The sequence below is a fragment of the Salarias fasciatus genome, chromosome 8, assembly GCF_902148845.1.
Source record: "Salarias fasciatus chromosome 8, fSalaFa1.1, whole genome shotgun sequence".
NCBI lineage: Eukaryota > Metazoa > Chordata > Actinopteri > Blenniiformes > Blenniidae > Salarias > Salarias fasciatus.
The window spans coordinates 1,849,462-1,920,771 of record NC_043752.1 but is presented as its reverse complement, the minus strand read 5'-3'; the positions used below and the strand labels follow the sequence as shown (position 1 = coordinate 1,920,771).

At 47.6% G+C, this 71,310-nt stretch overlaps 2 protein-coding genes across 2 annotated transcripts; both read left to right on the top strand.

Moving 5' to 3' along the window:
* The first annotated feature begins 18,068 nt into the window (after positions 1-18,068).
* Positions 18,069-36,660, top strand: cox10 (cytochrome c oxidase assembly factor heme A:farnesyltransferase COX10). The gene is made up of 7 exons (XM_030098906.1): positions 18,069-18,182; positions 19,522-19,664; positions 19,797-20,187; positions 21,615-21,739; positions 34,876-34,946; positions 35,736-35,968; positions 36,044-36,660. The coding sequence occupies exons 1-7, from the start codon at positions 18,152-18,154 to the stop codon at positions 36,451-36,453; spliced, it is 1,404 nt and encodes a 467-aa protein (XP_029954766.1). The 5' UTR covers positions 18,069-18,151; the 3' UTR covers positions 36,454-36,660.
* Positions 36,661-41,819: 5,159 nt separating this feature from the next.
* hs3st3b1b (heparan sulfate (glucosamine) 3-O-sulfotransferase 3B1b) lies at positions 41,820-60,245 on the top strand. Its single transcript, XM_030098584.1, has 2 exons — positions 41,820-42,651; positions 57,007-60,245. Exons 1-2 carry the CDS (start codon positions 42,095-42,097, stop codon positions 57,623-57,625), a joined length of 1,176 nt encoding a protein of 391 aa, XP_029954444.1. The 5' UTR covers positions 41,820-42,094; the 3' UTR covers positions 57,626-60,245.
* Positions 60,246-71,310: the final 11,065 nt, after the last annotated feature.

Sequence of the window (71,310 nt, the reverse complement as noted above, 5' to 3'; positions counted from 1 at the left end):
GTCAGAAAAGTTTTGTGTTCCTGAAAACGATGTAGTTATCATGCCAGGCCACTAGTTGGGGCTGTTGTCTGTTTCTGTAATGCAGGTGGATCCGAAAATCATGAACAAACTCCATTCCGGCGAGGAGAGATTTAATTGCAGCCGTCCCGCCCGCAGCGGCGAGCGCCCCGGGCCTCCACTTGGCCCTAATCCGGTTGCATAATGTTTTCTTGACGTTGTGCCTGGCTGAAAATCAATTAGCAAGAACTGCAATCGCGGAGTGCAGGAAGAGTCCTGGAGCCCGTCCAAGCCTCTTAATGTGTTCCTCAACAGACAGGAATTACACTCTGCCTCTCAGCCGCTGCATTGTGGTTTGTTTTTCCTCCGAACAGACACAGGTTTCAGGGAATACAACCACTTTTCAGGCTCTCCCACCCCGATGAACTCATCACGGCTCGTTTTCCCCATCCAGCTATTTTCTCCTGACATGTTCAATCCCTCAAACGCCTCACGCCGCATTCGCTACATCCTCTCTCCAATTCAATCTCCTGTTATTTTCTCCGTGTTTAGTGTCACCCAGGAGAGTCGAGGTTGAACCCGGGGAAAAAGAAAGAAGGGCGTTTGAAGAGGAAGACAGCTTAAATCCTTCCCACAGTTCAATCTGTTGTTGACTTACTGTAGAGTGAAGGGCGGACGGGATATAAATCATATCACCCGATGGATTAATGTGGATCGATCCAGATGAGAGCAACAGACCAGGACGTGCTCATCGACGTAGATTTACTCATCGCGGTGCTTCTGCTGGGAAAAGCTCGCATTTCCTCCTAATGGAAATATGATAAATGAGTGCATGCTGTATGCAAATAAGGAATTAAACAAGCAAAGCCTGGTAATGCGCTGCGATACAGAACGCCATCATACTTAACAGGATAGGAACACAAACACGTTCGGCCATTGGCGGCGATGAGCCGAATGACCTCTCCCACGCCGAGATGCTTCTCTTGGAAGAGACACTTTCAGGAGGATGGAGCCGTTAATAAAGACGAGCGCCGGCGTGTCGTTAGAGTCCCAGCGCCGCGGCCAGCCCGGCAGGGCGAAGGCGGCCATGTTTCAGCCGAACGGCAGAGCGAACAACCGCAGTGACGCCTGCAGGGTCCAGCCGGCAAGCGCCGTTTATTCAGGCGCTGCTCAGACGGTGATCTTTCGAGTGATCCGCGCAGCATTGCTGTGTTTTCGGTTTAGAGGAGTTTTGCGTTTACACAGAAACAGTGTAATTTTCACGCCGGGCCACTAGTGGCCGCTGTTGGCTGTTTTTTGGGGGGGTTTTTTTGTAACAAAAACAAAGCATTTACACTTTCAAGGGGAAACAGAAAACTTTCGTTGCATTTTGGGTTCCGTTTACATAGAAATGTTGCTTGGAGTGGCAGAAAATGCAACTTTTTGAAACTATTCCAACTGTGTCTCCATGGAAAAAGGCGAAAACACCAGATCAACACTTTCAATCTGGACATAGATAAATGTTTTGATACACCAGACAGACTTACAGATGGTTTTTATTTTCACAAATGTTTCCAAATATATTCCCAGCTATCAGACTGTTACTATGTTAACAGGCTAAAGTATCTTTACATGTTTGGTCACTGTATTCATTAAAGACATTTCTGTTATCCAGGAACATGAGAACAAAGAAAAAAAACACACTTTTTGTTATATTTACTTATTGGGATAGGAGTGAGCTTCAGTGTTTGTGTGATCCCATCGCTCTCCTGCGGTGTTGTGTATTCTGGAAAGCCCCCGCTCACCCTGTGTTTAGATTAATTAGCGGCTCATCTGCTGACGTCCTTTCCAAGGAATCACTTTATAACTGCAGCCCGTGTCTGTTTACCCAAGGAGACTGAAACAAAATGACCTCTTCTTTTAGTTTTTTTTTTACGCAGTAATAGAGCAATTAAGCGTGATTGATTGAGCGGGGAGAGCGAGAGGAGGGGAGCGCGCCCGGGGACGCTGAGGGAATCCATACAGTAGCTTTAAATTAGCGAGAGAGAGTGAAACAGCCAGACATCGGACTGCGGTGAGGCTCGGAGGTGCAGTCAGATAAGAGAAATAAGACGTGTGTTTGACACTCCGTGTGTGTTTATGTGTGTGTGTGTGTGTGTTTAGCTGAAAGATGGAAGCCAGAAAGCTGTGTGAAGCAAGAGGAGCAGGGTTGGAAGAGGAATCCGGTGTAATTAGTCTCTGAGTGATAACACGGCGGCGTCCGGCTCCCGTCATCTTTTCCCAGGGAAAACTGCAAATCCTGCGAGCATTTTAGGGACGATACCGCCGCTGCATGCTCGCATGGTATCAGATCAAACGGCGGCAGGGACAATCGTGTTTCCTCCTTGCATGGAAAAGCATGAAAAAGATTTACAGTGCTATTTGCGTTATTTATTTATTTCCCTTTCCTTGGTATCTTCACCTGGATCGGGTCGACTCCCGTCAGATAACAAGTGTTTCATTACCATATATACAGCGATGAAATGGAAGAGAAGCATATCCATTTGCGGCGCCTTGTTTTCAATATATTTCTCATTATTTTAAGTCGCTGCTATTTCCCTCCTGTGTCAAAGGTCAAGCAGTAATAACAAATCCCCCCGACCTCGCTCGGATGTGCCACAGAGTTGGGAGTTTTATGAGAAACCAGCCCGCCGGTGGTAAAATGGAGTTTCCATCGAACACAGGATTATCTCTGCTGATCTGCACATTCGGCTCCCACTTGTTCTTTTCCAGCCAATTATTGATACACGAGGGTTTTAAATATGACACCTGTGTCACGGACCAACCCCCCACACACACACTTGGGTTCAGCCGTCGTTTATCCGCCGGCAGCTTCAGCTGCGTGACCGAGATTACCTCCGATCGTCAGCCCACCCAGGCAGAACAATATCTGAGCGTCAGCTGAGCCGGAGCCGCTCTCACATGGCAGAGACAGGCAAAAGGATTGTCTGCTTTTTCAGATTTAAATAAGAGAAAAGATTTGTGCCTTGTCCTTTGGAAGCTGTGAAAACACAACGCCGGTTTTAATAAGCCCCGCCGCTGCTGACGAAGCTCCTCCGTAATGAACACACTCTGAACACGCAGCAACGCCTCAGCGTCTCTTAAAGGGGCGATAAAAGAGCAATAAACTCGACGGGCAGTTGGCACAATGTGCGTGTCAACAACTTTTCTGTAACTGAATTAAATATGAGCCGAGCGGCTAAGTTATTCATGAGCTGGGTGAAATAGCCGGCGTGCGGCGGCTCACGTGACGAGCGGAGCTCAGCAGGCGAGCGACGGCGTTCGAGCTTCGTCAGTGCCGTCAATACAGCGCCGTCTTTACTGGACGGAGTATCATGTAAAACCTGGGCTGCCGGACCGCGCTGTGCAGGACGACAGGAGGCTCTCGATGGGGGCAGGCGAGCCAGCTTCAGCTACCTGAGAAAATAAATCTCTGTTGTGCCTTCCCCACCTGGCAGCAGGTGTTAACGGCTCAGGTGAGGTCAGCCGTGATGTGCAAACCAAGGAATCTGAAGCTCTGACCCTCTCTACTTCCTCTCCGTTGATGCAGAGCGCAGGGTGCTCCGAGCGTTTGGTCCTCCTGAAATCCACAATCAGTTCCTTGGTTTTGCTGGAGTTCAGGTCCAGATTGTTATTGTGGCACCACCGTACCAGAAGCTGGATCTCCTCTCTGGAGGATGTCCCCTCACTGTCTGCGATGAGTCCTACGACGGTGGTGTTGGCGGAGTGGATGGAGATGCAGTCACGGGTGAAGAGGGAGTAAAGGAGGGGGCTGAGGACACATCCCTGTGGTGTCCCCGTGTTCAGGATGAGGGTGGAGGATGTATGGCCCCCCATCCTGACATGGGATGTCGCTTAGAAAGTCCCTTATCCATGCACACAGTGAGCTGCCCAGGCCCAGGTTGCTCAGTTTATTGACCAGTTTTTGGGGAACAACAGACCCCAACAGTTTTTGGGGTCGAGCTGAAACCCACGAACAGCATCCTTACATACGAGTTCCTCTGGTCCAGGGGAGTCGGGGCTGTGTGGAGAGTTGTGACCACAGCGTCTTCTGTTGACCGGTTTGCCTGATCAGCAGACTGGTGTTGGTCCAGGTCAGCAGGGACGGCGGATCTGATGTGAGAAATGATGAGTTTCTCAAAACACCCTGAGATGATGGGTGTGAGAGCGACTGGGCGAAAGTCGTTCAGGCAGCGGACTGTGTTCTCCTGTGCTATTGGGACGATGGTGGCTGTTTTCAGGCAGGTGGGAATTTGGACTGTTGGAGCGAGAGGTTGAAGATGGCGGTAAAAACCTCCGCTAGCTGAGGACTGGAGCCACAAGATATGGTTCAAATTCACTAACGTTTCACTAATGATTGTTGAGGTTTTCATATGGTTTTGCTTAAACTGTATCTCATCTTGAATTTATGAAGTGTTTTGAGTTCAGTTTAGAACTGAGTACATTTTTGTAAATTTTTGCTAATTTATTTTTTATTAATTTATTTCTTTATCTATTTATTTTCAACCGTTTTAAGCTTTTTGCCATCTTAAAGGGTTTTTACATTTTGAAATATATTTTTTTAATCATTTTTAATTCATGTCATTACATTTTTTTGGAGTTTTTTTGTGTGTTATTTAGTCATTTTAGTTTCTGTCCCCAAAGTCTTCACCTATTTCTCCTCTTATCTCTTTCTCTTATTTCTGGTATATTTCCTCATTCTAGCTTTTTTAAAGTTTTTTTTTTTTTTTTTCAGTTTAAGTTTGGTATGAAAAAACAAATTAGAATAAGATAAAATATTCCAGGGAGCCCCACACCTGCCTACTTGTTTTTTTTTTCATCCTCCCAACACACTCTGACACATCAAAAATGGAAATATAGCCTGGTGCCAGCAGAGGAGGAGTGTGGGAGGAGGGTTTCGCTGTGGTCGGTTCCTGACTTATCTCGCAGTGTGAACCTTCCCAGTCCTCCTCTTGAACCCGATCCATTGACCAGGAGGCGCTGAGTCCTCCGGCACCTCGCCACGGGAGTCCCCGTCCTCCTGGAAGTCCAGCTGCAGCGGCTAATTAAAAGTTGCTTCTGCGATAAGCGTCCAGCAAACTTTTAAAATTCATTTTGTCTATCTGTTCTGCAGAAAATGAGGAGAAACTGACGCCTGGTGTAATCCCTCCCAGCTCTGCTTTCCAGACGCAGACGTGTGACCTTCACATTTCTTTGTTATCGAGACGGCTGTCGGCCAACAGGAGTGGATGTTGATGGAAAAACTCTTGAAAGAAAAGGGCCTGATGTCCGTTTATGTCGCACAAGCTGAGTGTGGTTTGGATTTGGGACTTTATTACCACACAACTCTGAACTGTGACCAAAAAGCACACATGATAATGATGTACAGGAGATGAGGAGGGGATCAGACCGGATACCTGATGCTGGTATCGGCATCGGTGCATCTCTAAATGAAAGCACCATATTGCATTTCCCCTGCGGGAAAACTCTGTGTGTAATTAGGAACATTTGTCATGGAGGTGGGAAAACAGCTCCTGATGGACGTTTTTCATGGCTGGTAGCAGATCTTTGGCGCTCTGCTCCCGGAGGCCGGCCAACGTCCGACTCCTGAGCTGCAGCCTTCATCTCTAATGATCTGGACGTGCACAAATCTCATTTGTTTGGTTAAATGAGTGCGACAGATTCTGAATCTTATCTGCAAATTCAATTTTGTGGAGGGACATATAGGCTGTAGATTAGAGCGGAATCGCTGATTTGAATTGGTTTATTTAAACGGCACGGTGGAGAGTTATTAGGATGTTGGGAGGGGCTGAGGTGTAACGGAGCATGCTCCAGATTCATGTTTCCAATTTTAGACAGTAGAAGCATGACATTGGCTCTTTCTTTGAATCGTAATCAGCAGCTCATCATTCGTCTTGTTTTCAGACGGTCCGATTATGACAAATGTCGGACATTATTCTTCCTCACATCTGAAAGATAGCGAATATAAAGCGGCGCTGCGTCACGTGCAGGACGAGGGAAAAGGTAAAAGATGAATCCATTTTTATTCATTAGGAGGAGAGCAGCGTGCAGGCGGACGTGCACACGCGCTCAGCCTCGGCGGCGATTCTTTAAACCTCGGTTTGGATGATGAACAGCAGCAAATTATCAAACATGCCTAAAAAGTATTTGTCTGGAGACGGCGAGCCGCTGGGGGAACGAAAACACACATGCTAGGAAGAGATTAGTCCTCAACCTGCCGCATCCAGTGCACGTGCTTCTCCCTCAGGCCTCCAAACATGTTTTCCATTTTAGTTCAAATCAAATTAGTCTGACAGTATTTATAGTCCCTTTCTGGACCCGCCCACTGGCTCACGTGATCCGTTTTGCCTTCGTCGGTGTAAACGGGCAAAAATGCGTTTTAACCTGAAACATTATCGTGTGAACGGCGCCCGAGTCACTCTTTTAGGGGATCACGAGCAAATGAAACAGGAAGTGAAGGAGTTTCTGTCAGAAAATCCTCTTATAAACAAGTCTAATGCACCTGAAGCCTCGTCTAAAGACACGATTTCAGTCACACTGTTTTCTTTACTGAATCACTTTAAAACTGTTGCAGCCTGTTGAGTCCAGTCTTTTCATGTTTTACTGGGTTTTAGCAGATCCTGCGCTTCACTCTGACCTTGACCAATCATAACATGAACCCCAAAATCAATTTTTAACCTTTAAAAAGTTGTAAAACATGGAGGGGCCCTGCATTTTAACTGTGTGCTCACATGTTCTTTTGGCTCACAGTGTGAAAAAATACAAGACCCCACACATGGACTTCACCGTCACGTCTTCCAGCGACTTCAGAACTCGGTTTTCCTCACGAGGAAAGACACCAGAAAAAAGACTGTTATCACACAGATTCCAACAGCCTGGTGGCAGTGATGCATTGCTGAATAAGAATCCATCATCTGAAGGTGTAAAGACACTGAAATGACCGCAGCAGTGATGAATACACATTCATGCACACTCTCTGGAAGCATCTGGATTTACATCCTTTCTCTCTTTCTTTTTCCCAATTCACAACTTGGAGGCAGCATGTATTTCTGAGTGCCGTTTCGGTGAGCATGCCGACCATTAAACATATATTTACAGCACAGCCGGCCGTCACAACCGCTCCTCGGTCCTATAAAACATCCGGGATTCCCGAGTCCATCTCCTCCGCCTGACATCCTCCCGTCCCAGCAACTGCGAGATAATGACTATTCCACCTGGCGCAAATCCTCTGAAAAGAAACAGAATCAAGTTGGGACTGTAACGTATAAATCAGGGCGATTCGTTCTGCCCGGGCCGATCCAGCCTCTACGTGCATTAAGCAATTTCATATGGATTTCTCCTGAATTGACGTTTCTGACTGGAGACGGTCAGGTGGAGGGGATTTGGGAAAACAAGGTGACGCAGAGTCTGTTTTCTGCCGAAAGCTGCAGCAAGCCTACGCCGCCGCGCCGCACATGGCGGCGTTTTCACAGAACAGGCCTGTTTAGTATTCTGAAGGAGCGGAATAAACACTTAACATGAGGAAGCACTTGATGCAAGCGGGACGATTCAAGTCAGACACCGGATGGGAAGGGGACATGAAAGAGGCCCTTCATGAGTCCGACCCGCCCCCAGGTCAAGTTTCAAAGTCACACACAGGCACACACACACACTTCCTCCGCTGTGTTTGCACTTCAGACGTACAAAACAAGCACGAAACACACTTCATTGTGTGACAATCATGCAATCAAGCAATCAGGACTTTATTGTCAAAAAACAACCAAGAAAATCTCAGGAGTTGAGTCTAATGGAATTCTTTCATGCACGTCGGCACGACAACAGATGCTGCATCTTAAAAACTTAACTCTTTTTTTAACTACTTAGACATTAGCAAGGCTGAAACCTCTATAAAAACGAGATGGAGAGTTAATTCTTCACTCTAAGGCTCAGCTTGTGTGACGTTTCAAGTGAAAATGCATCATTTTTGCGTTTTCGTTTCAGAAAGGTTTCTCCTGTAGACGTCAACATTTAGAAAATGACATTTGTTGACGTGGAAACTGCAGAAACGCTGTAAACGGTGCAGTTAGCATGCTGCGCCATGTCGATTACTGAGCGTTGGAATAACCGCGTTAACCATGTTCGCTCAGGTGTTCGTGCTTCTGGCTACATGTTTAGCATTAACTATTCTATGATGTTGTTCATATTCAGCTCACAGCTGTGTCTGGATCCGTCCACCCTCGCCTGTTCCATCATCATATATGAACCTGCTGATGTTCCCAGCAGGGGGTTTGCTGTGCGAAGCGTCTGCTGCACAGACAGAAGGACCGAAAGAGGAGAGCCTGACCTTCAGAGAGACTCTTTATTAAAGCAAACAAACGGATCGTGTGGGCTGTGATCTGATCAACAAGCTGACCAGAGCCTTCACTCCCTGCTCCTTCTCCAGCCCTGCTGCCTCACTCCACACTGATTTGAGGGGCTTTATGTTTGTCCATGAATAGATCGTTGATCATGTTTTCACGTCGCGGCTGAAACATGTAAATTCTGCAGCCGTGCGTCTTTTTTAAACGGCCGAAGCCGTTCTGCTGTAAATCTGGGCCTCGCTGCTCCGTCTCTGCTGCCGCGCCGCCATTTATCAGAAGAGCAGCGGGGGGGATGGGGGGGGGGAACTGCTCTGATCCCACCAACAAGTTCACTCTCACGAAGTGGACGCATGAGTCTCGTTATGCAAATGTTTTATAGAGAAAAGAAACTATTGATCATAGATCAGAGCCATGTGGCGCCGTACAGGAAGTCCAGAGGAGAGATGGGGGTGGTGGGGTGGTGGTGGTGGCGGGGGGGCTCGGGCAGGTTTAAATGAGAAAAGTGAAATGAATTATGCAAGTGTCTCCCACATTCACCTTCTCCTCATTATGTGGAGCCATCTGAGTGGTAATTAAATTCATGCACTGATAGGATTCCCTCGTTTTCTGCCACCATGCTTTTCTCATGCACTTTGTCATTCTGGCACTTTTCGAGGAGGGAGGGGGAGTCATGGCGGAGGGCCGCTTTCGCGCTCATGAAGAGTGAAACACATTTTATTTTCACTCTCTTTATGTACTTTGACACTCTTATGACTTAAAATCTCATTATGTTTCTGCTTTCATTTAACAATCAGAAGTATAATTATCAAACTGTTGAAAAGTTCTGAGAACTCCTTCTACTGGCTTTACTCAGGCGCTGGTTATAATTAGGATATAATTTGGTCGTTTTGTAATTATTACTGAATGTGATCTAATTTATTGTATTTGAACGGTCAGATAGCAGCTTCGCCGCGGCTGCCTGGACTCCCGTGCACGCTGACCCTCCGCTCGGCCTTGAGGCTATCACATGGTGCGTAAAACCAGTCGCCCTCCGCTGAGAATAAAGCGTTTTCCCTGTGAAAAACCAGGGGTTCACAGTCATTACGGAGCATGTCTGGCACAGACGTATCAAAGGTTAAACATACCGGAGATTTAAGCCAATTTATGCGGCAGAGACCCTGAGATGAAGCCTCTTTTTCTACAGATCTGAAAGCAGAGTGCAAGAAAAAACCAACTTGCTCATCTGTCCATACAAATGTGTGTGTACTCTCACTGAGAATGTTCATTTTCATTCGAAACGGGACCAGTTCTTGTGTTATGTCTGCTCACTAAAGAACACAAGTGGCTTCAGACGCACTGTATTTCTGCCACACGCTGTAAATAACGTGCACAACAGAGAAAATTCATGCCGCAATTTTGAAGACTCCATACATTTTATAAGCTGTTACATCTTATAAGCTGTAAATTCTTTGCTTGCACAACAATAATCCAGCATGGATTTTCTTCCATTATGGCCCACGTACCGCATTTTTGTGCAATTTATGTCCTACAAAATACTTCAGAACAGCCGTCTGCTATGCATTTTGTTTACTGCTATTGATCTAATGTGAACGATACCAGGCTGAGTACAAAGAACCGGACAAAAGGGCAAAGCTTGCAGTCTGAATGCTAAATGTCATCCAGTCCTGCAACAGTTTTTACATTAAAGTTAAAACAAGTAAAAAAACAAACACTGATTTGCTGCAGACCGACACTCACATGGAAAGACAATTTATTATGACCAGTTAACCTCAAACACGTGTTTGAAATCCATGCACAGGGAGAACATGCAAACTGCACAGAAAAGTTTGCCACTGGAGCCCCAGATATTCCCGCTGTGAGACGACAGTGCTAACCACTCCACCACGGTGCGGTTTCTTTGCCGGCCGTCTGTTGATCGGGGTTGTTTCAGCACTACTGACCGAGCTCGCGTGTGTTTTTCCCATCAACTCGCAGACATCCGTCCGTCTTGGGAAAGCCAGACACCACCGGGCAGCAGATCTGCATCTGATGGTTAAAGCGAAGCCTTAAACCCCGGCATTATTTCAGCAGGGAGGAAGAGACAGTCCACTTTGCAAATGAACTCCTTGAGGAGGCTGCGGTCTTGCAGGAGAGAACAGCGCAACGCAGGAAACCGCTCCCGTGAAGACGGGCGTGGGGATTTATGACGCGGAGGCAAGTGCGACCGAACAAGACCTATTCCCATCTGGGCTGGGAGCCGCTGCCGGGCGGAGATTTATGGCGAGGATGACACAGCTGATTACTCTTGGTTACCGAAGAGAATTGGACGCGGAGCAGCTTCGGGGATGTTTAGTGCGCTCGTGTTTACAAAAGGGCAAATGGATAAATGGTAACCAAGATTTGTTAATGTCTCCTTCAGATATGACCTTCACCAAATCTCCTTCATCTTCATCGGTCTGCAAACGACCGTGCGCCGGACCGATTTCAGAAGACCTGAATATAGAAACAGACTGCAGCGGCTGATAAACCCGTGTCGGACCGGAGGCTGAAACAGACGTTTCACTAGCTCACGGAAAATATTAGCTCAGTTCGAATTACACGGCCGATTGGCCTTTTTTTTACAATTGTGGTGGATGAATGAAATAAAATAATTAGAAAACAAAGAAAGGAAAGAGTAAATACAAACCACACCCAGACTGATGGTAAAAACACGCTGAGCGTTGAGCATGCTGTCTCTGGATGTGGAGAAATGCGGTGTCTTTGCCGTGACCCCATAAACCACATGAACTGTGGACTTCTCCTTATTCCTCCTGACAAATCTGTGGGCTCGGCGTTACGCTGTGGCCAAAACCTGGACTTTGAGAGTTCAGCCAAACCAAATAATTGACTGCACAATGGCTGAGCAGTTGTTATGACCCCTCTGACATGTCTGGGACGGGCTCCTGGATCGCGGTCCAGGATACAGCGAACCGGAGAGTGTCACCTACTCCAGGCGAGGCAATCCCGCCAAGGTCGTAAAAACAAATCAAAGAAATGCTTTTATTCTTCAGTAAATCAGCGTGAGGTCAAGTTCAAGTGGAAATAGCAAGAGGAAAGGATGAACGGAAAGCACAGCCGACGTTTGCGTGTTTTCTCTGAACTTCACATTTATTGCGAGTCTAAATCCGGCCTCGAGATTCGCCTGTTATTAAAATCCAATCCGCGTTTCTCAGCCTCGTCAAAAACTTGGGTGACAAATCTATTTTTTGTGAGTTTACGGTTTGGGGAAACCGTGTCTACATGTCAGGAAAGACAAAGGACAGACACACACATTGCTCGACATTAACTTGGAATAAATGTGGTTTTCTCACAAACCGCTCGCCCCTCCCAGGGCCTACTTTTAGACCTCTGGGAGGCATGGAGGCCATTCCACGGCTCTCAGTTCCTCTGGGCTGCTTTGGATGAGATTTTGGGGGAAAGCGGTTGCTCGGTGTGATTGATGAGCCATGGCCAATTAGAAGCTTATCCTCGGAGGCCCACAAAGACACCCCTGATCTCAGACACAAACATTGGCGGCCATGGGGCTTGGGAATACCTGTTGTCCGTGGAAAGAGGGAAGGCATCCGGCGAGCAGCTGGGGTGGACACTGGCTTTTCCCGGGAGGTTTCGGATGCTTCGCCGACTCAAAATACCTTTTTAAAACAAGCCGGGAAGCGTTATAAAACAACAAAGCTCTGAGCCAAAGGGGGGAAATTCCTGGGATGATGTCAGTATTCCAGCATGGCGGCGTCCCGGTGGGGGCGGGGCGGGGCGGCGCACGGCTCCTCCGCCTGACACCGCGCGCCTGACGAGCAACAGGGCGCCAGCCGGGGGCTTGTTAGACAAACTATGACAACAAAATGTTGCCCTTGGAAATCAATTAGACGGCCGCTCGGCATCTGTTTCTGCTTGGAGCTGTGCAGCGCCGTCTGCCCGGTGGTGTGTTTTGACCGAGGGCCTGACTCCGGCGCCGCTCAGATGGTCATCCCTGTGGGATTAGTGATGGCACTAAAACCACCGGGACAGTGCTTGTAAATCACAGCAGATGAACTGAAGCGCTGACAGGTCTAGGAGGCCCTCGGTCATTCCGCTCGGCCATTTATTGGCCCGTCCTGGTCGGGGAGTGCTTCGTTACAGACTCTTACTGTGTTCCCGACATGTAAAACTCAAATAAAAAATCATTTTGAGCGTTTCGGGAGATCCATGTGTGGGCAGCAGGCGAGGACTAACAAGGCCTTTCTTAACAATGTCTATTAATGACCCCTCAGCGCTGTGCTTACACAACCTGGGGCCGGCAGTACCCTCAATTGATTCAACATGTCACCTTTTCACCACAAAGTGCCAGAGAGCTGTGTTTCAAATGGGAAGCTGAGTAAATTCTGGGACCCTCCGGATGATTAAAAGGACCCTTTTCCCTCTTTGCACACACAAAACCAGACTGACAGAAATCCTGACACCAAGCAAGCCAATCAATCTTCCTGACAGCTGCTTCCCACTTCAGACTTACTCGTATTTGCTTTCTCTGCGGGTAAATTGTGCAATTCTGACAGTATTTTCAAAAGATTAAGTTTCACCAGAAGACACTGGCTTTATTTATTCAATGCCACCGTATTCACTCCCACCTTCACTTGATTGAACACACACAACTCTTGCATCCCATGTTTTGAATGTTTTGGACAATAAAATTTGCCTCAGAGACAAAGCGATTAAAGCTACTTTCCAGCAGATAAAGCAGAAATATCAAAGTAAAGCAAACCTGTCACTATGGAGAGCAAAACTCTCACCATTAACTCTAAACTCGCCTCATACAAAGCAGTATTTTCAGTGTTGTCTTCAGCAGTAACAGTCCTGTAACATGCGACCACTAGAGGCTTTTCTTTAACCCATTTATTTCGTCTGTATCACATCGTTATGTTAGTTAGAAGGACTGTGACTCAAAGGTCGGGTTTAGAGTCCCACTGTCCTCCGATCCTACTGAGGGTTCTGTTAAATTTAGTCAAACATAGATCACGGTCTGCTGCGAAGACCCCAGAAGGGACCATTCTAAAGACCATCATTACATTTATTACATCCATCCATCTTTTATACTGCTTCCTCAGTTCAGGGCCACGGGGCGGCGGGGACGGTCCCGGCGCTGAGTGACGGCAGGATGCAGGCCGGATTCATCCTCGGTCCGTCACATCACGAACACGGACAGAGAGAAAACCGCTCGCATTCACACACATGGGGAATCTCACAACTTAGCTTGGAAGAAACCTTCACACACCCAGGGAGAACATTCAAACTCAGGCGCCATCTCGAAACCACAACACTTCAGGTGAAAGCGCATCGTCTTTTTGTGTTTTCGTTTCAGAAAACAGCTGCGTTTACATTGCAATGCTTTGAAAACCCTGTCCGTTTACACGAAAACGACAGAAACGCTGAAAACGATGTAGTTTTCATGTTGGGACATAAATTGGCCACTGTTGTTTGTTTATATTATGAAACGACATGTGTGCAGAGAACAATACGCTATAAATAAATGCAACAAAAGTCATATTTTAAAGTGCTGAATCAAAAACACTGTATAAAGGGGGTCTTATTCTGAAATCAAACCACTGACCTTCACCTCCATTATTAATTAAAATATAAATATTGTGAATCTGCTGATGACCCTCACCTCCATCTTGGTACTACCAACCTGGTGAATCTATTAAAAAATATGAAAATCAGAAACTGTTGTTCTTTCATTTCAAATCATATGAATGCAATAACTCTCATCCTTAAAGTGAACGACCTTTACCTCTAAGGCAGGGTGACGGACATAAGGCCTGTGGGTGAATCTTTTTCAAATTTGGGCATTTCACTCTAATTTGCATTAGATGGTTCCGCTTCATTGGGTTTTATGTTGAGATTGCCATCATTTTATGTAGTATTTTTTTGGTTTTTGCTAAAATATACAATATACATTCATGACATAGACTGTGCACCACAGTAAAGAAATCTTTGAATTTAAAGGTTATATTTTTTTACCAGCCTCGCCCACTCAAGATGAAATCGGAACGCATGTGGCTCCTGAACTAAAACAACTTTAACACCCTTGATCTGGGGCATATTTTAACACCAGATACACAAACCAACCTGGACCGCTGTGAGAATGTAGTGTTTACTGTGGCGGCTTTATGGCTGTGGGAGCAGCAGGGTGAGTGGTGTGAATCCTGCGGAGGCTGACGTCCTCTGGCTGCCAATCAGGCTGCTTTTACGCTGATAAACTGTGTCATCGCCCTGACAATGCCGGCCCTCGCCCCCTTTGTTCCCCCGCTTCTCCCTGGAGAGGATGTTTACAGCCATTTCATTTTTGTCAAGATGGTGAAAGCAGTGCGATGAAAGGGACTCATACCGAGACCACCACCAGAGGTGGGATGACTGTCAAAGCCCCCCTTCGAGTCGAGCCCCCTCACTCCATTGTTTTTGAGCCATTTCACTCCACTTTTCCCATCTGTTCGTCAGGTCCTGTCTTCTGGTGAACCTTCTGGACGCCGGGCATTATGCTGCATTCACACCGGACGCGTCGCAAGCGTCGTGAGCGGCGCTTTTCTATGCAAAGTCTATGGTGGACGAGCGTCGTGGAGCGGCGGGCGGCGGGGCGGCGCATCAGGACCGTCATGAGCGTCGCTTTTCCAGCGTTTCGAGCGTCGACGCCCACGACGCTCATCCCCGGCGTCAGGAGCGTCGTGAGCGTCGCTTTTTGAGAGTTGGGAAAACTGAACTTTCGACGCGCTGCCGCTGAGCGTCAACCAATCAGAGACGATCCCTCCGGTACTACGTCACTACGAGTGGTCCGAGCACCGATGCGGGCCGGCCAGTGTTGCTAACTTGATGACTTTCTCGCTAAATCTGGCGACTTTCCAAAGCCTCTTGGCGACGTTTTTTTGTCAAAAGCAACTAGCGACAAATCTAGCAACTTTCTCCGGTGCTCTGGAGACGTGACAGGACGTCTCGTTGCTGTCGTCCATGAGCAGCGGGTGCTGCGTGAGCCCCTCCCCCGTCCCAAAGCGCTCACAAGCGGTCAGTCTCAGCAGCGCTCCCCGCTGCAGTCAGAGCAGAGAGGAGCAGAGCAGCCAATAGCGACTTTTCCGACAACGACGCGGCCTAGCTTTATTTAACAAATAAAGCCGAGCCGCTCTCCTGATGCGATCCGCCATAGCTGGAAACAGAAATCAGCCTCCAGCGCGCCAATTAACTGACGTGCATCAAGAGCGTCGCGAGCGTCGCGAGCTTTGTGACCACCCGGTGTCAAGCGTCGTGTTTAAAGCGTCACAAGCGTCAGCTTCGAGGCGTCGCAAGCGTCGACGACGCCCGGGACGCGTTCGGTGTGAACGTAGCATTAGAGGGATGTTTGGCTTTGTCTTGACTTACCGGAGTGCGTGCTGCAATTTTCTGAAGAGAAGGGAGTGGCGCCTTCCGACGTGGAGAAACAGAAATTCCAACAAAATTGTCTTTGTCTGTCTGGAAAGAAAAAGAAAAAAAAAAAATCAATATCAAATTCTTGAAATACTATAAAAATGAAATATATTGTCTCAGTGCATTAGCCTGAGACTAATGGTCAGACAGAAGCGTGAGGAGATCCCCCGAGGCGGGACGATTCACACTCACTCAGAGGACAAACTATTCCTTCATGCAATAAACAAATATTATTCGGTTCCGGTCCAGGGGAGGCCGGCCGGCCGCCTCATCTCCAACCAGCCTGTTTGTTATTGCAGCTCGGTGAGACTCTGTTCATGGAGGTGGCGCTGAGTCTGCACCCTGCACAGACATTCCCATGGTATCTCTGGAGTCCAGTTCCACGACAGCGGTGCTCGGAGCTCCTGGCAATCCAACTCCCAAGGTGGAACTTTTAGAAAACGCTCCAACAACCTTGCTATATAAACGGTTGAAGATGGATTTGCACCAGGGCCGTAGCACTCAGTAGATGGACAGTGATAACAATGGGACCTTGCAGTTCAGTCATCTTAACACTAGTCCAACTTCTGCGTCTGTCGTCTTCAAAATTCATGTTTATCGCATTTCGTTTTCTGTATGCATGTGTGTTTGAGCATCAACTCACGGCTCTGCACGCTCACTACATCGTTTGCAGCATTTCTGTGTAAATAGACATAGCTTTCAAAACATAGCCATTTAACTGTGAAATTTTTCAGAAGCGATTTTCACATGAAACATTATGCAAACAGGCCTTTGGTTTTCCTCGAACACTGAGCTCCTGCAACCTTGCATGAAATCTGAATCATAAAAAAAAAGTTGAATGGCAGTTATGCACAAATTGATAATATCCTAAGAACAAAACCTTCATTTCAGCACTTTGATCAAAAGGACAAGTGAAGAGTTTGACCGGGTCAGCGCTGAATGAAGTCTTGTAGAACGGAACATAACGGTTATCTCCGGCAATAAAGGTGAGGCTTGCCGGATCTGAGATGGCCTTGTGTGTATTGTTGGCATTCATCAGCCCCTGCATCTCGATGGTGCGTGAAGATTACAGCGTGTAATCTTAGCAGGGGACAGAGGGGCTGGCAGTGGAGTGAAATGAATGAGATGGATCAGCAGAACTGGAGGCTCAGCTCGGATTCCAGGGAGAGCTGACTTCACAGACATTGTAAAAGATGTTTGCTTCAACTCGACCTGCCAAGAAGGTAATGTGTGCTCATCTGCAAAATTAGAACCTGGGATTGACCAAAGAGCAAACATCACATTCAGTCTGCACAATCAGATTAAAGTGTCTGCACCAGTAAATTATTTTTGCTTCAGTATATCAGCATTGTGATGTAATTAAATTTGCATAGTGAGGGTACTAACTGCAGGGTTTTCTCCTTTCTGTGGCTGTCAGGGTCAACAAAGTGATCACACACATAAATAACAGGCAACTTAAAGGACACACAAGGGTAGGACACCTCACTCTGAACCAGACAGTGGCTTTTACTTAATTTCATTCCAGCTTCATGTCAGATTTATTCGTCATTGACACACTGTCTTTGGCATTGGTAATATCACTTATGAAAGAAAATACATTTCCACCTGTTGGTTGTAAAAATATTATTTCAATTTAGATGGTCAAGCGCAAGAAAGAAAAAAAATATTACTAAAGAACTGCTCGCTGAAAAATCTACAAGAAAGATTAGTTTAATGCAGGCAACACACATTTAAAAACATCATCATTGCCATCAGACACCTGAACAGCTGACAGGGGTCACTGACTTCCTGACTAGTGAACCATATAGACATTTAATTTCTCTATTTTTGCTCTAAATTGGTTGGTGTATTGAGCATAGTTCATATCTATCTTGTGTTGTTCTCTTCTACTTTCTTCTTCTTTACTACGGGTATTCTCTGTGGACAGCAGAGAAAGGATTTATTGAACAGAGCAAGCATGTTTCCCTGATGTTCATATAAAAAAAGCTTTAAATCAAACTGACTTAACCATATCCTTTAAAGATATGTTTTATTTGCTCTGAATAAATGATTGCGAAATTACAATAAAGAAAAATAGTAGAGGAGGTCTAAGTTTTAATGTGGTAAAATTTAAATAGTAATTCATATTATAAACGAAAGTTTAAAAATATACTGGTGAAAACAACACATAAATATTTTTCTAATATTTTTATATTTTCACATTTCTATTTTGTAGTTACAACGTCATCACGTGACAACTTGACGTTTGGTGACCCGGAAGTGTTTCCGGTTACCCAATGAGGTGAGAATGGCGGCTCGCTGTGCGTGAAGGGTCGTTACCGGAGCTGCTACCGGAGCCGGCTTTATGCAACGAGAACATGTATAAAACACCATGTAGCAGGCTGACAGGTAATCCCGAGGAGAGGCTCGCATTCGGGAGCCCTGTCGGTTTGATTTAAAGTCACTTTAATGACTCATTTATTGAAAGCAACTCTCGATGCTAAAGCGGAAGCTAACGTGTTAGCTTAGCATGTGACCTTAAAAACCAACGAGCGGTATCATAACACAACAAAAGAAGTAGATTTGTACCTGTAGCTGGTTTATTGTCACTGTGTAACGGTCGGTGTCCTCAAACTTGACTTTTAAGGCTTGGAGCTCTGAGCTCTATACATTTCTTTCTCGGAAAGCGTGGGTTAAGTAAGGACACGCCCGAGGTAAGGTTATTGTATCTGCTGTCCTCATCACTTATGGGTCTATTTTAACCAGTCTCATAATTAACTAGATTTAGCCACGTTCTGTGCTTTAGAGGACAGTCAAGTTAATAGTGAAATTAGAGTGGATGGCTTCTATTCAGGATGACAGTCGTGTGTTACTTCCTGACTTCTTGATATATTCGACTTCATCTAACCAAACTATTCACTCCTGATTAATTCCCTCAGGGAAATTCATGTTTCTGCATGCACCCATCCTGTTTCTCTGAAGCGGCTATGTTATGGGGCTCAGGGGAGCTGATGGGGTTGAAGGTCATGCTCATGGACTGTGTGCTGACTTACCTGCTGTGGGAATGAAACCTTTTTAGTCTTCAACCTGAAGTTCACCTTTCTTTCCATGAGATTCTCCACAAGTATTTTAATCTGCTAGTTGAGTAATCAAATTCTGGTCTGTGAGGCACTGTGTAGCTTTATGTGATTATTGGTTAATGTAGTTTTATCAAGAACCTTCTCTTGACTGAACTGGGTGACATTAAATGTGTTTTGTAGAAGACTGATTGACTCTGCATGCAGCGGTGTGATGCTCACCTAACATTTAAATGCCTTAAATCTGTGTTTGATATTCCCTTGACCAGTATTCCGTACAGTGTCTGAATGTGTTATCAGAAGGAGCTGTATTCAGGGAGCTACTGACATGTTTTGGTGAGATGCAGTGGAAAGCTGCCACTGCTGAGTCTGGTTCTGCAGGTTATAAATAAGTCTGTTTCAGCGAGAGGTTATGCTTTCCACTAGTATCTCGTCTGCTTGTTCATGTGGAATTGTTAGTGTACAGCGCTTCAGATGACTGTTTTGTATTTGTTGCTTTAAACATACATTGAATTGAGTTGGAGAGTATTTGTTTCCAGGCATACATCTTGAATGCACAGATTGTAATACATGTGTATTTAGATTTGTCACCAAATGTGCTGTTATTTCATATGAGCTGAACTCGTCATGCTCGACTGCAGTTAACAAACATAATTGACATTGTGTTGCAGGATTTGTTGGTGGAAGTGTGAAACAGAAATTAGTACAAAGTGTTCCCCGATGCAACCAGACTGCTCGTGGTATCATTCACCTGCACAGAAGAGACCCATCCAACTGGCTGACATATCAGCATCTCAACTTCCTGAAACGCCAGGTACCTTTGTTGAAATAGTGACGCAGCCCTTCACTGAGGACTCATTCGAATTATTCCTGTTCGAATGTCTGTGGTCATAATTACTCACGAATTTCCCATGAATAATCTCATCTTTCACTTTTTCTTCTCCAGTATGTGGCAAAGAACAACAGCGAGCTTCACCAACGTGCCGTCCCGAAGCAGGCGCCTGTGCTGACCATCATAGACGAGAGAGATGACAGTGTTGAGCGACAGGTGGAGAGAATACCGACATTTAATCCTGTGGTCACAGACGACGTCCCGAAGGCGCAGGATGTCGCCAGGGAGGTGCTGTCTGACGCCTCCAGCCCGAAGCCCTCCACAGAAGCCCTGGTAGTCCAAAAGGATCCGGCGTCCCAGACGGTTTCAGATGAGACGCCACACATCCAGGTGGAGACGGACGAAGCCAAGGAGGCCCGTCTGGACAGACAGTGGAAGCAGATGAAGGTTGATCGTGCTGAGTTACTGGACATCTACGCCAGACTCGCCAAGATCAAACTTACAGGTAGAGTTAAAAAGAAAAAGAACAGCTTTTGATCAGGTTGTGCAGTAGTTCCAGAATCAGTGTGATAAGTGGGCCACGAAGGGTCTTTATGTCTGTTTCTTCACTTACAAACCTTTTGAAAACTAAATAGATTCCAGCTAAAGACTAAAACATTTCTCAGCATTTTTCTAAATTAGATATATTTGATAATTATAACCTCTGGTTAAAAAAATAGAAATCCTACAGATTTTAATGAAGTTTTATAACATTTAAAAATACTGTAATTGAGATTTTTGTGGTATATAAGCTAAAATTATTAAGAATAGCAGACAAAAGATTTGAAAATATGTTGTAATATATATGAATTTGAAGGTAATAATTATAGTAAAACTGTGTTTTTCTCATTGTTAAGAAAAGCATTAGCCTCTTTCATGGTGGCGCTTCTGCTCTGATTTGAACCAGTGAATCTCACCTTTTGGGAATGTTCCCATAATTAATAAAGCATTTGTCGATCGATCGTTATGATGCTATATATTCCATCTATGGTCCAAACCAGAGTTATAGCAGCAGATGTGTGTTTGTCTAGTAACTGTTCGTTTGAACTGAAACATGCAGAGCATTGCTTCGTGGAGCTGTTTCAACAAGTTTGAATGTTTGTTTACTTGTAAATAAACCTTTCACTTGTTTACACGTCCAGCTGAGACGCAGTTGTCGCTGCAGGAGGCCGTTTAATTGGACTTTTATCTTTGTCCCGGCACACATGCACAGACCGCAGCAGCGTGATGTTCGCCTGTAAACAGGTGATCATGTGACTAAACGTTATGAATATCAAACTTCTCCAGCAGATGTGGGTGACAAACGGGTGGCCTGTGGGCCACATGCGGCCTCCATCTGTCTCCTTTGTGACCTGAGAGCTCAGAAATGTCCGTGCTGGGAAGGGGAATTAACTGCATTTGAGTTCAGTAGGAACTGCAAGTAAATCTGATAAAACTGGTGTAGCTGTTTTCAGGCAACTTATTGTTGTAATTTATTGATTAATTTACTTCAAGTATGTGATTAAAGGCAGTCTGAGACACTTTTTATCTCCATTTGATCACAGGGTGTTTTATACACTTTATCTTTACACGTCAACTTAAATATCTATTTGCATTACCATGGGGGCGTAATTCTTTTCAGTACAGCTTTATATTTTTGACTTAAAGTTTTTCTTTCATTTTGACTTTCTGTATGAAGATGCTGGACCTAAAATCACACCAAAAAAAATATTAAAAATAAGTGAGATTGGCCCAATTGTACCATACTCTACTTGTTATTTAAATTCTAAGCACTTTCTTTCAAATAGTCCTGTTTGTACGGATTGTTTCTGCTGCCACTGCTCATCAATCAGCGTGAAAATGTGGAGAGAATCCAGATCCAGTTTTCTGACTTTAGTTTCTGGTTGATTTCAGCTCTGGTGGTCACGACTGCAGCCGCCGGCTTCGCCATGGCGCCCGTACCGTTCGATCCCATCCTCTTCGTCGTGTCGTCTCTGGGAACAGGCCTCGCCTCCTGTGCTGCCAATTCCATCAACCAGGTTGGTCACGTCTGCGTGTGTGTGTCTTCATGTGTGTGTTTCTCCGCTTCTCTTGTTCCGCTGATGACAGTTTGATGACGGAGTGGTTCGACATCTGGTCCACATATTGCTAGAAAAATCAGAAACATACTGAGAGTCACAGGATTACGATTAGAGATGATTTACTACTGCTAATGAATGGAAGTACAAACGCGATGCGAAGACGGTAAACACGCCGCTCGTTTCCAGAGCCGCGCCGAACATGACAGATGTTTCTGCTCTTGTATACGTTTATTTTCGAAGTACCAATTTCCTTTTGGGAAGAGGGTGACTTCAGCGCTGGCAGGATATCTGTAGGTCTCACGGCGTATTAGATTTTTTATATTGACATATTATACAAACAGTGAATTTGCTTGTTGACAGACACACATGTCCAGTTTCCCTTTTGTGCTCCAAAAAATGCTGAAAAAACCAGAAAATCTCTCTTTTTTTTTTTTTTACCGTTCTACATTCCTGTTTCGCTGCGCATTTCAAAAATGCATCAAGCAGAGTGAAACGCTGTTATTATTTCACCGTTGAAAGCTTTTTTTTTTTTCGCGGTAAACAAAGGAGGAGTGGTGTGTGTTTGTGTGTGTGTGTGGGGACTCTTAAAGGCCGAGCCGCACTCTAATGTTGACGCTGTACATCGGAATTTGCTCCGTGACTTAAGATTATTAGTATAATGGCTGACCTCTCCCTCGCTCGGCCTGGAGTTGAACCGTGCTTAGCGGCGTCTTCGGCCTGTAATTTGGCAACAAGCTTGATTACACTGCAGGTTCGTAGCCTGGAGGATCCGCCGCCGCCGCCCCCTCTCCGGCTTCACCTTCACAGCTCCGGTCCTCTACGCTGCTGACACGTTTTCCAGCGCTGAGACTCGCCGTATCGTCTCAGTTTCGGGCGTCAGGCTCGCTTCAGTGGGCGAGACGGGTAAAACAGAGCCACAGCAGCAACGCTAGTGTAGAGGATACGTGATGAAAATGTCTATATTTTCACAAAAAGCAAACAATTACTGCGAAGAATGACTACAATCTTAACTTGTCCGTAGGTGTGTGTGTTGGACTGGTCAGTCCAGTGTGTACACTGCCCTCACAGACAGCTGGGATTGGCTCCAGCCTCCATCAGGCCTGCGTTGGATAAGATGGATGCATGAATGTGCAAACTGCACCGTTCTGCTGCGGCGGTCAGGCATGAATGGCGTCAGTCAGTCCATCACAGACTCGGCCACCGTATTGTCTTTGCACTGGCCTGAAACGGAGCCGGCTCCTGCGTGTGTGTGTGTGTGTGTGTGTGTGTGTGTGTGCGCGCCTCCACCTCACACCGAGCAGGTGTGTAAATATCCTTCAGGTATTTGAGAAATGCGTCGTCCTCTCGAGGCGGACTCGAGCATCGAGGCGTTCAGAGCGTTGAGTGACGGAAGAGGCAGCGGCCGCCGGTCGTACCTGGGGTCTCCCCCGTCTGCGGCCCACCCTCACACCGGGCCTGTCCTCGTTTTAAACCTGTTCTAATCCAGTGCGGACTGACATCGAAACATTTATTATCTGACTCTGTAATGAAGCATCCAGACTAATACAGTGGCGGCTGTCAGATTTCGGCCTTCATTGGGATTTGACATGTGGGTGGAAGTGTCCTATAACAGAATGTGAGGTATTTAGGGAATGCCTCACATGGATTTTTCGCAGATAAATACACAGAAAGATCCTGCCGAGTAATACTTGAACATTTCTCTGTGTTTTCACAAATGGCCTTGTGTAATGTTAGCCAGAAATTCATCAGTGTTTAATCTGTTCAGGGCCAGGAAGTGGAATGTGAGCGGGGTCCCTCTCGTTCTGATCCCTCGTCCCAGAGTTTGTCTGGGAGCGTTTTGCATGTCATCGTCGTCTTAATTAGAACGAGCCAGAGATGGGATTATTGTCTCGGACAAATCAGCCACCTGCGCTCGAAGGAAAGCTAACTTTGAAGCTAAACGGGGATTTAAAGGGAGAGCTTTGTTTCGCACAGACACTTTTTCAAGAGGAAAAAAAAAAGATGCTTTTTTTCCTCTCTTCCCCCCTCGAAGTAATTATACACACAAACATGCGCGACGTCAGGCGTGACTCATAATTGCAGGTTGCAGCTCCTCTGTGGTGACACTCGCCGGCTCTTTGTAGTTGACTTGACACACTCGGCTTTATCGCCGGGCTCTTTCTGTCAGGCGTACCTTCATCTGCCTGCCGTCGATCTCCACTCGCCGGCCGTCCGTTTGTTTGTCGTAATCTCTGAAAGAAAACATGGAGCTGAAAAGAAAATGAACCCCACTTCAGATGTGTTGCCATGTCTTTTTTTCTTTCTTTTTTCTTTTTTTTTTTTTTTCATTTCGTCCTTTTCATCTTTTGAGCGCCGGTGCTCCACCGTTAGTGTGTTTAGGTGCGATCAAAGCAAAAAGTCTTTTTATACGGAGAATCAAACAAAAGCTCGACGAGCAAATCAAAGCGCAGAGAGACCCTTGTGAAGATCACTTCCTATGGATTCAGCTGCTCCACCCTAATGCTTTAATGTTCTGCGTCTGAAGAGGCAGAGCGCCGCGCTCGCGTGCGCCGCCGCACGACCGTCGCATTACCTCCAGGACAGGAGGAGGCCGCCTCGAGGGGGAGGAGCAGGCCGTGGCTGGAGGAGGTGGCGGTGAGACCTCCAGCCGGGCCGTCAGAAACTCCGGCTGCGTGAAAACACGCAGTTCTACTATAAAAACACAGTTTTTTTTTCATTTTCAGGCTGTGCGGGTGTTTCGGCCGCCGCCGCCTCCTCGTGCGCTCGTGGCTTCAGCTCATTAGAAAACAGTGTTGGATGAAAGTTTGAGGCCAAAGCCCCGGAACGCCGCGGAGGTCTCAGATCAGAGTAAATAAGACCCGATGTGGCCTTTTTGCTGTCAAATAAACGCCGCTCCGCCGTTCTGACAGCATCCGCAGTGCGAGTCGCTCCCCGTCAGTCCCGCCTGTTTGTTTTGATGGAGATTCGAGCCGGCTTGTTGTGTGGCTGAGATGAGACAAAGGCGGCCGCCTTTCCTTTTGTGTCTGAGGCTGGCACGCACCGGCGAGCCCCCACAAGCCCCCTTTCAGCCCGTCCGCTCGCAGCTACGCCCTTCTCCCCCGTCCTGTGCAGGCATGCATTATTTACCCTCCCGCACGCTCCTCGTCTGCCGGCGTCTCGGTCGGCCCCTCCACGTCACGCCGCGCCGGCTTGTTTAGGCGATGCTCAGAAACGCAGTTTAAAAGAAGCTGTTTTTATGAAGCACACCTGAGGTTTGTAAGAGCTTTTTAAACCTTTCTGACAAACCACTGATCTTCATACACCCTGAAGTGTCAGATTAACCCTCTACATCCAGCAGAAATCTTCTCTTTCTACTTTTAAAGCAGTGAAAAGCTCAGTAATGCCGGAGCTGTAACCCTCCGACACAGGCTGGTTAAGATCGCGACCTCGGACCGCTGCCTCCGTTTTGTTTGAACTCATCTTTTTAATTATATTTGTGAGAACATTAGGGTGTCAGACTGATGTGCCGTCACTTGTAAAACGATCTGAGTCGATCCTGGAAATTCCCCTGCAGTGTTAAACACTCCGAGTCCTCTTTGATGAAATTCATGAATTTATTCTGAACTATAACTCTTCACACCACCGCAGGTTGCTTCCTAATGCTGTTTTCATGTAAATATTTTTAAAGATTTATGTTTCCCAAAGACGTTTTTCCTCCGTGTCCAACACGTAGTGGGAGGTTCAGCTGCTTTTCTTCTTACACTTAAGTCTGTTCTGAGCATGTTGTGGCTCACTTTCATGGAGATAAAGGTCAGATACATCAGATTGAACGGCCGATTAGACAACAAAAGACGCGCCGTCTTGACTGCAGATGCTCCTCTTCAAGTCTGGTTTTCCACCAGCTCGGTTAAAACAAAGGCCGGGGCCGATCTTTGACATTATTAGTTTTCGGCTTTTTGTTGGAGGGTCGTTCGCCAAGCTGTTAATTCAGCCCGGAGAAAGAAATGGAAATTCCCTTTTAATTGCCTTGCAAGATGGAGCTAAAAGGACTTGATGGGTATCGCTCTCGCTCTCGCCCTCTCTCTCTCTCTCGGTGCTGGATTAAAATGAATATTTAACCAGACAGCCCTGTTTAATAGTTAATTTCTTTAAAGCCTTTTGTCTTTGTCAACAGTGGGGTGCCAGTCCGCTTCAAACTGTACAAATGGAAGTCGTGTCGCCTCAGATGGGAGACAGATGCTCTGCTCTGATAAAGTCATCAGAGCTAAATCCACCTATGGCGTCTCGTCGTTGCCCCGGAGATAAATGCCCGAGAGGAGAAGCGGAAAAAACAAAACCTGCTTTTCGGGCCAAGTGTTCGGATTTTCACTACGCTTTCAAATAATTGTCTTAGTCCAACTCAAGCTGTTTTTTTACGTGTAAACACGTTAGCTCCACTGTAATCAGTTCTCAAGGTCAGATGCATCAGGCTGGAAGCGGAGCTGCTGTGAGCCAAATCCTGACCCAGAAATCCACCCAAGTGTAAAACGGTAAACACCAACTCAGAGAGAAGAAGCTGTAAACATGGAGGGAACCGATGGCTTTTAGACACAGAGACACAGGAGATCATGACCTGTGGTCAGCTCAAACCGGCTTCACTTTCAGCCCAGCCTGAGCCATCGAGGTGTTTTTTTAAATGACGTCGATCACACAGGGATTTAGTCACAACTGATTGATGAAGCTTCCTGAAATTGGAGGACTTTTATTCGACGGTGCAGCCGCATCGTCGTGATTTGCATGTCGGGTGTTAATTCAGAGCAGCACAGCTTCCCCTCTGATTTGGATCCTTGAAATAACAGCCCACCTCTCTGTAGTTTGTATAAAAGCCGCCTTGTAAAGTTTAATGAGTCCAGCAGAGTGAATTGAGTAAAGTTTTCAGCGGATAAAATAAAATCTTCATGTGTTAAACTTTAATTCTTCAGCCCATTTAGATCACTTGAGATATGATTTAATTCTTGAAGTTTAAATAGCTGTTTTTAGCATGGATTTTATTTTTAATTGGTGGGACTTCATCTCTTCATGTTCTCAGTGATCCTGGCTGATAAATACAGGGTTTCCTCCTTCAACGGAGAGAGAGGCTTTGTGGGTAAGCACATTCTTCACCGCTGTCGTCAACAACATGTCGTCTTCCTTTGTGAAGGTCGCACTCGAGCGCCGCTGTCAGCCGAAGCTGCAAACACACGTCACGGCGGTGAAGTGGGCCGAGTGACGGGCAGGTGGAGCGCCTCTCTCCACCCCCCTGATCAGCCTTCAGTTTCTGACAGAACACTGTGATTAAGCTCTCGAGCAACCAACAAAGTGAGATAATGCAGATGCCTCCGAGACTCGAGTCAGAGGCGGGGAAGCCGCCCGGCGCGGCCTCGTCTGGCTCCAGGAAACCTCCACGCTTTTCACACATGTACTTAAAGCCTGGCCGGCCTCCGCGGGCCGGGGGAATGCGGCGGTACCAGTCCGAACGCGGCGGTGATCGCAGCGGCCTGGTGGGTCCAGTGCTCGGCTCGTCGTTATGCTGTGTGATGAAACTTTCTCTGCGTCTCTCCTTAAATAAACACTGAATCGTGAGAGCAGAGGGCTAAAAATGACCCGATAGTCGCGTTGGGGAGTATTTTCAGGTCGCGGTCGGAGGTCTTCTCTTTAGCCATTGTGCTCGGGTCGCCACCACAAGCCATCGCAGCTTGTAAGAGGTGAAGTCGACCAGATGCTCTTCAGGTTCAGGCCTGAACCCTGCACGGTGTCGGACGCAGGCCGTGCGGCGATGTGGGAAGCGTCGACGTTCGGCTCGCATTAAAGTACGTGACGGGCCAGCGAAGACGCGGCTTTATGGAGCGACCTGCTGTTCTCTGTCGAGCCGAGGCGTAATAGTCGCTCAGCTTTCAGATTTGTCCGGCCCCGTCGTTCTGCCAGTCGATGCAAAACCAGCCTTCAAAGCTTTTCTGACATCTGTGCATTTTAATGTGAAGCACCGCGAGTTTCTGGTGTCTGTGGACGTACGGGGCTGAAAATAGAAGAGCAACGCTTTGAAGTAAGAAAAAATGTATGTTTCTGGTCTTGGTGAAGAAATTTAATCAGAGGAGGTGTTTTTTTTTTTTTTTTTTTACATCACATTCATGTGTTTGTGTACAATATGCTGCACTGTTTTTTTTTTTTTTTTCAGGCCAACTCAAGTTTGCCCACTCTATTTGAAGGTAACTTAGCCAGAGGCAACTAGGAACACTCTTTGTAATGCTGAGATCCATGGATAATTAACAAAAGCAGTACTGTTTATGGCTTGCCCGTGAGCCAACGCTGCATGCTAATTTGATTCCAGCCCAGAAGCTCTGGGAGCGAGGGCATCGCTGCTGGAAAACAACATGGTTACCCACACGCTCCAGCTCTCTGGGCGTGTCTCACAATCGCAAAAATCTCGGGGTTTAATAGCTTTCGGTTCTGCCAAATGCTGAAAGAGACATAAATTATCTTCAGGGAAGCTGAAGCGTGTCGTCCAGATCGACCTGGAACAGATTCAGAAAGCAGATCGCCCACAGTTCCTCAGATCCTGCAGTGGCGTCTTTCTTCATGCTTTAAAGGACCAGTTTGCAGCTCAGTGCACCTTAAACAGCTGAGGGGCGTCGCGCTTGCACGTTCACCATGCAAAAGAAAATCTGTTTGTGTGACTGGCTGGTTCAGTTGTGGGTTTTCGTCTGGTGAGAGCCGCAAACACGCTGGAATTGTTGAACGTTCCTTTCCTGATTGTGAGAGCTCGTGTCCATCTGCTTGTGTTTTTTCGTGAGGATCTGAAGGAGCAGTCGGTCTGTTGGTTCACCTGCTCATCATTTCCACCTCACCTGAGGAAGCCGCTGCGGTCCGCCGGGCGTGCCCCCCCCCCCCCCCCCCCCCCCCCCCCCCCATGCTGCAGACTGTCTAGTTAAAAGGATCTTCCTCTTTCTGATGACACAGCAGCCTGTCAGACTCTGTCATGTAGTAACTGTTGATTACTGCTCACAGGGCACTTCAAAGTGTGTGTCCGTGGGTGTGTGTAGCTCGCACATACATATTTGCTCTTCAGCGCCGACACCTTCAACTGTACCCCCCCAACAGCCGCTCGTTCCTCTGGCTTTGTTCTTAACCCCGCCTCAGCAGCACAGAGGGACGGTAAAATAACACTTGCGTCCGTTTGTTTATGTCTCCGGCCGAGCGGCGCTTCGCCCCCGCGTGTTGTTCATCTTAATAACTGTTTGCTTGTTTTAGCCGGGGCTCAGCCGTAAAGGCGGTGCGCCGCGGCTGCAGCCGCCTCCCGCCTTCAGAGGCCCGGTTCGTCTTCCGACTGTCAGAAACTTTGCGGCGGCAGCGTCACATCCTCAGTGTGTGTGTGTGATTGATAGCGAGGGACAACGCTGGACCGCGTTGTCTAATCATGAACTGCCAGAGCGCTCAGCCTGTCAGTCATTTTCTCATTTTGAATTTCAGTCACTGCTCTCTTCATTATATTGAATTTGCGAACCTACAGAAAAAGCTGAATCATATCAAACCAACGCTCTTCATGTGTTGAGCAGGGGTCTGTTGTTCCGTCAACATGTGACTGGAGACCTTGCGTTGGTCGTTCATGTTTCAGACAGCACTCCTCACCTGCTCACTTTAACGCAAATATGCAAAAAAAAACTCCTGGGATTTAAGGAGAGCGGATCAGTTTTACTGTGAACGCCGTTAATGCCGTCGTGCAGTTCCTCATTCTAGCAGGAGGACATGCCCACTGCTGGGCTCCCATTCATTTTACTCCCACACAGCTGTAATCACTTTCTGGATGATAGTCATCATAGAGTGTGTGTGTGTGTGTGTGTGTGTGTGTGTGTGAGCGTGTGTTCTCTTTGGGAACATCTTACTCTGTTTTACCCACTTCCTCGGGATTAAGCCTGGATGGGGGATGGTTCTGTGCTTCAGAGGTTGTTTTTTTGCTCGGCTGCTTCCATCTGAGTGACTCCTGTAGCGGTAGATCGGTGGATTGAAGGCAGTGTGACTTCAGGATGGAATCGTTTCATCAATAGCCTTTCTCCTGTTACCCATCATGCTCTTAATTTGTGTCATGAAATCATGAAAACTTCAACATGTCTTCTTCTTTTTGCTGGTTTGTGTTTTCTGAACCTCCTCTTCAGGACACATAATGAAAATCCTCTCTTAAGCTACTAGAGGCTTCGTTTTAAACGGACTGAATCCAAGCAATAATCAATAGTGTCAATCTTTTTTTCATTATTTTTTTTCCCATCATTATAACCTCGTCCTGCCAGACTGTGGCGGCGCTGCGACACGCTGAAAGCCGCGTTGATCCACGTCCTGACAAGAGGCATTTCTGTCCCGTCTGCGGGGCAGATAGCTGACAGCTCGCCTCTGCAGCCCGGCGAGGAGCTAACCGGTCGCTTTTCCACTCCAGGGGAGACGGAGAGACACGAGGAGACGGGACGGGTCTCACGGGCAGAGCTCAGGCTGCGGAGGAGGACAGATTGTGACAGGAACTTTGTTAGCGTGTTTACTCAGTCTCCTCCTATTTGCCCCGGCAAACAAGGCCGTCACTCACGGATGAATTATTTAGTCCCGCTGGTTTTTCGTCTGTTTGCTTCTTGTGTATCCGCAGATCGTCTGCCTGCTGATGAACATATTTCACAGAATGCGGAGCCGAGTTAAGTTTGTTTACATCATTAAAAAAAAGCCCGTTTTGTACTTGTTTTATGTTTAATTTAATTCCGCTGTCTCCATCTCTTATGCTAAAGCTTCAACATGACTTATCAAGTTTACAGAACGGCCTCTGAAGCAAAGCAGAACATCGTTTTCATGTAGTTCAGCTACAAACAACCTGACTTTGACTGCTTTTTATGAGAAGCTTGACTTTTGTCCCAGCATGTCACCACAAGGTAGAGATACAAAAAAAAAAACAGACCCAAACAATAGAAACAAAGGCAGCAGTTTGTTGATGTTGACGTGTGTCTGGACCGCAGGGCTAATCTGGAACCCTGTTGACTTGCATCTGTTGTTGGTACCTTCTCCATAAATAACACAGATGTGGAAATATGCGATCTATTTAACTGTTTGCTGCAGCAGAAAACAGAGCTGAGGTCCGCTCCAGCAGCTCATGACAGCTTTATAAAAAGACAGATGCTCCTTTTTTTTGTTGAGAAGTTATTTGATGTCGTCCAGATTTTCATTCTGAGGAGGGAAACACGATATACACACAGCTCGACTGGACTAATAGCCTTTATGACACTTGGCTGCAATGAATGTTTACAGAGGTTTTCAAATCTGTCTCTCAGCTTTTTTTTTTGTTCACAATAGTGTCGTAGTTGTCACACATGTCTGAGTTCAGTGGAAAACCCACAGCCGAGTCTTCATCCTGGTTTCTGGTCATCGTCCTGCAGCTTCTGCGCTTCCTTCAGGAAGATCTATCTAACATGCATGAGAACTGGTCGAACTGTGATGCCAATTCGGGAATGCATCGATGACATTTTGTCAAATTAAATTAGTTAAATTAAATTAATGCAAATTAGATTTGCGTCTTTGATTCTGAAAGTCATTAATTGCGGCATCTCAAAGAATTGGAGGTTCATGTACTGCGTTCTCTGAGATCCCCATCATTGTGGTATCCGCAACGAGCCCCCCCACACACACACACAATAACACACACACACACACACTGACACAGCTGTGAAGGAAAAATCCAAACACTCACGTCCTCTCAAACATACACACGGTCATGCACATGTCTCTCTTTAAACCGCTGAGAGGCTTTCAAACTGCATGTCATGTCAGTCACACCCGCACAGTCATTTGCAAAATGCCCGGTGGTGCTGGAAAGGTCTGTTTATTTCTTTAAACCAAGTGACCACACACACACACACACACACACAGACACACACACACACACACACAACCCAGTTCTTTTGACTCACCTTTCACTTTTTCATAGTGTGTGAGTCTAAATAAAAAAGCGAACAGTGTTCAGGAGTTTTAACGTCGCCATTGTTACGAGCGCCAGTGATGTGATTCCTCCTTCCCTCCAGGAGGCGCTGTGACCCAGTAACAGTGTGGTAAAACTGGTTTAAAGATTTCAGGATGCAAAGCAGCGGCTTTCACGGCTTTCTTTGACCAGACGAGACGGTTTATGGACGAGTGAGACTCGTTTCTTCCTCCAGAAGTTGATTCCGGCGCGATGGCGCCTCGGCCGAGCGGAGGTTGGTCTCGCGCGGAGGGACTTATCGCCGCCGGGGCAGAGGTAGCGCGCCTCCGCTCGGCATTAATTGGCTGATTAACATGAGGACAGTTCAGCGCTTCACTGTCCCACGCTCGGCCCGTTAATCAGGAGGGAGGCGCGCCAGCTGAACCGCCGCCAGCCACTGTGCTCAGACAAGAGCAGCGAGCCACAAGGGGTGCGAGTTCAACGCCGGACTGAAAGGAAGACGTGATCCGCTCCTCGGCCAGACGCTCCTGTGCTGCGATAGCCTTCATGTCACTGTGATTTATTAACAGACATGGAAATGAGGACGATCGGATTTGTGTTTTCCCACCTCTTCGATTTTACAGTCTATTCTGCTTCCTTGAAACCGTTTTGAACCTGGGTTCTCCTCCTCACCACGCCGGCTCTCCTCAGGTTAATGAGCACTTCAGCAGGTTGAGCGGTGAGGTGGTGAAAAATCACCGCATTGCTCACGTAGCTGGGAGGCTGCTGGTGCGACTCCGGAGGCGTCGGGCAGCACGGCGCTTGACCTGCCGAGCCAGCGTTTCTGCGAGGCAGACCGCGCGTTCGGTTCCACTTCCCTTCTTTCATTTGACTTCAAACCGTGGCGAGCGCGTGGCGAGCGCGCGCCGGCGCCGTGGAGGCGACTTCTGAGGAGAACCTAATCTGAGTCAATCTGTCTGCTTGTTTGTCGAGTGGCGGATCACAGACGGTTCACGGTCGGCGCTGAGGAGGAGCTCTGAGAGCTCTCGTCGTCGGCTCGGTTCGGCGCGCCGCCCGCCCGTCTTCGTGCGGGTTCGAGTCCGTCACTCAGCCCACTGGTGACTTGTGATTGCGGGGTTTAGCCGGCGCACCTGGGTTTTGCTCGGCACACACGCTGTTTGGGCCTCTTGAGTCAACAGAGCGGAGCGACTGCAGCTCTCCTCTCTAACCGCCACGCTTCTAATCGTTGTCTTTACTGTTTTTGATTTTTTATCACAAAGTATAAAAAGTTGGGTTTTCCTCAGTGGAGCGATGGAAGAAGTCGACCACGGCCTGAGATTCAGCTCTTTGTCGCGTTAAATGGTGTCGCGACGCAAGGCTCGCTTGTCTTCTGTAGAATAGGAAATGCCTCTTCGCAGCCTGTTATCAATTGAGGCCTGGTGGTTTTCAGTGGATCACGCTCCGTCTTTGATAACCAAACCCCCCCACCACCCCCCACCCCACACACACACACACCCCCCGCCGCCGCTGCCGCACTTTAGGCTGGCCTGGTTTCCGTCTTCGTCATCTGGCAGATAATTGTCCCCACAGAGGAGTCAGCAAAGCACAACCAGCCTTAAGTCCCAAGACCTGCACACATCCAGCCACCCTCCTGTATCAGAAACCTGTTTCATCTAAAGTAAATCCGCCACATGTAGAACATGCAGACTCAGCACCAAACCAAGTGTGAGGACAAAGCATATTTTCAGAACGAATTTAAGTTCTGTCATAAATTGTTGGCGTTGTGTGTAAAAAGCATGTTGGACAGCTTTCGCACGCCTTTAGCCTCTGTCCACCGTCGGTCGGTGAAAACCCGCCGAGTCCCCGGACCAGTCACCGCAGCACCTCAGCTGCAGCTCGCCGCCCTGCTGGGCAGAAATAACGACCTGGGCGGAGAGCAGAGCGGACCGCTGACGAGAACCAGATGAGGAGGAAGGTGCAGGGAGTCGTCCGCTGGCTCATTTGCATTCGCGCTGAATCATCGGCGTTTCGACGATGGCCGTCCGGTGAATGCCTGGAATAGTTTCTCACGCCGCGGCCGGCGCCCTCCTCCGCGCTCCAGGTGCGCGAGCCGGCAGCTCCATGTGGGGAGGCGTTACTGGAAACTAAGTGGATTCTGTTTTTATGTGAGCAGAGCTCCGGGCCCCGGTCCAGGCAGCGCCGCTCCCGGGGCCCCTGGCCACAAAGAGCGGCCCCTGACCTCCTGACGCATTTCCTGACCCAGGAAATAGAATTAACACCTCGGTGTGGGCCCTGGGGTCCGACAGCCGTGCACACAGCTGTGCACGAGCCCGGCAGGGTCCAGACCCAGCAGGACGCCGGACCCGGTTAGCACTGGAGCCGAATCCAGGTTCTGGGTAAGATTCTGCTGAGTAGAAACGCTCCAAACCAGATGCAAACGGATGCGGGGGACTGTCGGCCATCTTTGATCCGGTCGCCGGAAGAGAACACGAGCCCGGGTGTCTCCCGCAGAGCGACTCGATCAGAACCCGATCGTTCGATATTGAACCGTTTATCAGAAGAGACGACTCGGTATTCCGTCGCACGAGAGCCTTATCTGTTTTCATCATTAGTCTGAGGCTTTTATCAGACGCACACACACACACACACACACACACACACACGCACACACACGCACACACACAGATTAGCCAGTTCCTGCGTTTAAGCGCCCCATATGTTTGCGTTTTAGTCACACATTGCGAACCTCCTGGGAGCACTTTGAAGCCGCTCCTCCAGAGCGGATCATAAAACAGGAGTATAAGTAGTTTTTCACGGAGTCGTCCGGCGGCGCGGCCCCACCACGACCACCACCCACCGAACGGCCCGCCGCCGCCCGGCACCTCCAGGGACGACCCGGCCGGATCGCCGCTCGGCCCTCTCTCTCTGATGTTCGAAACATGAGAAAACATTTGTTCCTCAGCTCGGCCTTTGCTTTTGAATTTTTCATTCCGTGTCGGCGTCTTTTTGATTTGCAGGGCGTAAAAACTCTGGAGCTGCATCTGATGTAACTTAAAAAAAAAAACAACCTGAATATTTGCTGCAGCCTGCAGTCGGACATCAAAAGTCTCCTCTCTGATGTTGTTCTGACTCTCACGTCTTTCTTTTGAATCTGTCTGTCGTCTCGTCTCCGCAGTACTTCGAGGTGCCCTTCGACTCCAACATGAACCGGACCAGGAACCGTCCGCTGGTCAGAGGACAGATCAGGTACCGACAAACCTCAACCCTGCTCAGTCATTTCATTTCACACATTTTAGTAAGACTTTTTTTTTTTTTTTTCCAATTGGGCTGGAATCCGTCAGGTGTTTCTGAGCCCGTCGACAGGAGGATCCTCAGGTTTCGAGATGTGAGGCGGTTTTACAGGACGGTCGCCGGACCCTGACCCCACAGCTTATCTCGCTCCGGTCGCAGGATCCTCCGCCGACGTGCTGTTTAGAAAGCGTGACTGGAAGCGTTCCCGTCCTGTCTAAACAGCCGGGCTCTCAACTCGTCCCCCCCTCCCCGACACGTACGAGCTCGCGTGAAGACGGCGAGCAGATGGGCGGCCGGGCCATCCTGTCAAACAAGCCGTCAGGACGCCGCGTCGCGCTCGGGCTCCACGGCGGCCCGGAGGCGGCGCTGGAAAGAGTTTGTCATCCAACGCTCATCCGCCCGAGTGTGTAATCCGTGTTTGTTCCTCTCCGGAATGCGGACGACGGTTCCCTCTGTTGTGGTGCGGCGAGGTTTGAGGCTCGCTGCTTCTCTCCAGAGTGAAACGGTTTTGATCTTCCCAGAGGAAACTGAGAGGAATTCCAAATAATTACCCGAAGTTTGGCTTTCGACTGATAATTCTGCTCCTATTAGGGTTAAAAAAAAAAAAAACTTTCAAATTGCTGAGCTCTTCCAGCTGTGAGATTTCTTTTAACTTACAGTTTGAAGATTTTAAATAGAATTTAATTAAATTTTGAAAATGCATCGTTTTCGTGTGTGTGTGTGTGTGTGTGTGTGTCCCGTCAGCCCGCTGCACGCCGTCTCCTTCGCCCTGGCCTGCGGCCTCCCCGGCGTCGCCCTGCTCACGCTGGCCGTCAACCCGCTGACCGGCGCCCTGGGCGCGCTGAACGTCTTCCTGTACACCTGCTGCTACACGCCGCTCAAGAGGCTGAGCATCGCCAACACCTGGGTGGGCGCCGTGGTGGGCGCCATCCCCCCCGTGATGGGCTGGACCGCCGCCACCGGCTGTCTGGAGCCAGGTACCCGACGCCGCGAGGAAGCGCCGATCCCTCGTCCGCTGTGCAGCCATTAACCCCGCCCCCCTCCCCCTCCAGGTGCCTTGCTCCTGGGCGGCTTCCTGTACAGCTGGCAGTTCCCCCACTTCAACGCCCTCAGCTGGAACCTGAGGGAGGACTACTCCCGCGGCGGCTACCGCATGATGTCGGTCACCCACCCGGCCATGTGCCGGCGGGTGGCGCTGCGCCACAGCCTGGCGCTGATCGGGCTGTCGGCGGCGGCGCCGGCGCTGGGCGTCACCACCTGGACGTTCCCCGTCGTCTCGCTGCCCATCAACCTGTACATCAGCTTCCTGGCGCTGCAGTTCCAGCGGCGCGGCGACCGCGGCAGCGCCCGCCGCCTCTTCTTCTGCAGCCTGTGGCACCTGCCCATGCTGCTGCTGCTGGCGCTCACCTGCAAGAGGTACGGCCAGGCTCCGCCCACCGCCCCGGACGGACACGCCCCCTGAGCCGCGCCGCGCCGCTCAGTGTAAATACTCTTATTTATTTCACGTTAAGATGACCTGTAAAGTGTAAATGATTTACTTAGATTACTCGCCGGATCACCTCGCCTCCCCCCACCCGGGGATTTAACTCAGAACTGCCCCAGAACCCGGGGAGAGTTTTACCCCCCCAGCAGCTCGGGGGCAAACCTTCTCTGACAATAAACACGCCGTTGTTTTATTCTGTCTGTGTGTCTTTTTTCAGGATTTCTTCTGATTTTTTTTTTTTTTTATCATTAATAAAATACAACAAAATGCTTTCCTGCCAACAAGTTCCAGTTTTAAACATGTTGAAGCAGAAACGTGAGGCTGAATCTCAAATCCTGCAAGAATGAATGAATGAATGAATGAATGAATGAATGGATGGTTTGTTTCTGATCATAATTCAGCACTGAAAATACAAACGCCTCACTTTACTGAAACCTCTGGATTATTTCATCTATAAATTTCTATGAAATAACCTGGAATTTATGTAAAATTTACAAAAACCCGAAACAACTAAACCAAAAATGAAAGAAACTGAAGAAAGCTCTAAAGAATATTATTGCTCTAATTGGTCCAATATCCTTTTTTCTTAAATTCAATTTCAAACCTGTTTTACATTATTGCACATAAAACCAATGTTTTAATTTTCTGTAAATGTTTTAAAAGTCAGAGGCTGTCTGTTGCAAGGTTACCACATGAGTTTTATTTTTTTTTTTTTTTACTGCTTACAACTTTTTAATGTAGATATTTTACCTTTAAAATAGGATTGTATACTTGCAGATTTTTATTTTTTTCCTTTTGGGTCATCCAAAATTAATTATGTAGTCTATTTTTTATAGAAATTGTATAAATTCTATGAAATGATCTGGGATATGTGGGATTTACAAAAAACCTAAAATACACGGAGAAAGTCGGATCAGAACATAGTGAATCATTTTCATTTTCATGGATCTGAACTGTTGCCCTGAATCACTATAAAAAACACTTTTCCCATTAAAACGATTTTTCATATGGATTTATTCCACAAACACATCTGTCCACTTTACATTTACATCATTAGATACACTCAATTTTTAATCAGATCACCACAATTATCACTTTTTTCAAGTGACTATTTTTTTTTATGTAAATATTTTGAGGGAGATAAATCACGTAAATACAGAATCTTTGTTCAGGTGTGCAAAATTAGGTTTTTTTTTAAGTGAAAATTTGTTCTATTGAACTTTTTCCTGTGATTTTTATTGTAAATGTCACTGTTTCTCTGACTTTTTTGGGGCGTTTAAGAGATTAATAACTGACTCGGTTTGTGGTTGGTTTGTGTGGTCCGTGACCCCCTCTGGGGTCGTACGGTGTGCGGGTTGGGTCAAAATCGGCTCGACATCCTCGTTGGTGCGTGTCGAGTGAATCTCGACCAGTTAAATCTAGAAAGCGAAATATTTAGAAACGCGGAATGCTTCGGAAGAGCTGTCTGCTGCTTGAAGAACACACACGCCTCGTTAGTTGACACTAACCCAGCACACACACACACACACACACACACACACACACACACTCACACACACACTCCTCACAAGTTGTGGATTTGAGTTTCAATTAGTGGCCTTGCTGAGTTTTAACAGGCCACCTCCCTCCGCACCTGTCACTCAGCATGCTCCCCCCCCCCCCCCCCTCTGGTATTTGGTTACGTTTCCACCGCCGTGCCTTCGCTTCCCGCCGTCCCGCCATAAAAAGGCTTGTAGGATTTAGCCGAGGCCCAGAGACCTGAAGCGGCTCGACATCCTCGTAAAGCGTCTGACCGGATCCAGAGTGATCGGGCCAGCTGTTACAGTGCAAACACACACTCACACACTCACACACACACACACACACACTCTCAACCTGCGTGCAGATTGAATGTCTTCACCCAGTGATGGCCTGTCAGGCTTTTCTCAACATCTGCGGCCATAAAGGTGCGCCGCTCGCCTTGTTTCCTCCCTCCGCCCGGGTTGTTGTGTTCGTCGGGTTTCGGGGCTTCGGAGCTGAAGACGATGCAGGAGCCGTGATCTCTGAGCTCCGCTCCGGCCAGAGGTGAGTTCAGCCTCGTTCTCAGCGTTTTCCTGGTTGTCTGTGAAGGTCTGGGTCAAACCGGAGGTCACACGGAGCAGAAGACGAGGCGTTCAGGGTCCCGTTAAAAGCAGAACTGCTCACACTTTTCTGTGTTTTATTGTTAGGAAAGCCACAATCAATGCAGGAAACACAAACTTACAGCCCAAAGAGGAATTCAAGGAAGTTTTAGAAGTTTTACATAAATATATACATAAATATATATACATATACATATACATATATATATATATATATATATATATATATATATATATATATAAAATAAAGTGTAAATATCAGCATCAACCCTTTCTGGAGCAAATCACCATTAATGTTCACATCTTGTTATAAACTTTAGAACGTTCACTTTTATGAGAAAATAAACAGTGTTCACATGTTACAAAAATCTTTTTCAAGACATCCGGAGAGAAATTTATCCCATTTAGACATTATTCGAAAAAAATAAATTGTCAAATGTCTGTGATTGTGGTTCCATATTTAGAACTTTTTCTGTAAGTGTAATAAAAACCTCATGTTTATCATAACCTTAAAAATCAACCTGAGTGGCCAAGCTCTCCTAACACCTGCATGAGTAAAGGCTTAATCCAGGGGTGTCAAACATAAGGCTCGTTGCCCAAAACCAGGCCGCAGGAGGCTCTAATGCGGCTCGACGAACCGCCAAGCGTCTTTTACAGACGTGAACATGTCAAACGTGTCACAGCTGAAAATGATGAGGAGCAGATTTCTAATGACAATGTTCAGTAAATATAGAGTATAAATCAGAATAAAGTGTAACAGTAAGATGTGAAGCTGCACAAGTTCGTTGTAAAAGTTTAAAAACACAAACAGTGATAGGTGGAGACCCTGGTCGATAAAATATCCGGTCAGATGTTTGAGTTTCTGTTTGGAGGCTTTTCCACGTAGCTCAGTCCAAACAGGGAGGACCTTGACCCTAAAGGTCGTCCAGTGAGAGGAGCTGCAGCATCGTTTCAAAATAAAACTTCAAAGAATCCAGAAGTTCCTAGATGTGCCCACCTCCCTCTGAAGGTTCAATTCTTATTTCTTCTCCAGTTCTTTCAGTTTTTGTCTAATTAAACGTATTGGATCCATGAATAGAGGAGTGAGGATTAGAACTGTTCAATGAAAACGATTCAAGGATAAAACTTTTTTTCTCCATCGAAGCACTTTTAATTGTGAGTTTAGTTTTTACTGACTTCAATTAAAAGTGGACCTGTGATAGTTTGGGGGGGTCTGGACCACCGACTCAGGCTGATTCATTTCAGTTTAATTTAATTTAATTTAATTGATTACGATGTTTATACATGCTTGATATACATTCTTGTAACTTCAGTATTTCAGGATTTAAAATGGCCATTAAAGCAGCTTTTCGACGCTCTTCTGAAGATGTTTATGTTTTGTTTTCTCTTTGGAGCTGGACTCGAACCCTAATCTGACTCTTCAGTATAATCCTTAATGCGCAGCGCCAGTTTAGATTTATTCCAAACATGTTTATCAGAACAATCATTTGTCTTATTTGACATTCCAGGCGGGATTTGACGGCACTGTCTGGGTTTCTGGGGTGAATTCATTCCTCTGAAGTGAGTCCTGCGTGTTTCACGCGCGTAAAGCTTCACCTCTGCAGACTTTACGCGCGCTGTCAGCTCGTTGGCTCGTCCCGGGTCCGGACTGGACCGAGTGGCAGTGGATCAGATTCAGACGCGGCTCCAGGTTTGAATTACGGCTCTGGTTCCAGTCATCTCAACATGTCTTTTATTCTTTTTTTCTCTGTATAAATTGAAAACTGCGCGCATGTTTTTAATATCGGATCGTTTAATATTTTTTTCTGAGATGTTTCCGAGTTTTTTCAAGTGTTTCCAGGATTTTTCTTTTTTTTTTTTTTCTAAAGGGGAAAAAGTTCGTGTAATAACTCTGAGCCTGGTTTAGGAGCTCTATTCCCTCCATGAAGCACAATCTAAAACATTTCGGACGCCGTCTGAAAAGAGTTTATTGTAATTATGTGGGTTCACCTTGAATATATGATTGTTACTTTTCAAGCTTTGTGAACACAAAAGTTGTAAAACTTAATCAAACTAAAACGTGGAGGCAGAAACAGGAAATAAATCGACTGAAGCGTTCTGGTGCCATAACAGGTCAATTTGGGATAAAGTTAAAAATCCAGACTTCTGATTAACCGACTGTTTGACATGTTTAACCGGTTGAAGCTGGAAGCGTTTTGAAATACAATTAATTACTGTTTCTGACTAGTTAGTTATGAACAGATCAGTGCAACATTAGTTAAAAGAAAGAAGTTGAAGCCATGCATAAAACACATTAATCCAAATTATTATTATTATTATTATTATTATTATTATTATTATTATTATTATTATTATTATTATTATTATTATTATTACTTAGTTGTATTATAGTGTTTTTGTTATTATAGTTAGTTGTATTTTATGGCCTGTCTGCTCATTTTTGAGCACCACTTTTTAAGTTTTACATTCTTTACAGTGTAGTGGAAGCTGAAGTAGCGGTTGTGATTTTGTTCACGACTGACGCTGAGATTTTAATCTTATTTGTCCCCATTGTTCCAGATCGGAGACATTTGACCTTTTATTAACTGCAGTCTTACCTGACTTTACACATCCGACAAGAAAACTTGTAAATTATAATAAACTACTTTGTTATTTTCTACATTACGTTTTTTTTGTATTTAAAAAAAGAAAAATCTTTTCCACATTATGGCCACATAAGATCATTAAAATACATGTATTTTATAGTTTGTTTCCCTCCAGTTTTAAATCCTGCATTTAGCCCCGAGTGTTTCTCGTCAGACCTTCACATCCCAGAACAGATCGTGCTCTATCTGTTAAATGAACTTTAAAGTTTATTTTGCGTCTTCCTGAACGGATTCCAGTGAAATGATCTGCTTATCAGAATAAAGCTAAATGAAATCTTCTAAATGCCTTGAAGTCATTATTGATTTAGGAAACTTGAGTTAATTGCACAGTTGGAAACTTTTCCAAACTCTGCGCTGCGTCCCGCACACGCTTCATTTCCATAAAGCGGCTCCCACGGCCGGCCGGCCCCGCCCCCTCCCGCCCCCTCCCGCTCCTGATTGGCCCGGCCCGCTCCACGCGCGGCTGCATATTTACGTTCCGTGCAGCTGATTGGCTGCTGCGGCCGTCAGTCTGCGCCATGTGTCTGTATAAGGAGAGGAGCGCCCGCAGGAGCAGAACCAAACGTGGGATGAAGCCGGAGGAGCGCAGCGGCGCGCCTCACGCACCTCACGCACCTCACTAGGTCCCAGCAGCCGCAGAATTATGAGCGAACAGCCCGCGCTGCCTTCCCCCTCCTGGATATTATGCTCGTGTTTTCCTTCACATCTGGCTTAGTTCTTGACCAGCGGCGCGTGCGTCTGTGCGGTGTGGGGAGAGAGAGCATGGTGCGTAATTGTGCGTGGATTGCAGAGGTGCCAGAGAGGGAGAGTTAGGCGATATGCGCCGCGGGGACAGGAGCGTCAACCGACAGGCTGATGGAATATAGCCCGGTGTGCCCCAGCCCGAGCGCCGCCTGGTCCAGCCCCGTGAAGAAGAAGCTCGTGCTGCTCAGCATCATGTTCCTGCTCTGGGTCTACATGCTCTACTCCTGCGTGGGCTACTGCGCCACCGTGCCAAGTTTGGTGGCGGAGACCTACCGGGGCCGGGAGGCCGGGAGGCGGACGGGAGAGGGCGGCAGGGCGGACGGGCTGGTGTCCCGGCTGCTGGCCAAGCCGCAGCCCTGGGAGGACGTGGAGAGCGACTACGAGGAGCCGTCCGTCCGGACCGGGACCGGGACCGGCGCGTCCAGGGACCTGCTGCTCACTAACGAGCCGGACGCGGACTGGGAGCGCGCCCCGGAGCCCAGCGCCATGTCCAGCTTCTCCAACGGCTCCGGGAGCAAGAAGCTGCCGCAGGCGATCATCATCGGGGTGAAGAAAGGAGGAACCCGGGCTCTGCTGGAGTTCCTGCGCGTGCACCCGGACATCAGGGCCGTGGGCGCGGAGCCGCACTTCTTCGACCGCAACTACGACAACGGCCTGGACTGGTACAGGTAAAAACCGCTTTTTTAAAACTTTAATTGATGAATACAATTTCGGGGGAACGGCTTCTGTCAGGTTTTATTAGCCTGGTTTGTGAGATTCAGTTTAACAAATTCTATAATCATCGGTGCGAGAAGCAATAATAAATATTACATTTTCACCCAAACTCACATTTCTGACATTTTTCTTTTAGTACATTTTTTACGACAATGCAGTGAAGTAATTATTCTCTATTTTCGGACCTCATAAATGCCTGATATCACATGTTTCACTATAATCACACACACACTTGAATTAGTTTATTTTCTTTTTAGGTTAAAAATCAAACGTGCATAGTAAAACAGGGCTGTTTGTTTGTGATCTTCGTCCTGTTTCTAAGGCGTTTCGGCCTCTCGGATTACTTCTTTTTAATGAAGTGTTAATTTTGAGTCTCGATTTTAACGTGAGTGGTTTGGTTTTGAGGGGATTGGCGCTTCGGCTGCGGCCGTGGAGCGTTTCTGCGACGCGCAGTGATCTCTGTTGGAGAGAGCGCAACACTGCAGCTCCGCCGAGACGCGCCTGGCGGTCCGCTCCGACACATTTTTCCTTTCCTTTTTATTTTTGTGAGTGAATTAAGTCTCATTCATCAAGCTGTTACAGATCCATCACAGGTCTTTTGTTCAATCCGACCCAGGCTTCAGGAGCAATCCTCAGTTTGAGCAGAAGTGCGCATTTTGGATGAAACGTTTGAAACTATTCATTTTGTTTGAATCATAGATCAATAATTCTGCACAGTGAAGCCAAATCTGAGACTTAAAGCTGGCATTTTTTTTATTTTTTTATTTCAAATCGTGTAGCACATTTAAGGGTTTGGGACTGGGTCGGGGATCCACAGGCCCTCACAGCCCAGGTTGCAAAGCAAAGGCGATCAACAAGACAAAAGAACAAAACCCAACTCCATGAAGGTCTCAGGAGGCCAACAGACCAACTTTATCCTTCACATTTCCATCACAAAGTGCAGAGGGACTGCAGGGCCTAATGACTGTACTCTTTAGGTCGAACCTGGAATTTAAGCAGCTTCAGTTGAACTCAGTCCGTCAGTTTCCAGCCTCCTTCTTTCAGGCAGCGTCTGCCTTTTCAGCTCAAACTGCTTCAGAACAAACTAAAACACTGGCAGGTGTTTTAGCAGTTTCTTTCTAATTTCTAAATTTATACAAAAAAGAAAATCATAATTTTGTGTTTGATTTTAAATATTAGGAGTGTCGCTGGCATCTTACTGTTGGGATAAAGTGTCAGAAATACAGACAAATTAGCCTTTTATTCGCTTTCTCTGGGCAAAATGTTTGATTTACGGCGAGCAGACCTGAAGGAAGGTTGACTTTCACCTACTGCGTCTCCAGCTGTGGAGAAAAAGTCGTTTTTCATGGCTGGAAATGTCCTGACAGCCTGTGAAGACTCCAGGCCGCTGTCTGAGCTGCTCTGAGGGGTTTTCTGTTTTCTGTTTTCTGTTTTGGAAAATGTATTTCATCCACGGTAAAAGTCTGGATAATGCTGGTAATCTGAGCAATTTTACGCTTGGGCGGGGTTCTGTAAACAAACGAGGTTTTTTGCCAAATAAGTTTGTCTGAGAATGAAGTTTTACTGAGAAGAGGTAGAGCAGCTGGGGGGGGGGGGGGGGGGGGGGGTCCAGAGTTTTCCCAGATCAATTTATTCTAGAACCTCTTGTCGAAATCCGTCCTCTGGACTTCAGATGTGAGGGAGACAGTTTGTGTGTCTGTTGTGTAACTCATCTCCTCTTGTTTGTCCTTTTTGCACAACAACCCCCCCTTACCCCCTCCCACCCCCCATACCAGCACATTTAGAGCTGGAATTCCACCAAACTAAAAGCGGCCGTAGAGAGAAAGGAGAGCGGGAAGCGAGAGTCGTGACAGAGAAAGGAGGCGGTGATAACAAGTGTGTGTTTTTTGTGGTTTTGTGATGCAGTTTGACAGTTTTTATTTGTGCCAAAGACAAACACATGATTCATGCTTTTGACCGAGGGGGTCCTCCTATCAGGAGGTACACATTTTCACAGTGAGGTCATGCATGAACTGGCTCCAAGGAACACACGCACACACACACACACACACACACACACACACACACACGCAGGGCTGGATGTGAACATTCATTATTTTCCTCTTGCACCTGTCTCATGGTGAGAGTGTAAACCTTATTATCTGATAGCAATGAAAAATACGCGGCGTTGATAATGTGCTAAAAGTTTTTTCCACACTTGACAATCGCAGAAGTTCCCTCGGTGCGTTTTTTAAAAACTATTTCAGAGCTTGCTTTTTTTTTTTACGTTAGCCACACTTAAATATTTGAATGGCATCAGATGGTATGCATAATGAAGAAAATCTTTTTTTTAAAGTGAAAACTTTTCAGGATTTCTAGTAAAATAAAAAAGAAAGGATTGTCAAGCTTCTCATGTTATGTCCAACTAGAGTTTAATGAAACAAATACTGTTTTCTAAAAATTGGTGTTTTTTATTTTTTCACCACTTCAATTTTTAGTGGAAAACACATTTTTCATAAAGAAACCTGAAACAAAAGAACCAGTTCCACTTGTGGTACAAATTCATACACTCCTCATAGTTTATAATCTGATATTATTCCCTGATATTTATTCCCTTTTCCCAGTTGGTGCTTCTTGTAATCTGAGTTTTGCTGTTAGTTTCCCCATTAAGAGGATTTCTTCCTCCGTCTTTAGATCCTTTGTTTTTGGGAGTTTCTTCACCCCAGTTTCTCCTGACTGCTTTCTTGCTTGAGATTTAGAATATTTTTTCACCAGATATTTGCCATTCAGTGGGACAGCTTACAAAGTTACAGGACCAGAATGCTTTGGAAAAGTTCATTTTCAAACAGTTGTCATAGTTCTTCACTAACATGAGAATGATCCACATCAACATTTCCACTTCTGCCAGATTATTATTATTTTTTTAACACATTCGAGTTGATCTGAAAGAATCCCGGAGTGAAACTGGCGAAATATTCTTTATTTGTATCTGAAGTGATTTTGCTGAATTTCTAATCCAGCATAAAGTTTGTTCCACGTGAAGGAAGCGAACGAGCTTTGTCCTTTGTGTTTGAGTTTGTCTTCCACACTTCGTCTGGTTCTTCTGAATTCGTAGAGATTTAATTTTAAATGTTTCACTTTATCTTTCCTGAAACTTTCTCAGAGTTGTGATTCACCCAGAACTTCCCGGTTTCTCTCCACGACTGACTGAACATTGCTAACTGAGAGGTTTTTATTTACTCCTGACTCCTGTTGCCTGCTGCCCCGCCCCACCCCGGTCCGGTCCGGTCCGGTCTGGTCCTGGTCCTGGTCTGGTCCTGGCCAGCGGACCTCGGTTCTCTCTTCATGTTCCACTCGGCCCGGTCGGCTCTGAAGGGGCTTTGATAGTTGCTGCGTTGTGGTTTTGCTGTCGTGTCGCGGCTCCGGTCTCGGCTCGCTGTCGGCCGTGTCGACTCTGCTGCTCCTCCCTCCGAGTCCCGGCTTCAGTCACTGAGCGAGAGCTGCTCTCACACACACACACACACACACACACACACACACACACACACACACTAGGGAGAGTTTATGGGTGTGTGTTGGCACGGCTTCTACTCTGTTGAGATTGTCGAGTAAGTGTCAGGATTTTGTTGATTTCTGGACCCAAACATTAAATATTTGCTTCTATCTGCGGGTTTTATTTGCAGCTCTCTCGTCTGACGGTTTGACTGGACGTAACCAGAGACTTGACGTGGGTTTGTTGGGAGGCAACTGGGATCGAGTGCAGCTGCATGTTTATCCTCCATCCACTGAACGTGTGCAGAGAAACTTCAGCGTTTTTATAAAGTCGTGTTTTCTGTGACTCCATGTAAACGGAAACCAACTTTTTTCATCCTCACTTGAAACCGTCGTCTCCAGTCCTCCATTTGTCTGTTCGTGGCGCCATCAGACGCTGGTGGAGGTGTCCGTTATCCCCCCCCCCCCCGCCCCTGCCGAGCCGCCCCCCGCCTCCCGCCCGTGTCGGGGACGGTTCTGGATGGCCGCCCGGCCTTTTATCTGCTCGCCACGGGGGCGCTCCTATTTCCACGTAGGTGACCCGTGGGCTGTGTCGCCGCTGACCTGCCCCCCCTCCGGCCTCCCTTCCTTCCTTCCTTCCTTCCTTAATGGCCGCTGAGGCCACCTGGCTCTATAGAGCGGCAGTGAGAGGCATCAGGCCGCCTCGCGCTGATGTTTGCATACATGGGATGTTTTGCCGGCAGCAGGAGGAGGTTATTCAGCGAACGCAGGCGGCGCGGCCGCGACAGGCTCAGCTGCGAAGCCAGAAATAATCTGGGGCGGAAACAGACAGCCGGCACCGCGGGGACGGCCGGTATTGATCGGTCGGGCTTGGTTGGAGGTGATGTGTGGAGACGGGTTCACGGCTCCGGCTGGGGTCAGACGGCTCTGCTCCGACCATCTGCAGGACGCCACGGCTTCTCTTGGCGTGAACAGTCAGCACCGAAGGCTCGTCTCCCGTCCTCGACGACGGTTGGGACGATTGGGTATTTTGGCTCTGGGTCGTTTCCCGATGCCTGGAAGTCCTGGGCTCCTGGCGCCCGGCCAGCCGGCCGTGCAGCTGACAGCAGGTTCCCGTCCACCGCTCAGAGGCCAGCGGTTCGAAACCGCCGCTGTGTTGGCTAAACTTCCTCCTCCAGCTCCCAAATGAGGGCAGCCTCCGCTAATGGCGCCTTGTTCCCCCCCCTCTGCCCGCTCAGAACCGCTTTGTCCTCCTCCAGCTGTGCACTTTAGCGGCTGCGGTGTAACAATGGTGTCGCACGTCACGCTTGGTTCGCTGGGTTCGTTCAGGCGTCGCTGACCGGCCCCGGCCCAGAAGAAGGTCGGCGCTGGAGGGACGGAGGCCCTGGCTCCCCGCCGGACAGAAAAGGCGGTTTTCATCCCCAAATTACAAGCGGTTAATGGTGAAAGGAAAGACCTGTGGCGAGGGGAGTGGCGGCGCCGCCCGGCCTCACGCTCCTCCTCCAGTTGGTGTCCAGTGAAGACAATACGGCCGGGTCAAAATGTTTTGCTGGGTGGAAGAACGGAGGGTTCCTCCGTAGCTTCGGCCTGAAGAATGAAGAAGTCCAGATTTTGCTTCCATTGGAGGGAAATACGAGTAAAACGTCACCACATTCCCCAGCAGTGACTTTATACCTGGAAAAAAGCAAGGTGGAGACGCTAACGGAGCGGGTTTGGAGGGAGAACGGCGCGGCGTTGAGCGAGCGGTGTGCAGACCGTCCCTCTGTGCGACGTGCGAATCGTCCTGATTTAACCAGGTGATCGTTTGCTTGTTGTTAAAGATGTCAGAACAGAAGCAGATGTCCTCCCTCCGGGCCTGATGCTCATTCACGGCTGCTAAATTAACATTCTTTGGCCCGTTAAGGCGGTTCCCCGGGAGGCCGGGGCTCCGTCCGGTTCTGTCGGGACGGGTCAGTTCAGACCGGCGCCGTCCGAAAAGGAAGAAAAAGCCTCGGCGGAGGAGGAGTTGGAGGAAGAGCAGAAAAGTGATGACGGTGAACCTGCACTGCTCCACTTGTCCCAGGTATTAAATCCCAGAGGTAGCCATTAGGGTGTTAGAGAGTGTGTCTGCCTCTGGGAACGACGAGAACACACACACACTCACACACACACACTCACTCACTCACTCACACAGAGAGAGAAAAGACAGAGAAAGAAAGTGACAAAGGTCTCCCGAGGTTTCCATTAGGCTGGCAGTAAAAGAGCAGAGCTCATTAGAGCCCCGCTTGTCTCGACACTGCTCACTCTCTCCGTTTAGATGTGGTCCCGGAGCGCCGCCGGCCGCCTCATCAGAGGCGTGAGGACGCCGCGGCCCGCCGCTCACACTACCCGGACACCGTCCACTCGCTGCCAATTATTTTGGACGGTGTGTACATCTCCTCTCTCCTCCTTTAACTGCTTCCTGTACCTGAGGAGGCTCCGGATCCCAGCGCTCTGGACTCGGCGCCGGTTTGGAGAGGCTGGAGATGTGACTTCAAACAGGAAGTTCATGCAGGAGACGAATGCAGAGCATGGAAATACAATAAAAGCCTCGTTTCTGCAACATTTTCAAGCGAAAATGGAAAAGTTTTCTGAAACGTATTTTCACACTGGCCTGTAAATCGGAGCCTAAGTGCAGTTTAAACTTCTGTGACACATTAATCTCATAAAGTTGCCATATTGCGAAGCCCCGATTATCACGATACTCAACATTAAACTGCATGTTTATCTGACATCATGCAAATCAAATGTCAGGAACTTGGATAAAAATCTTTCCCATACCGCTTAAAATTTAGAAATAATTAATCATTAATGGAAATAAAGTAGAGCAGCGGGAGGTATGACCCACCCTCCTGCCAACGCCGTCTTCAGTTTGACTAAATGAGCAGAAGCAGGAAGTCAAGCAGCGATTCGCCGCATCGCTCCTCGGTCTGACCGGATCAGGTTTACTGGAGGTATCATTTCTAAGTATTTATCTCGATGGCGCTCGAGGCGTTTGCAGAAACTTAACGTTTTGGCTCCGGTCCACAGAAGAGAGATTTCCTCAGACTTGCAGCCGGCGCTCTTTCCATCCCCGAAAGCAGGGGGTTAATCTTGGCGACGGGCGCTTTCGTCACTCGACGCGGCTAATTATATGTTTGCTGGAGAGGCAGGAATTCATAAACCATTAACCTGCCAGAACAGCTGCGGCGTGGGTAATGCAGACAAAATGATAGCCCGGACAGGCAGGAAGATGGTTTTTCTGCTCCCTGAGTGACACGCGGCGGCGAGGAAATCCCCCCGTTCAGCCGCTCGCACTCTGTAGCTCACCTGTCTGCAAGAAAGGTGTGCAGGCAGTTACGGATGACAGCCAATTCAAACAGGATGCAAAGCAGCGGCTGCCTGCCTCCCTCTGTCTCTGTGTGTGTGTGTGTGTGTGTGTGTGTGTGTGTGTGTGTGTGTGTGTGTGTGTGTGTCTGGGGAGTGGGGGGTGGTGGCATGTATGTTCTCCTGGAGTCTGTTTCATCTTTTATTCATCTCTGCTGTAGCTAGATCAAGGAGTCATGTGCCTCTTGGTGCATGTCAAGTGTCAGGAAATCAGTCAGAAAGGCTGATTCTGCACACACACTCTCTCACACACACACACACACACACACACTCAGCCAGTCTCCACCTGCAGCTCTTCATTGTTGTCTTGTTGTTGTTGTTTTTGTTCACGGTTCGGGGCTCTATTTTGTCTGAGCTGTCAGCCGGGTTCAGCCCGGCGCTGACGGAGTGCAGGAATGTGCGGCTGGCTTCAGGCTGACACCTTCAGCAAACACTCCCAGCAAACACAGCGATTAAGCAGGATTAGCAGCGCTCCGTGTGTGTGTGTGTGTGTGTGTGTGTGTGAGGCGCCGCATTAACTCTTCATTTAACTGACATTTTGAAACCTAAAATGTTGTGAGAAAAATTATTTTTGTTAAAACATTCCAACTTCATGAACTTGAATTTATTCACTTTCAGTTCAGTTTATTCAACCAAAGTTTATTTTCAATCTTTTGAAGATAAATGCATCAATTAGGTGCCGTGATTATGAATCAGACAAGCTTGGATACCAAGGAGCCAAACACAATGGTGTGTATGCAGCTTTAACACTTGTAGGAATGTCAAATCCAATTTTTTTTACTAGATTAAAATATTATCTGGACACTTTTTGTCTTTTTTTGAGTGATGCATCGATACTGATACCGATATCGGGTCTGATGCTGCACAGATGACTCGTCATGTAGCAGGTAGACCAGAGGGCGAGCGATGGCCGCCGTTTGGAGATCCGTTGGTATCAATCAGCTTTTAATAAGAACTCAGTGTTGACAAATATCTAAAGGTTAGAAACTCCTCCGTTAAAGACGTGGTATCTGTGAATCCCTGCTTTTTGCCACTATGATCTGAGAAGGAAACATGAAGGATTGATAAAGGATTAATTGTGTCGGAAAAAAGAGAGTTTTCATCTTTTTTTCAAACCAGAGGAGGGAGGAAAAAAAATCTTCTTTCTCCAGCATCTCTTAAAGGCTGAAGGCAGAAGAAAGCTGCTGCTGAACATTCATGAGGATAGGAGGAGGTGTAGCTGCTTTCCGCTCGTTTCTCCAGCTCCTCTGTTTTATTTATGCCACATGGTGGGCTCGCTCGCCCGCCCGCCTGCTCGCTCGCTCGCTCGCTGCACTGCAGGGTTATTAACACTCTGTAATTCCAGGCAGCCATCTCTGGCCACAGGCCGTCTGTGGTTCCAGGTTTTAAAAAAAAAAAGCACACATTCCGGCGTTGTTTTCCAAAAGGTGCCGAACAGCAACAAATATACTCAAAAACAGATTTTCCCAATGGGGGGGAAAAATGAGAGTTGCTTATGAAATTGAATAATTCGTAGTCGTCACGCCTCCGGAGCTGCGCACGAGAAGACGGCCTCGATTTTATCAGGGAAGGAATGTCTGAGGATGTTCCGTAACAGCGTCCGACATGTCGTCCGTGTACAGCGGTTACTTCTGTTTATTTATTCTGCTCTGCTGGTGTCTGAAGTTTTCTCCAAAACCCGACTGGAATGGAGCCCAACCCCGACCCTGGACGGTCTGTGACCGCAGGACCCGGAGTTCCACTCTGGAGCAGGAGCGCTCGGGCTGTAAACGGGCGCCAAAAAAGAAAAAAACCTTCTCCCTGAAGCGTGACTCCCTGATCTCGGTGGAGGATGATGGATGGACGGGCTGCGCCGGTCGGGTTAACGGTTCTGTTTACTGGGAGGGTCAGGAGATTCCCAGGCTGGGGTCCGGGGTCTGGGAGCCCGGATCCAGAGTCCAGGGTCCGGGTGTCAAAGAGTCACTGAGCAGGAAGCGGGACGAGCCGCCGCCGCCGCCGGGTTACGGGCAGCAGATTCCACAGTGGGAAACATTAAAGCAGATTCATTACGCTCTGACCTTTGACCCGGTTCTCAAGTCTTCCACCATTTCCCCTCGACTCCCTTTTTCCCATTTGATAAAGAGCTCGGCTCATTTTTCAGTCCTAATCTTTTCACTTTGTCGCTCAAATAAACAGAAAACATCCAGTGTGGTAAATAGGACTGGAGTCTTCTATGAGCCAGTTTTGGCCCACAGGCCTTATGTTTGACAACCATGATCTCTGAGATAAATTACTGTGTTTATTATGTTTCTAACAACAAACTGTGGTTCAATCCCGTACTTTGAGATCCTCGTGCTGATCCTGTTGTTTGAACACAAACCGTTCAGTCGAGCTACAGAGACGCGGTACAGTCTGCGGCGGCTCCAGCGGCCTTCTGGGTAATCTGCAGGAGCCATTTAGCCGTCCTCCTCGGAGCAGCGTCGTCCCGGTCTGAGTGGCCGATCCTGGGCCGGCAGGCCTCCACTGTCCAGAGCCGCCGCCACCCGGTGAGGCCTGCTGCCGCCGTTTCCGTGGAAACGGACGCCGTTTTTCAGAACGCTGCTGTGTAAACAAACAAACAGCTTTTCTGGAATCGGTTCCGTTTGTTTCTGATTAATGGAGCCACAGAGCCTCCTCTTCACGTCGGTCTGAAGCAGGAGGCTCTGCTTCTTCTCAGCCGGGGAGCGAAGCGTCGGAATGGCCCAGATGTGAACACCTGGCCGGCTCTGAGGAGCTGATGAAGCTGCTCGGAGCTCCTCTGCCTCATAAACCGTCTCCCGCAGTCTCTGAATTTACAGCCGAAGCCTTGCTCTGTGGTCAGACGGCAGCCACTCGCCATATTTCAACATGCTGGCTTCTGTACCGGCTTAAACAGCGCTTTGAACAGATTCCAGCATGCTAAAGTGGGGTGTGTGTCTCTGTGTGTGTGTGTGTGTGTGTGTGTGTGTGTGTGTGAATCACATTTTGATTACTGCTGATCATTTTTCCACTTGAAATATGGAGGCGAAGCCTTCCTGTTAATCAGCTGGGAGCTGCCGGGGGTCAAGGGTCACGCTCAGGGAGCCTGCAGCGGGATTTCAACCTGCAAACTTTCAGTCCCAAGCGTGCGTCGCCTCCTCCGAGTACGGCGTAGAAGGTCACGGTTGTCAAACATAAAGCCCGTGGGCCAAAACTGGTTCGCAAGAGGCTCCAGTCCGGCCCGTGGGACATTTTCCTCACATGCTCCACAACAAACACAAACTTTGAAGTTTGAGTTTAAAAGTTCTTCTGGCCCCACTCGATCAGGAAACCAGCTGAACGGCTCGTTTCCCCACATCCAGCCCTGAAAGGAAAGGCGTCGTTCGTCTGTTCTTCGTAGGTCTGAGAACACGTCGAGCTGCGAGCGAACCAAGCCGCCCTGCAGACTCTTATCGCCCAATGAGGGATAAAGATGTTTCTGTGTTTCCTGAAAATGCTCCTCGAGTGGCCTCGGAGCGAAAAGAAAGGAAGTCTTTCAGCGCTCCTTCCCTCGTTTCCCCGCTCTCACTTCTGAAGTGCCACTTTGCTACGGGACCCCGGTCTCTGATTGCCGCAGGGTCAAGTGAACCTTGGAGGTGATTCGGTCGGAGAATAGAAGTGGAAATTGTGTTTCATGCGAATAAAATTCAGGCTTCTTGCTGCGTGTTTCAGTGTAGTGATCATTTTCGTTTCAATATTTACAAAACGACGTGTTTTCTCTGGAACCGTTGTGCTGTAGTTCATGCTCCCTGCTGTTTCAGACGCTGGTTCACCTCCCATGAGTCTCTGCGCCATAGAAACCAGGCTCCTTCAGCTTTAAATGCCCCGAAGAGTCGGCGCCACGCCCTGGGTGTGCCGGTGGATACAGAGCGCCCTGCGATCTGACTGTATTCAAATCGGCCGACCTCCATTTGAGATTCAAATGCTCCCGACATGCAGACATGCGACACAATTGAAAACCTTTTGTATCACGTATGAAATCTACAGACGCTCGCCAAATAGCTTCCTCTTTTTTTTAAACTCCCTTTTTGTCTATGAGCGAACTAATCATGTTGTCAGGGATGCTGCGCCGCAGACGGCTGGGTGGCAGCCCGTTATCATCAAATCAAACGTGACAGGAGGGCGGCAGCAGCCTCAGACAGAAATAACCCCTCTTCCTGTGTGCGGCGGGGATGGGGGCTCTTCAGAGCGCGGGCCAAAGGGCCACTCCGCCGCCGCCGCCGCCGCCGCCGCCGGCTCGCGTTTGATGCCGTCAGGCGACAAGGGCTTCTGCTTTCTGTCTTATCACTGTTTCTGGCATGCCTTTCAACCGGGAGATATTCTCAGCGGACAAAAGGTGGAGCGAGGCGCCGGGGGGGGGGGATGAAGCACACATATAGATCATTTGAAAGTTCTCACAAACAGTAGAAGGCAGTTTCTCTTTTTCAGGTCAGGTTTACAGTGTGATGGTTTCCTGTGGAGAGCGTGGAGCGACTGTCCTCAGGGGCGGGGGGGACGGGGGGACGGGGGGGACGGGCCGCTGTTTGCCGAGGCAGTTTCGGCACACGCTCCACTTAAGAGCTCTCCAAAAGGCTTCCTCTCACTTGAGGCCGAGAAGGACGGCGAAGTGCTGCACTCGGCCCCCCCGTTAACACCCACGCTCCCCTCCTCCCCCCCCCTCCTCCTCCTCCTCCTCCTCCTCCTCCTCCCTGCCCCCCGCCTCGCCCCGGCGCCCTGACCACTGCCCCGCTCGGCCCTCCGCTCGGGGACAATGGCTCACTTTCAAAGAAAAGCAGGAAAAAAGAGGAGCCCGGTGTCACAGAACTGCCTGTTTGCTGACGGGATCTTTAACAGCGGCACCTCATAAATCAAAAACGAGCATAATGGGCATTGTTTCTCCGAGGGCCACTTGTCCCACTAAAATTCCCCTCCTTTTCTCTCCCTCCTGCCAGTTTGCGAGTGAGTGGGTGAAGTCAGAGGTGGAGATTTTTTATTAGCGAGGGGCCTCTTCTTGTGGATTTGCTGCTTTTCACGGGTCTCCAGCTCCGCTTCTCGACCGTCCCCTCGTCTCAGCGCTCCTCCAACCCCCCCAGCGCTTGATGTGTTTTCTCCTTCCAACGATCCCCTGAGCTTGGATCAGCATAATCTATCACTATGCACATTGTAGCCGGGGCCTCCTCCCCATCGCCGTGTGGCATTGTCATGTTGAAATCGGATTAGACGGGGAGCCATTTGCGTCTTCTGTTTGGCTCCAGACTCTTTTTGTATGTTAGCACAAGGAACGACAGAAAGCTTGCGGTCTGCATCGAGAGAATGACGGAATGGCGCGCAGTTTGGGTTTTATCCCTCCGAGACATCCAGGAGGCGCCGTGTAAACGCTGTAGCTGTGAACGCTCGCGTCGAGTTTTCATCCGGAGTCTGTCGCGCTCCGGCGTAAACGCACGATCTGTTTTGATTTGAATGGGCCATTAATGAGCTTTTGGAAGCAGGCCTGCTTTCTCCGTCTGATGTGTCACCAATCAGGATGATATTATCATAATTAGATCACTGGCACTGCGTTAGGATTACACAAATCTGCCAGCGCTGTTTCCATCAGGCGTTTTATAGGTTACCTGACATCACCCCGGGTATTTTATCTCCTCCCTCCCCACGGCAGCTCTCTTTATGGAGAAATTCTTGCACACATACACACACAGACACACACACACACACACACAAAAAATATGTGCATTGATGGAGAGCTGATGCTGCATGAATTACCCATGAGGTGGATGGACATGAACTAGATTCCAGCTTTTAGAGTATATTTGTGCGGAGAGGCGGGAGCTCTGGGGAGGAATTGAGCACGACAGAATCGGGAGTGTACGGGACGTGTTCGGCATTGTCGCTCCCTTGTCTCCTACCTTTATCAGTGCGTAAGCATCCTGGGTAGGATTACAAGGTCTGTGGATGGGATCCAGGACCGTCGTCGTTTCCTACACAATGGCAGCATCGGTCCTCAGGCCTCAACAATGAAGATGAGCTTTGAAGTACAAGGGGGGTCTTATCTGGGAGGGTGTGCACACCCGGATAGATCCAGCTATCTCTCCAGTTCTGTTTTTTTTTAATGCTTGACCTCTGAAAAACTTGCCCCTGCTCTGAATGTAAACCTTGACCATGAACAGCATTGTTGTTGTTTTTAGGCTCAGTTTCAAAGGGTTCTGCAATATAATTCCATGTTTTCTGGGGTGTTGGGAGTATCTGCGATTGTCTCTTTAGCCTGGGTGATCATCGTTGGTGTCCTTGCTTGATTTGAGATTAAGAACAACTGCTTCCTAGACTGAGCATTTCCAGAAAGTTCCACCCTGGCAGCCATTTTCAGAACGTTGCGTATCAGTTTCTCCGAGCACCGCTGTCGTTTTAACGGACCCCCGAAAACGCTACCAAACCACTGAAGACGTTGTCGTGGTGTAGCTGGGGCCTCGGTTTCAGGGGACAGTCGCCGTCGCTCTGTACATATGGTGCAAAACAAACAGGCGGTTTTGTTCCAGATCAAGGAAACAGACCAGGAAAGGCGATCCGCATCCCAATGTCAGTCAAAGTGTTCTTATCGCCTCGGTCCTGCGGTTGGCCGCCGCTGGTGAAACCCAATGCTCGGAGAACAGGGTGCACTCGCCTTGCCTTCACAACCAGTTGTTCTCAGGTCCCCGCTGATTATACGTCTGCGTGTAACGTATCTGTATGAGGTCCGTCAGGCAGCCTTCACCCAAAACCAAACCTGCTCTGCTTGGAAAAAACAAAAAAAAACTCCAACAAAAACCAGATTTACTTTCTGCAACAAGCCTTATCATCTTTCAGCGCTGTTGCATTTTTTTACCGCTTTGAGGGTCTGATTGGGGGCGGGGCAGCGAGGCAGGACTACGCCTGAGTCAGCAGGCATCTGGAGTACTGCTTTTTACTTCTTTTTGCCCCAGTTGTATAAGAAACGGAGGGTGGATTCTGATTGAGGAAATGCAGGCTCTGGGAAGATAATGGGATTCACACACTCTGAGTTGATTGTAAGCAAAAACATATAAGCCTCCTGACTTACAGTGAAACCAGGCAACAGAGCGAGTTCAAGTCATCCCGAAAGGGAGGATTTGGGGGAGCGTGTGCCGCAGTGAGAGAAAGCAGCTCCTAATCTTTATAACATGGATAATTGCAGGTTGAGGAATTCCTGTAAACGTTTCACCATGTTTGATTATGAAGTCAGTAAGGCTTTTCTGCCTCTCGTCAGAAGTGAGATATCTCATGAGTGAGTGAGCTTGTTGATGCTGGAGAGCTGCCTACACTAATAGGTTTTCAAGCCCTATAATAAGGCTAAACAGGCTCAGTGAGTCATTGATTGCGGGGCGCAGTGCACTCCATCAACATGATTACATTATGCAAGACCGTCGCCTGCCTGACACTTCCTCTAACCTTCCTTTTGCGCCCCTCTGCAGGGAGCTGATGCCGAAGACCCTGGAGGGCCAGATCACCATGGAGAAGACCCCCAGCTACTTCGTGACCAGGGAGGCTCCGGCCAGGATCTCGGCCATGTCCCGGGACACCAAGGTGATCGTGGTGGTGAGGGACCCGGTCACCAGAGCCATCTCGGACTACACGCAGACGCTGTCCAAGAAGCCCGACATTCCCTCTTTCGAGAGCCTCACCTTCAAAAACAGGACTACGGGGCTCATCGACACCTCGTGGAGCGCCATCCAGATCGGCATCTACGCCAAGCACCTGGACAACTGGCTGCAGTACTTCCCCATGGAGCAGATCCTGTTCGTGAGCGGCGAGCGCCTGATCAGCGACCCGGCCGGAGAGCTGGGCCGCGTGCAGGACTTCCTGGGGCTCAAGAGGATCATCACGGACAAACACTTCTACTTCAACCAGACCAAGGGATTCCCGTGCCTCAAGAAAGCGGAAGGCAGCAGCAAGCCCCACTGCCTGGGGAAAACCAAAGGACGGACCCACCCAAACATCGACCCGGAGGTGGTGCAGAGGCTGCGGGACTTCTACCGGCCCTTCAACATGAAGTTCTACCAGATGACGGGACACAACTTTGGTTGGGATTGATGTGAAAAATCATAAGACTGCTTTTTTTTTTTTTTGTCAAGTTTTGTTGTTAAGAATTTTTTTTCTCTGTAATTCAATGGCAAGATGTGGAGATATTGCTATATATATGTAAAATGTACAGAAATCTATTTTATAATAATTTATTTTTATTTCTAAGCAATTAATTCACTAAGCTGCCTAACCATATTTGTACATAACATCTGACCCACATGTGTTGTGTTTTTTTTTTTTTTTTTTTAACATTCCTCATTTTATTTTAATTCTCTTGCTCCTGTCGTGGTTCCTGTAAACTCAGTGGATTATTACTTTATTTTCTTTGGTGCTTCATATTGCAGATAATCAGCGTCGATTGAAGTAGAGACTGGGGTGAGAAATATGTAAATGCACCATATTACGGGTACGGAGAACACCTAACCATATGCATCCCTGATGATATATGCACCGCGGCTTCACTTTCATCCCCTTTAAGCCCTTTCTGAGCGCGATTCTTTTATTAGGTGTCTCACTTCCTGTTGAAGGTTTTCACCCTGCGCCTCAGCAGCAGGTCCCGTGTCTCATTCCACTCAATAAGAGGCCGATCAATAGCTCTAATTGATACTCATTGTGTCACTCATGCTTAAAGTATCCAGCTGGCCTTTCATTCGGCGCTCCTGCTGCCCGCTCTAATGAACGACCCATCCATCAAACGTTAAATCCCATCCCGGACCACGTCAGGATCCATGTTAACATTATGCTAATGGGGTAAAGGTAACTGGCAGATCGATCCGGCCTCCGCTTTGTAACTCCCCATTAGAAGCGGCGGCCGGCTCGGAGCCAGGCGATCGCCTCGGTTCAAAGGTCACGCAAAGTCTCAATCAAATTTGCTGGATGTGTTTGAGGCAGCAGAGGCGTGTGAGCCACGAATCGAAGGTACAGATAGGAACGGCGGCGGGCCTCAGTGAGCGGGTGCTCCTTCAAACGCAAAGATCCCAGACTAAATGCATCAAAGCTGCAGGAAGGGTTTTGTTCCTGTGAATCACTGGCAGCGCAGCAGGAATCGCCTCAGGCAGGGTTCTAGCGTCACAGAATCTCGTGTGCCATCATTCATGGCCGATATACTTTATGCCTTATCCGCCCATCCTCACCTCTCCACAACAGATCTTAACTTTCTACTTGTTGCCAAAAAAAACAAAAATCCTTGGATTGATATCATGTTTCACACAGCTTAGAATCTGTTTTGCATTGCTTGGTAGTTTTTTGGAATTTTTCTTTTTTTTTTTTTTTGTCTTTCTACTTGAATTCTTGATATGCAAGAGGGAGAAAATGTGTAGTTATCATTCTTTGATGTGATGTCTTTGCAGCGGGTGGCGGCGGCGGCGGCGGCGCTACGCCGCGCTCGGCTAAGCTATGCACGCTCAGTGTGGCGGCCGTGAAGAACACGCAGGCAGATCGAAAGGGAGTTTTAGCATCCGGAGAAGGGTTCAGTGTGATTTAGACTGAATGTACACAACCTACCCTCACACAAAATGTTCCTCAAATCGATGTTTGAAGGTCAGATTGCCACTAAGTGAAAGTTTGATTGTCCTTTTTGTCCTTTGGAAGTCAAGGAAATGTGCCTCTTCTAGCTGTCAGTCCAACACACTCTGCCTGCTCCAGTCACCGAGAGACATGACGGCTAATTCACCGCTTTTTCTGTCCGTTCCAGCTGAGAACAGCTGCGTGGTTCAGCCTCAAACCAATGGTTGCTGGCAGGGCGGATGGTGGCTTTGTTGCACTGGGTTTTACACTTTAAGGCCCCGTTCACACGACGACGCATTCAAGTGAAAACACAAGAGTTCTGTAGCATCTTGGGCGTCTGTTCACACGGCGACGGCGACGGAGCCATACGAACGTCAGTGTCGTCCCATTGTTAATGATAGTAATGTTAACAGTTATGTGTGTGTGTGTGTGTGAGTGTGTGGTTTCATAACGAAAGCATCCAACAGCACCCACTAGTGGTCCAACCTGAAAATGACACCGTTTTCAGCGTTTCTGCCATTTCTGTGTGAACGAACACCGTTTTCAAAACGTTGCCGTGGAAACGGGGTCTGACTGTACCCGGTTCAGTAAAGCCTTCATCCCCTCGTCTCTCCTTAGTGCAATGTTTGATGATTTAAAAATAGACAAATTAAAATAAAGCATTTATGACGTCGCTGAGCAAGCTGTCATCTTCTGGAAGGAAAGTCGGAGGTTTTCTGTCGTGCATTTAAATTTCTGGTCGAGTTTATGTAACGGAGGGATTATCTGTGGGGGGAAAAGGCAAAAGAACAAGTTGCACTCGTGGGTCTTCTCCTCGTTGCTGCATCGGCTATGGTTGAGTTTTATTCAACCTGTTCTTGAGATCTAAATGAAACGTTAGGAAAAGTTTGTCTTATCCACATATAATATGTATCTAGACTAGCAGATCTGTGTGTACAAAGATGAAAAAGACATGTAAATCCAGTATTTTGTGGTATGTACATCAAAGGAATTAATTTTACACAAAATGCAAGAGAAAAATGGAACAGATGTTTCTAGACTATTAAATACTGAACATTCATATTATTTCTTTGTATGAAGAAATAAATAAATAAAAAAAATATATATTTTACCAAAACCTGGAGTGCTGGAGCTTCATGTCCTTGTTTTATTTCACATTCACACATCAGGGGCGACAAACAGTTTTGTTGGGTGGACTTTTAGAAGTATGAATAACAACAATCCCCCAGAATTTTAAAGTTTGACTGTATTGAAAGCTCCATTACTTTCTTTTTGAGTCTGTGAAGCGTCTGAAGAAGACTTGGTGGAGTTCAGGCAGTGTTGTAAGACTTTGTGACTTATTTTCAATGACAAACTGGAGTTTTTGTTATTTGCAGGTTCCTGTGATATAATTTCACAAGTCAATTCCAGTGATTACCAAACAGAAAAACGATACTACTGAATAACAGTGGGACTGGCCTCCCTGTACCTGCAGGTAATGCTGTGGTTCTCGTTAATCTGTAGAGGTTTCAGTGTTGCACAATAATAAAGGAAAACATTCATCTTGTTTTTATAGCATGAACAAGTTTGGAAAAGACTCCTAACGGCCGTTTATCTTGTGCGTGTGAAGATAAAGTGCCCTTGAAGATGGAATTTGGTGTCATTTTAAGAGTGAGCATTTGAATTACGGCGTGATTTTTATCACTCGATACATCGGTGTGTTACGTAAACCACTGTAATGCAAATCTAAAATAGTCCAAATCTCCCCCTTGCAGTGAGGAATCTTGGTGTCATTTTCTCTCAAGCGTTCACGTTCTCACATTCAATAGTAATAAATGAATAAATAAATAAATAAATAAATGCACCGTAATCCCGACCTTGAAAACATCTCCATGCACCTTGATGCTTCCCTGCTCAGTGGTTAAAAAAACAAACAAAAGCTTTCTTTCAGCAGCTCTCCAGCCTCCGTTCACCTCACTCTTGTGTTGCTTCTCTGTTGGATTTCTTTCTATCTTGGAATTTTTTTTTTTTTTTTAAAACTATCTTGGAATCCATCCATCTTCAACACGGCTTCATCCTCTGCAGGGTCGGAGGAAACCAGGACCAACACACCTGAGTAGAACATGCAACACTAACCACTGTGCCACCGTGCGGACCTGTTTTAAGAAGGATTTCTATGATTTCCTGTAACTTTTAGAGCACGAAGCACGTCTGGGTTTTGCTCTCACCTACAGAGACGTTGACCCCAATGATACTCGGACCCTTGAAAACCAAATGCCTGTTTTACACAGTTGTTTTTAAGTTTTGGCATCTTTTAAAATTTTTTTGATGAGATTAGAAAAATGCATGAGAAAAAACAATTGCTATTGGCTGTGCTCAGTATTAATCTCATTGCACTTCCCATCATGTGCAGATATGCTGACTCCAAAAGCTTTGTATTTATATGAATGAAAGCAACGGCAATCAGCAAAATTAACTTTTAATGGGCATGATTCATGTGTTTCCCTCACATGAATGATGATATATGCAGATTTTTGTTTTAAAAAAAATTCTAATTGGAAATTGGGATTTTCCCAGGTCCATGAATGCATCATCCCTGTCTGTAGTGATTGAGCTCTGAAACACCTGTTCGGCTGCACTTTCTCCACTTTTCCGTCACAGGTTGTAGAAGAAGGATGAGCAGGGTCTTAATCTGTTTCAGTTTGTAGTGATAAAGCACAGCAGATCACCTGATCCCCTGTGAAGATCACCTGATCACCTGTGGGAATCACCTGAGCAGACCCAGGTGCTCCTCATGATGCTGCAGCTTCAGATCCAGACTTGTGGCTCTACTGCAGATCCAGGTAGGAGAAGCTTCCCCCTGCTTGTTCCAACATGCTGGCCGTGTTTTGACTGCAGAGCTGCTGTTTCTGTGTTTACAGTGAATGCTCCGCAGCCTGTCTGCTCCTGTTGGCTGCACTCAATAATCAGTTATGAAACATAAGATCTGATGAAGCCTTTTTCAAACCACAAACAGGAGTGTTTTAACTTTCTTTCACTGCTTGTTCTTTGGCACGACGGAGTTTCCCTCTAAACTCCTCAGAAGCTGAATTATCAGGTGGATTGGGCCACATGTTGCAGTGTAAACACAGCCACACTGATGCATCAATATTATCGGTCCTGTGGTCTCATGCTTGTCAAAACATACTGAAAAGGGCATTATTAACACAGCATCTCCTTTTCCATGTTTTGACCTGCTTCTCATTAAAGTTACCAATTGATCGCCCTTTGCTGAAGCAGTGGAATTATGGTTGAAACCGCCTGAAACGCTCAACTTTTTTGGTACAGTCTGGATAAGAAATGCAGAAACATCTATATTTAACAAAATCTTGTGTCGCCAGGCTCCAGTTTGGGGAGCTTAACGTTGGTCCAGCTTCTCAGGGCTGATGAGACTTATGAATCTCAGCACTCTAATCTTCTGATCCATGAGGAGTGGAGTGGAAGTTGCGACAGTTTTGTGTGTCTCGGTGTGCGTTGGGATTGGAATCGTGCGGCTGGTTGGTGTGAGTCTCCCTGGACTTCCTGACTGACTGAACGCTGTGGGTTGCCTTTCTTTGGAGTGGTTACCACAAAGTCTCCCTTTTAATTTCTCTGTGTGTGTGTGTGTGTGTGTGTGTTGTTTTGTGCTTCCTGCTCGGTGTGGTTACAGAGGTGGGGGGTCTGTGTGGTTGCAGGTGACCTATAGCTGTGTGGGAGGTTCAGCTGCTGGTAGCGGTGGGTCTTTATCGGAAATGCCCTCTCCCCCGCCCCGGCTCCCTGTAAAAAAGCAGCCAGTGTTTCCTCCCGGCTCATAATGAGATACACCTGAAGGGCTGTTTATTTACAAGGCTCTGAAACACCTCTGTGTATCAACAGGCGTCTCTTTCACAGCATCACGGCTGATGTATTTACTGACGGGGATGTTGACATCCGCAGCAGAGTTTGGCTCTGGTTTTCTCAGTTTTGGACATTTCTAAACACGCTGAGGGTTAAAACCAGATCGTGTAACGGTGCGCCAGAAAGGCGGAGCGCCGCAGTCTTCATGCTTCTCCTGGCTTTACAGAGGAAAATACCCATTTAGGTTTTTTTTTAAACTAGTTTCATAATGCTGTCCATTTAAAGAAGTTAAGTAAAATTGAGGAAGTGTATTTTCTCTGTAAATATATCAGAATATCCTCATTTTATCATTTTCAACTATCTGCAGCTGTGCAGTCAGATATTAAATCAACTTAAAAAACGGTGATCTAGATTTCCTTCGTTGTTTTCTCTCGGCGGCCCCCGGAGATTGAGCGCTCCACATCCGACTGACACATCCTGTGGTTTATTTCTCTGTTTGGCTCCAGAAACAAAAACCAACAAAGGACCTGAAAACGCCACGCGGGAGCGCTAAATCTGGCTCGTCTGAATAAGCGGAAGTAAAGTAACCAATTGACTTAATAAAGACAGACAAAGAGAGGACGGGACGTTTCATGTAACGCAGATAAACTTCCCGTCTCGGTTCGTGTTTGCTGATTGTGTCAAATAAGCTTGTTCATGCTTTCCAGCCCCCCCAGCAAGAAGAGAGCCGTAATGAGTGGAACATAGCTGATGTCCCACGGTGAGCGGAAAATAAAATAACAGCTCGGTAAACCTCGTCTTTCCTGTCAGTCACAGGCACCGTCCTGAGGGAATCCAGCATTACAGTAAAGCCGGCGTGTTTTTTACAGCAACATTTTTTAATGTATGGATGAAGTATATTCCCATATCTTACTTTTTATTTGAGAGAGAGAGCTCAGTGTCACACCTTTTGAAAATGTTTATTTCAGCAAAGTGGTTATCATTGGTGTCTTTTCTTTAATGTCAAGGTCAAGAACAGATCTTGAATTAGTTTGATGAGGTGAGCTGTTAAGAGGACACATTTCATATCAGCCAGTTTGGTTCTATAGTGTCACTTTGACAAGAACACTGTCGGCCAGTTCGACAACCGCCTGACAGAATTTGGAAACAATGACATCGTCCAAACGAGGCCTCAGATGTGGCTCAGACACAAACCGTTGGAAATATGTGTTCATATCTCTGTTGGTTTGGCAGCAGCGCCTCATAACCCCAGTGGGAAAAAGCACTGGAGTAAACATCAGCCTGTATTACAGCACAATGCGACGCCATCGGAAAGCGCCAAAGCTGAGCGGCGTGCGGTCTCCCGCGGGTGGCGACACGCTCCTCGTCAGAAATCATCACCGATATCCACGGGTCTGGAGGTGGGTAATTGCTCAGCTGGAGCGCTGAAAGACACGCCGGAGAGGAAGACAAACAGGATGTGGTGTGAGTGATGGGGGGAAGTGTTTTGAAAAGCCCCCGGCCCGGCAGGTAGCGGTGGAGCCCGCCCCGCTGGCCGGCGCCCAGCCCGCTCCCTGAATCTGAGCCACCTGTATTAGCTCGCCGCTAACCTGATTAACCTGTTCACGGAGCCGACAGACGCAGATACAGCCAGCGATAGATTTCTGGGCCGGCGGCCAAGCGAGCCATCTTGAAGGAAATGGTTTGTGTAATTAACATGGAGGCTGAGCAGAGTGACAGGGGGTAATTGTAGCGTTTGCAGATGATGTCTTATTGTCATGGCGGCTGCCTCCCGGGCTGCTGTGTGTACAGGCGGCGGCTGCTCCTCGCTTTGGGATGGGAACAGACACCTGGCAGCACTAGACACGCCAAACCCCTATTGACTCGTCTCCATTCACCCCCTCCTCCGGCCCCCCTCCCCCCGGCGCTGTACCGCCGTCGCCGGCTGCTGGGTGGTGTGTTTGATCATATTAGCTTCAAGCTGCTGCAGAGCAATTGCACAATATCCAAACAGGCTTGTCACAATGGCTGGAAACACGGCTGGAGGGCTGCGGGGGGCGAATTAAAAATTTAGGTGTCTGCTCAGCGTGGAGTCGATCTTTAAACAGGAAATTGGGATTTAGTGAAGAGCTCCACACGCCATCTCACACTTTGGCCTTTGATGTTGATCGCTCTGCATCTCCTTTACTGTGGTTTAATCAGCTAACTTACAAATAAGAACGTATCGTATTCACTTCATTTTCACTCATCGTGTGGTGGTAGTACCTTTTATCCCTTCATAGTTTATAGCAGTGGTTTCAGAGAAGAAATTTTTCAGATATTAAGCATAAATCAAGCTATAGTATTCACAACTGCTTTGAGTATAATCCTGGTTTTAGCTTTACAACACAACTCCCCTGAGAATGAGCTTTAGAAGATGTCGTAATGCGACGTTAGATGTTCTTAACCGCTGTAACAACCTGACCGGGATGGCGGTGAAATGTCAGCTGGTTTTAAGGTTATGTGTCGTGTGAAGGTGGAACTCCTCACTGTTGGCTTTACCTGCCAGTGAGTCAATGCAGACTGCTTTCTTGCGTTGATCCACCTTTATTTGATGACTCAGTCCTTTGTATGAACATGATTCAGCCGTTCTTTACAGTTTGAGCTTTGCCTCAGATTCCAGAGTTCAAAATCTCAGCTTGTTTGTTTTTGCACGCAGGGAAGTGGACGTTAACATCGAACATTGCATGATGGGAGCCGTTCTACTTTAAAGGCGTTACTGTCTCAGTGGAATTCCCCACACACTTCAAAACCACAGCAAAGAAGAAAAAAACACAAAAAAATGACCTTTTGAATCACAGAAAATACATTTACTTTGTATTTCTCCCTCGTATTCATCCTAAGCTGATGTTTTCATCACAGACATCTTCATACGATAACTCAGAACAAGTATTTTGTCCGTGCCAAGTTTAGCCCCAGCATCTGGAGCATCTGGAGCCTCAGCAGCTCGCCGTGTGACAGATGTCAGACGTGCTGCGACAGGCTCGGCCCGGAGAGACGCTACAGCGGGAGGAAACAGGGGGATCAAGTGGGAGTCTATCTTATCACCGCAGGTATGAGGAGAGATTAGTAGCTGCGCCTGAGCCGAGGCCCGGCCTGGATCTTACATGAATTCTGAGTGTTTGCAGCACTGAGCGCCGCAGCTGCTCTCTCTGTGGGACGCATCCAGGCTGAGATCAGGTTTTGGCTTTTCCCCGTCTCTTTGAGTGTGGTTACGTGGCGTTTTTAATTCAGAATTGGTTTATTCTGAATTAAGTAATTCAGAATTATATTCAGGAGCGACGTGTTTACATGGTAAAAACGAAGTATTAAATCCTCTGTCACGTGAGGTCTCCGAAGCGTTCTGATTGGACAGGAGGCGGCTGTGACGTGCTGACGCCTCCCGGAAGTAAACAGCGTTTTCCTCGTTTATCTTTCTCAATTAACTTTGATGCTTCAGCTTTGAAGATGTTCACGTTGTTAAACACCCGTCCATCCGCTCGTTTCATTATATCCAGTCCCTCTAAAGCTGCTGTTGAATAAATCGTCTCCATACAAGTCGGACCGCGGGCCGCCATCTTGGAAAATTGCGTCATCATGACAGAGCATGCGCAGAACGACCAGAAGAAGTCGCGCCTAATTAGCATATCATTCACGTTCATAAATCACATTATCAGTGATACTCACGTCTTACTAATCATAAGTCAGTTTCCCGTTAACATAATGGCGCAACTGAAGAAAGACCTTTTTGAAATCGCTCTTTGTAGAAGTGTTGAAACGGAGCCTGAGTTAAAAAGTGGATGTTTCCATCACTTCTCTGGAAAAGCGAAGGTGGAGAAAGCAGACAGGTGGCTTCTGCTGATATAAGAACGAGTCAAATGTCTGTACGCCCAGTGATTGTTAATGCTGGGATTTCCATTTCCTGCTTGTTTTTACAGTCTCCTGCAGCTGCAGGGAAACATCATTACTCCCCGTCTGATTTATTCTGCTTTTAAAAGATTTTACTGCTGCTACCTGACTGGTGTCAGTTAGAGCAGAGCCACGCCGCGACGTGAGGAGAGTTTTCATCCTCGGCTGGAGGTTTGTTTGTGACACACGGATGAATCAGTGTTGCTGTAAAACACACACAAACAGATAAAACTCTTCGAAACAGACAAGTGGAGTTGATCACACTGAACTGCGTTGATGACTGGATTTAACTGCTTGGTAGAACAACATGATTTATGATCCTGGTTGAGAATAAGATGTTAAGATAAGATAATTCATTGTTCTTGGATAAATTCTATGAACGCAGAGGGAGAACATGCAAACTCCACACAGAACGTCCAGCCCGGACTCAAAATGGATTTTATCTGTTCTTAGGAAGATGAGCATTTCTCCATAAATTATTCTTTTTTTCATTTCCCATTTTTCAATTTATTCTTTTTGATGAAGGTTCGACTTTATAAGGAACTGCTTTTGATTTTCTCTCCAGAATAGATTAAAAAGAAATCCAGTTCCAAGCAGGTGCTGCAACTGATTACTCCAGATTCTTGTCCTGTTACTGATTCCAAGGGAAGATGAACATAATTAACCGGTTCAAGTGTCTCCATAACCAGATCCAGGTTGTTTCTGAAACACAAGAACAAATTCAATATCATTTACCACACATCTGGCGCTATGAAAGATGTTTCCACACACTGTTCTTCACAAATCGGAAACATTTTAATGATCGGTACATTAAAAATAACATTTACAGGATGGGAAAGAAGAAGAAAAAAATTGCGGTGCAGTCGCATCTGGTAGAAGTTTGGAAGGAGAGGAGGAAAAAGCAGTTTCAGAGACGTTAACAGCTTGTAATTAAGTGTTTATATACTTCAGTTTTTATCGAAAGTGACCTTCAGAACCCGAACACTCTCCGTGTGGATTGCAGAATCACAATGTTTTGTAAAACTGCTACCATGCCAGCTCAGTGTGACTGTCCGTGTTCTCCGATTGTTAATGTTTCCAGAGTATTGTTCTCTGTGATCAGACACACACAATCAACAGCGCCAACTAGTGGTCCATCATGTTGAATTCACAGATGTCTGGATTTCTACGTTTTTCAGAATGTTAACATTTAATCAAGAAACTTTTCTGACGAAAACACAAAAATGATGCATTTTTTTGCACTTGTTTTGTGACCGTTGTCATGGTTTCAGATCTGTGGGCAGTAAAATGACTATTTGTGTGTGAAGTGTGTTTACTGGTTTGGACCGATACATCACTTGTGAGTGCCAGTTTCAATGTGCCGATGCTCCCCGATGATGGATGACGTGAGACTGTGTGTGTGTGTGTGTGTGTGTGTGTTGATAACCGACCCCCTCCTGCTGAGACACTTAATGTGGTCAGACACACACCAACTGATGGCCATCAATAATGCACATGGCGGGAGGATCCAGCGGGACGCGTCCCCATCGGGGACGGTGCTGGAGCCTCCAGCTCCACAGGCGGACCAGAGGAAAACCCTTCCACTGCCCCACAGCGCCGGGGAGGCGGTTTGCTGCTGATGGAGGACAGGGAGTCTCCCTCGCTGCTCCCGTGTGTGTGTGTGTGTGTGTGTGTGTGTTTGTGTGTGTGTCTGGATGAAACCTTCAAAAAAAGAATGGAGACTCATCACAGACTGAGGCAATTCACCCTGAATATATTCCCCCATTTCCTTGATGACCATTACAGCAATTGCCGTCTTCGCGGTGGCATTTTCACGTCGCTTACAGTTTTAAGGTCAGTACATTAGTGTAGTAAATTTATTCATAGCCGTCTCGCGTGCTCAGGGGCACGTGGGCACCTTCCTCAATCAGGCGCTGACATCTGTCTGCCGAGATCGCCCGCCGAGCGCCGTCTTCCACAAATGGGGGCCACGGCCCTCCAGCGAGTGTGTCCGTCCGCCATTGTTTCTGCAAACACACACACACACACACACACACACACGGGGTGTGATATTTGGCTGTGTGCCATGAAGGCATTAGCTGGAGTCATTGAGCAGCCGCACCGACTCCTACCTGTGTTTACCGCGCGGGGCTCGCCGTGCGTCTTCCCGTGAATACTAATGCACGAGACGTTCAAGACCCTGCCGTCAACAAGTCACTGGAAACATGCAATTACTTCATTACACGCTGAATTTTATTTCAAGGGCTGTTTCCGTGCTCCTTCACTGCGCTCCTAATTGCATGGCGGCGGCGTCGAGAGCGTTCGGGCTACATTTGAAGCAGGCAGATGAAAGGCCGCCTTCCCCTCTCCTGTATCGTCACTATTGTGATCAAAAGGCGGGAGTCACGGAGAGTTCACCAGACTAAATTTACCCGGTTCAAACATTCAGTTTTTCTGTCTTCGGGGCAGCGGCTTCCTTGCAACCGTTCAAAGACAAAGAGAAAATCAGGTGGGGCTCATGCATGCGATGGCATCTGCACCAGGGAATCAAACCTGTCGCCGTGCAGGCGTGACAGGAGGAAGCTTCCCCTGACAGGAGAAACACGGAGCGCTTCGCCGCGGTGCTGCGTTCAGGTGCGTTCTGAGCTCCGGTTTCTTGTGTTTGAGGGTCTGATGTCGAGTCGGCGGTGCGTGATGAGCGGTGGCGAGGCGACGGCAGCGGGAGGCGGCGGAGTCGTCCCACAGGAGCCCGACGCTGTTGATCAGGATCTAAAATGGTTTGGATAGCGGTGAGGCTGATGAGCCAATCCAGAGCCGGCGCTGCTCAACATCCCGCCCCCGGCTAGCATGATCTGTGGCGGTCTGCGTGTTCAGCCGCGATTACATGAAAACGGGAAACTTGCACTGCATTTTCAGCATCGGTTTCCATGGCAACGATAGTTGGAGCTTCCAAAAACATAACTATGTGGAAACGGCTCCGTCTCCGTGTGAATGGGGGAAAACACAGATGTTTAAAACGACGCGTTCTCATTTGAAAGCGCTGCATGCAGAAATCACTGACTCTTACTGTTTGAGTCTGCCAGTCGGAAGCAGCTCCTAGCATAATTCAGAGGAGACGCCCCCCCCCCGCCTGGCGTTACGCCTCCTCGCTGATTCTCTCACCTTCCTCCCTGCCAGTGATTTTAAACCAGCAACACACCGGAGTGTTCCTCCGCTCACGTGACGCAAATGTGGCAGGAACATTTTTAGTCCGCTAAAAATTTAATGAACTGTTTCAAGATCTTCCATAAGAAGAAACGGTGTAAATAAAGCAGAGGAATTTAAGTGTGTGTGTGTGTGTGTGTGTGTGTGTGCTGCAGGAGAGCGCCGCCGAAAGCTGAGGTCCGTGTCCTCTTTAATAAGCACCAATAAAAGCAAACAGCCGACTGGTGATATAACTGCTTCAATTCAATTGTCCTCCAGCCGGGTTAACGGGGTGAAGGGTAGAAGTGTGTGTGATGTTTTTCTTCTTTAATACGAGTCGGAGGAGGGAAGGAACGATAACCTGCATAAAAATGAGTTCGTGGATGGAGAAGAGAGAAAAAAAAAGAAACTATAAAACTCAGCAATGAGTGAAGTTATGTAGCCATGCATATTTAACAGCTGCTGGAGAGAGCAGAGAGTTTACGAGGGTGTAAGTAGAGAGCAGACACGATCGAGGTGCCTCCTGATTTCTTCTTTCCCAGAAGTGGAGAGGTGCAAAAAAAAAGGGAGAGCATTAAAGGAAGTGCAACAAAACGAGATGGGGAAATTGGGGTTGAGAGTCTGGAGGGGGGAGAGTTTCCTCGGCCTCGTCCCCTCGTGCTCCGTCCATTAGCGTGAGTGCTGGCTTCCTGCTCCCTCCTGAAGTGTGCGGCGGGCGCAGGCCGGCGGCTGGAGAGGAAGATGGAAGTAATGGAGGCAGAGGTGGGTGGTAATTAGAAACATTACCGCGGCGGCGGGGTTATCCGTCCATCTCTTCTCCACAGCGACGGGTTCTGCGGAGGAAAATTACCCCAGCAGCCAATTAAAGGCCCTTTTCTCTCCTCCGCTGATAAGAGGCGCTATTAATACCGCCGCACTTAACGGCGATGAATGACCGTCGATGGGTATTGAAAGTTTATCAACTCATCCGCCGGCTTAAGTCCTTTCTTTACTGGACGGGGGGGATTAACAGGCCGGGCTCCCGGCGTCCCATCAGCCCGCTTCCCACTGAAACCATCGGGAGGAATTTTAATGGGGTGAAAAGAGGGAAGAGCCGATTCTACTGTGAAACAGAAAAACAGCTCTGGGCCAACAATGTACAAGCTCTGTCATAAATTATCACAGGCGTGTTGTGGATTTTTAATCTGGTCTCTGGAGCGCCGTGTGATGGATTTCCCCGCCCTCCAGGAACGGGACGGGATTTCTCAACAAGCTGTCTGCTGGTGGACGGTGAAATACTGAGGGAG

Coding starts and splice junctions, on each gene's coding strand:
- cox10 (XM_030098906.1), top strand. CDS start 18,152: ATGTATAAAACACCATGTAGCAGGCTGACAG. Junction 20,188..21,614: donor CGCCAAGATCAAACTTACAG/GTAGAGTTAAAA, acceptor GGTTGATTTCAG/CTCTGGTGGTCACGACTGCA. Junction 21,740..34,875: donor CTGCCAATTCCATCAACCAG/GTTGGTCACGTC, acceptor TCGTCTCCGCAG/TACTTCGAGGTGCCCTTCGA.
- hs3st3b1b (XM_030098584.1), top strand. CDS start 42,095: ATGGAATATAGCCCGGTGTGCCCCAGCCCGAGCGCCGCCTGGTCCAGC. Junction 42,652..57,006: donor AACGGCCTGGACTGGTACAG/GTAAAAACCGCT, acceptor GCCCCTCTGCAG/GGAGCTGATGCCGAAGACCC.